At 29.4% G+C, this 68,627-nt stretch overlaps 7 protein-coding genes and 1 long non-coding RNA gene across 11 annotated transcripts in view; 3 read left to right on the top strand and 5 right to left on the bottom strand.

Moving 5' to 3' along the window:
• Positions 1–2,671: 2,671 nt before the first annotated feature.
• Positions 2,672–4,238, bottom strand: LOC108334303 (blue copper protein). The gene is made up of 3 exons (XM_017570073.2): positions 3,951–4,238; positions 3,357–3,833; positions 2,672–3,260 (listed from the first exon to the last, which is right to left on the bottom strand). Exons 1-3 carry the CDS (start codon positions 4,123–4,125, stop codon positions 2,881–2,883), a joined length of 1,032 nt encoding a protein of 343 aa, XP_017425562.1. The 5' UTR covers positions 4,126–4,238; the 3' UTR covers positions 2,672–2,880.
• Positions 4,239–8,675: 4,437 nt separating this feature from the next.
• Positions 8,676–9,895, bottom strand: LOC108341855 (blue copper protein). The gene is made up of 2 exons (XM_017579512.2): positions 9,450–9,895; positions 8,676–9,343 (listed from the first exon to the last, which is right to left on the bottom strand). The coding sequence occupies exons 1-2, from the start codon at positions 9,745–9,747 to the stop codon at positions 8,970–8,972; spliced, it is 672 nt and encodes a 223-aa protein (XP_017435001.2). The 5' UTR covers positions 9,748–9,895; the 3' UTR covers positions 8,676–8,969.
• Positions 9,896–12,300: 2,405 nt separating this feature from the next.
• LOC108340372 (mavicyanin) lies at positions 12,301–13,179 on the bottom strand. The gene is made up of 2 exons (XM_017577714.2): positions 12,897–13,179; positions 12,301–12,815 (listed from the first exon to the last, which is right to left on the bottom strand). The coding sequence occupies exons 1-2, from the start codon at positions 13,075–13,077 to the stop codon at positions 12,478–12,480; spliced, it is 519 nt and encodes a 172-aa protein (XP_017433203.1). The 5' UTR covers positions 13,078–13,179; the 3' UTR covers positions 12,301–12,477.
• A 3,404-nt stretch (positions 13,180–16,583) lies between these two features.
• Positions 16,584–20,288, bottom strand: LOC108322547 (glucan endo-1,3-beta-glucosidase 14). The gene is made up of 3 exons (XM_017554680.2): positions 19,826–20,288; positions 18,181–19,208; positions 16,584–16,922 (listed from the first exon to the last, which is right to left on the bottom strand). Exons 1-3 carry the CDS (start codon positions 19,878–19,880, stop codon positions 16,839–16,841), a joined length of 1,167 nt encoding a protein of 388 aa, XP_017410169.1. The 5' UTR covers positions 19,881–20,288; the 3' UTR covers positions 16,584–16,838.
• Positions 20,289–29,475: 9,187 nt separating this feature from the next.
• On the top strand, positions 29,476–32,217 carry LOC108344397 (thylakoid lumenal 16.5 kDa protein, chloroplastic). Its single transcript, XM_017582846.2, has 4 exons — positions 29,476–29,910; positions 30,917–31,056; positions 31,543–31,615; positions 31,777–32,217. The coding sequence occupies exons 1-4, from the start codon at positions 29,562–29,564 to the stop codon at positions 31,884–31,886; spliced, it is 672 nt and encodes a 223-aa protein (XP_017438335.1). The 5' UTR covers positions 29,476–29,561; the 3' UTR covers positions 31,887–32,217.
• A 355-nt stretch (positions 32,218–32,572) lies between these two features.
• LOC108344392 (methyl-CpG-binding domain-containing protein 11) lies at positions 32,573–37,619 on the bottom strand. Its single transcript, XM_017582841.2, has 3 exons — positions 37,509–37,619; positions 37,223–37,359; positions 32,573–33,740 (listed from the first exon to the last, which is right to left on the bottom strand). Exons 2-3 carry the CDS (start codon positions 37,340–37,342, stop codon positions 32,871–32,873), a joined length of 990 nt encoding a protein of 329 aa, XP_017438330.1. The 5' UTR covers positions 37,343–37,359; positions 37,509–37,619; the 3' UTR covers positions 32,573–32,870.
• An 8,643-nt stretch (positions 37,620–46,262) lies between these two features.
• Positions 46,263–47,920, top strand: LOC108338074 (uncharacterized). 3 transcript variants are annotated; one of them, XR_001833001.2, is made up of 3 exons: positions 46,263–46,571; positions 47,277–47,521; positions 47,610–47,920. It is a non-coding gene; the product is annotated as an uncharacterized LOC108338074 (long non-coding RNA). The 3 variants fall into 3 exon arrangements; XR_008246610.1 differs by having other exon boundaries at positions 46,264–46,571; positions 47,313–47,521; XR_008246611.1 differs by having other exon boundaries at positions 46,265–46,571; positions 47,313–47,513.
• An 18,388-nt stretch (positions 47,921–66,308) lies between these two features.
• The window catches only part of LOC108343345 (axial regulator YABBY 5), a 3,846-nt gene continuing 1,527 nt past the window's right edge, over positions 66,309–68,627 (top strand). Inside the window, exons 1-3 of one of the 2 annotated variants that reach the window (XM_052880618.1) lie at positions 66,309–66,602; positions 67,001–67,108; positions 67,642–67,761. In XM_052880618.1, coding sequence (XP_052736578.1) covers positions 66,525–66,602; positions 67,001–67,108; positions 67,642–67,761 — 306 coding nt within the window. In that variant the 5' untranslated portion in view covers positions 66,309–66,524. The remainder of the gene's footprint in view (positions 66,603–67,000; positions 67,109–67,641; positions 67,762–68,627) is intronic. The other variant, XM_017581609.2, reaches the window with a different exon arrangement.

The following is a 68,627-nucleotide window of genomic DNA, read 5'->3' as shown; positions in this document are numbered from 1 at the left end:
ATCGTGTTTTTAATTTACCAGAACTTAATACTGTGCTAGCATGTGAAGCCCATAAACAAAGTTGTTGCGAGAAGTAAATAAGTAATTTTTTAAAATGGAGGGAAATGGGGAATGATTTGAATTATGGGTAAAACTGGTAAAATAATAAAGTAGGAGATTATATAATGATTTGCTTAACTCGTTAAATCAATATAATGCTAAAATTAATTTTATTGAAGTTTTTATTTAAATAAAAATGTATGACTTTAGACTTTAAATAAATACTGATAAATACAAAAGGACAGGTCTATTTATATTACTACAATAAATTGTAATATTTGTGATGAGTAAAATTGTAAATCTTAATAATTAAAAATATTTATAAATGAAACTTTTGATATTTAAAATAAACGTGAGATTTATTTGTGACAAAAATTTGTCATATGTATAAATGCTGGTAAATTTACTTCAAAAGAAATAAAAATATTAGTAGTTCAAAATGTTAGGTTTATAAAAGAATAGTCATTTCCATACAATAATATTTGAGTATAATGGATTAAGATACTATTTGTTAGATTTATAAAGTGAAGCAGACACAACCTCGATGAGAGCTAGGTCTTGACATTATCCTCTATAAAAAATATTAAAGTAATGGATTAATGAGTCTTCATCTTTATATAGTATTCTGCTTTCTCAATTATATCCAAGATTACATATACTCACACTTAAAATTTTAAACAAAACTATCAGAATGTATATTTTATTCTTATTTTCATTTGATATTTCATTAATGTTTAAAATTGCAACAAAATTCACTTTTGTTTTATTATAAAATATCACATTTTAATAATTAGAAATTGTCACACTTTGTTTAAACATTTTTTTACTTTTCATTAAAATTTTCAAATTCAAAAAATTATTTATTAATTATTTTTCAATAATTTTATAATCAATAATTAAAGTATCTAATTTATTTAAAATTATTTCAAATAATAGTAGTAAAAATACATTTATCTTAATAGAAAAATTGATAGATTAAATGTATAATATAACTAATAGTTATCACGAGATAACGACATAAAAATGTACAATTATTTATAGGCCTGTCCATTAAACTATAAAGTTTCCTAAAAGCCAATGTTTATTTATTTACATGTATATATATATTATATATAATGATATGAAATTTTACAATTGATTATAGGCCGCCTCAATAAACTTAGTTTTTTTAATAAGTTTTACAAACATGGATTTTAAAATATAATGTAATGTTATGATTTTAAGTTAATAGAGTAACATAAGCCCATCATCATATAATCAATCAAGATATTGATTATTTTGAAGCTTCGTTTGTCATGATTTTATTTTTAAAAAGCGTCTCGAATAATGAAAGAAAAAAATATATATTTAAATCACTTTCTCGACTTAACTGTTAAATATAATAGAAATAAATAATGTATAATATAACTATTTTGCATTATTGATACACAATCATTAAATTTGTTAAACCATTAACGTTTTCAGATAGATAAATCTAGAAATTATCACTGGTTGACTACGCATAAAGTCTAAAATTCTACTCAGTTATAAATTATAAGGAGATAAAATTCCGACTTTGCACAATTAAATTTTAAAGTAAAAATAAAGAAATTTAAATCAGGTAAGTGATGGTGGAATAAAAAGAAGAAGTAAAAGATGACAATAAAAGACAAAGAAAGAGATGAAAGGAAACAATTGGTAAGACATGGGGAAATTAAAAAATAATGAAAAAGAAAAATAATTGAGAAAAAAGATATTTATATAAAAGGGACTTTAGTAAGAAAGAGAAAGAAACATGAGAAACAAAATGGTTACTTTAATTTATAGATACAGAGCACTAAGTTGTGTGCATGTTGCATAGCTTTTATTTAAAAAAGGGTCCTCCTGCATAGGATGCCAAAATCCCACATACCTAATCCTTCTATTAAATTCATCAAAAGAAGATAAATGAGAACCCATCTTTCAAAGCTCAATATAATCTAATGTTTAAGCGCAAGTGACAAATTTATCACTGTGTTGGTAAATTGAAATATGAGTTGAAAAATCTTATATACAATAGAAAAGAAAAAATTAAAATAATATTAACTGTTTACGTGGATTAAATTGATAAGTAATATCATAGAATAGAAAATTCAATTTAGCCTTTTTGGTTTAATAGATTTAGGAGAGAATGATTGAATGAATTTAAAGATAATTTTTTTCTATTTTATTTAAATAAATTTTGAAAATAAATAAGAATAAATTTAGAAGTAAATTTTTTTAATATTACATCAATCAGATTTTAGATTAATTCTTACATATTAAATAGTTTTACCTTAAAATTCTCTCAAAATCTATTCTATGTATTCTATCACTTTCCTGCGTTTATTCAAATGAACAAATATTGGATGATTTTGGGGTTCGAAAGACCGCAATACAATCGTTATGACTTCCGGACGTCACGCTTTCTTTGTTTTCAACTTTAATTTAATTTTCAGAGAGAGTAAGTCATCAACCTTCTCCTAATTCAATAATCAAAACCAATTTTGCCACCAAACAAAAGATTGACAGCGAAAGGCGTCGCAGACAGATGTGACACATGTGTTCAACATTCAAATAAAAAAATAAAAAAAAAATATATTTGTATACATATATATATATATATATATATATATATATAGGAATATCCAATTTAAATTTCCATATATAGTACAAGAAACAGGAAAGAAAGAAAGAAAAAAAAAACAAAACTGTAGCGGATGAAGGGAAAGCTAAATTTATTTGTTATCCTAAAAAAAATAAAAATAAAAAAGTGAATTCATGAAACACAGAATGATAATAATCGCAAGTTCCAAACACACTCCTGGCTATAATCTCATGTCTCTAATAGAAGAAAGCCGCTGCAAGTGAAAGAAGGGTGGCAGAAACTCCAACGAGTCCGAGAGATGCAGCTCCGGAGTTCTGTGGGGGAGGGGCGAGAGAGCCTGAGGGAGAAGGGGTGGAAGGGTTGGTGGAGGGAGAAGAGGGGGAAGGAGGGGTAGCGCTGCTGCCGCTGCCGCTTCCGGTGACATTGATGGCGAGTTTTTGACCTCCTAGACAGTGCCCTGGAACTCCACAGATGAAGTAGTGAGCACCGGTTTTGTTCAGGGTGACTCTCGCGGGTGGAGTGGTGTAAGTGGCAAGAGGAGAGGTTGAGTTGCAAGAATCATAATCCTCCTTTGTCAATTCTTCTACGTTGTGTGCGTTAGATTGGTAGTTGAACTCTGCAAAACACAAACAATAGATGTTTTGTCGTTAGTTGTTTGATCAAGTATGGATGAGACATAATCTCTTAAAATTAATTATGGATGTTGGGTTACCTAGTACGTCTCCAACCCTGAAGGTCTTGCCAGAGGCCCAGGATGTGTAAGCTTCAGCACCGTTAGTGGGAACGGTCCAGCCCAAGTTGTCTCCAACAGTGAAAGTGACTGGTCCGGCGGATGGGCCTGGAGCAGGGGCCGGGACAGTGCTTGGTGCTGGTGCTGGTTCTGGCACAGTGCTTGGTGCTTGTGTTGGTGTGGGGACGGGGCTAGCCGTGGGTGGAGAGCCACTCCTACTGGGTTGAGGGGCAGGGGAAGGAGTGGCAGAAGCCCTGTTAACAACGTTAACGGTCAATTTCTGACCGAGGGAACAGTGTGATCCAAAGGTGCAAATGTAATATTGTTCCCCTGTCTCGTTCAGCGTCACCGTCGCCGGACCAGAGAGAAGGGTGAAGATGGTGCTCGCACCGTTGCATGCGTCGTAAGCTGATTTCGTAACCTTAGCCACGTCGTGTTGACCGTTGGTAAAGTTAAACACTGCAAAATTCATCGATTAAAAAAATTCTTAGTTGTAACCCACACCGATGCATACATTTGTAATTTTAATAACACATAATAAATTAATTAATTGGAAGATTTTGGAGATTAACGTACCGAGAGTGTCACCTACGACGAAGGTTTTGCCGGAAGCCCAGGCGGTGTAGAATGCAGCACCACCGGAAGGGATGGTCCAGCCGGTTGAATCACCCACGACGTGTCTGGTCTGTGCAGCGGAGCCATGAAGCAGGGTGGCTACTGCAAATAACACAAGAAAGAAGCTTCTCGCCATAGATACGTGTTCTTGGTGGTAAGTCGCCCCTTTTTGTTTCTGGACAAGATCTCTGTGTGTTGTTCTTTTCTCCTTCTTTCTCTTGTTCTCCGTCAATGAACTTTTGATGTCGAATGCCAGTGTCTTGGTTGGTATTTATAGAGTAAGGGTAAATCAGTCGTTACTGAGATGACGCGTATAATTATTTTTAAAGATTATTTTTAAGATATAATCAGATTATTTAAGATAATATATAATCTGTTAGAAAGATGACATTTCACTAAAAATATTATATAAAATGATAAGCAGTATATTAAAAAAATTATTTAAGATATAAGTAGATTATTTAGAATGATATATAGTTTGTTAAAAACATCATATATAAGATAATGGACGGTCTATTAAAAAAATTATTTAAGAAAAGAGATTTTTTAAGATATAATTAGATTATTTAAGTTGATATATAGTCTGTTAAAAAGATGATATTTCACTAAAAATATTATATAAAATGATAAACAGTAGATTAAAAAAATTATTTAAGATATAAGTAGATTATTTATAATGATATATAGTTTGTTAAAAACATGATATATAAGATAACGGACAACAGTGTATAAGAAAAATGATTTGAGATAAGAGATTATACGTATTAGGTGTAGATTAATTGTTTTTGAAACGAGATATATTATCGTTTTTAATAAAAGATAAGAAGTTAATTTTGATAAGTTTTTAAGGGAAAGGGTTAATAAAAGTATTAAGATAAATGATTGGGTTAATAAATTGATTGAGTTAGTTAGGTGAAGAAAATTGGCGTGATGAGGCAAAGTTGGAGCCTGCCGAGATTTGAGACTTAGACAAAATTTAGAGCGATAGCCGCGTGAACTGAAACAGATCTCACCAAATCAATTTGACTTGTAGCGTTTACCAGTCTCCGGTTACTGTATGTACGCGAGCCATGGACATGGGCTCAATATCTTATTATCTCAACATTGTTTTATTGTTTTGGTTCTTGGTTGCGATGAAGTTGTAAAGTTGAATTATTTTTGGTAAGGAACAGTGAAAAAAACACAAGTTTATGGCCCACTTGTGTGGGAACATGACAAAGAAGGGTGGTGGAGAAGTTGGATGGAAAATTCCACTTTCCATGGAGAATGAGAACTGGTCAACGTTCATGATTTGGTAATTCTGACTATCTTCGAAGGACAGCACACTGCACAGACTTTCAAACATACCAAATGCCGTGCTGTTCTTGTTTTGTACGATGTGGACAATGTGATTGCACCTATTTTCCTCCGAGTCAAAATACCGTTCACTTTTTCTTAATAAACATTCACTTATATATTAAAAAAATTAAACTTTAAGAAATACTTCGTCCATCGTTTTAATTTCTCTCTTACATACTTCTTGTGTGACATGCTTACTGTTAGTTCTAACTTTTGTCTTTTTACAGTTCCACTCATCGAAGTTAAACATTGGAGTGTGTTTATTTCAATAATCAGAAGAACGTTCCTTAAAATACATGATAATTTAACATTTTTATGTTTCTTACAAACTAATAATGCCGGGAATTGTCGATTTCTGAAAAAACTTAGAGCTTCTGTTCTTACTTTGTTTCCCTATTTGTAGGATGAATATCATTTGTAATAGTGTAAGGAGTCATTTTTCAACGAAGATGAAACTTTTAGTTTCGTTTACTTTCTATTTAAATCGTTTATATTTTATAAACCTTTCAAAAAATAGCTACATTAAACTAATTCTTATGTAGAATGTGATTACTTTTTTCTAAAAGTTAGTGATTTCAAACTCAGAAGATATTAATGTCTTAATACGAAATATGTTAAACATAATATTATTAAAGTCAAACAAATATTTTAACCAAAAAAATAAAAATATCTTAAATTAAAGTCATTAATATTTTTACGTCTTGTTCTATACCGGTTTTAAAGGTTTTATTTGTAATTGTTCATTATAGATTCTATTTTTTTAGTATGAACCCATGATTTCTGATTTTATTTATTAAGTATTCAATTATTATTTTAATTTAATTATTCTTTGACTGAGTTTAAATTTAGTTAAATCTTAATAACGATAAATTTATTTGATATATTACTTAGAATTTGATTTATATGATTATCTTTTGAAAATAATATTATATTTTTCTAGACTAGACGAATGAGTTGATCAAATAAATTGAAACAAAATATATTATTCGATCTCCTCAAATCTTAAGTGATAAAATTATTTTAAAAACAAAATAAATCTTATAACTAGATAATTCTCCGATTTTTTTAAGTGATAAAAGTATTTAGAAAAATTGAAATTATACCTTCAAGATTTTAAAGAGAATGGAGAGCTTTGGAATGCTTAACTGCCACGTGTCAGGGAAGTTTGACGCGTTAATATTACAAAAAAAGAATTTGTTTTTATTATCGTGAAAAAGAAAACGGAGGATTGACAGGGAACTGGGAAGATTCTGGTAGATCATCCTCACCTAAGATCAAACCAACCATCCAGACTTTAATCAAGGGTTGAGAATTCAAGATTTTACCCCTGAAAAATGTTTGATAAAATTTCCTTATTTTTCATTCGTGTAAAACTTTAAAATGAACCATTTTTTTTTTTAAATATTATTTAGAAGAGCATCAAGATAATGCAACTGGTTACCAAAATTTTCTCACCTAGTAGCTTCCTTTTGATAGGAGTGAAGAAAAACAAGGAGAAAAACGAGATTTTTTTTTTATAAATTATAAGTGGGAAAGAAAAAAAAATAACGAAAAATATACTCTCTGTTTTAAAAAAAAAATTACATGACAGGTTATATTTTACAATTAAGTTAAACATAATTACTTTTACTTATAACAAATTCTGTCTTTTTGTTTTTTATAATGAATATAATATAGTAATTAACAATTATGAATAAAATAATACCAAACTAAAATTATTACTTTGTTTTCAAACTTTTAATTAGACAAGTTTTTTCATTTAATTACTATTGTTTATTTATTTTCTCTTTTCCAAAAACACAACATAAAGGCATGTTTGAAGGAAAAAAATGGCTTATATATTTATTTAGTGTGTGAAATCCCAATTTTATTTATTATTTATAACTTATTATTTTGTTTCTCTTTGACAAATGTCTTTCAACAATAAAAGATGAATTAGGCCAACTTGAGCAACAGATATAGAATGTCCGTAAAATTGAAGACAAAATAATATGTTGGGCCAATGGCCCAAATTCCGATATTTGACAAAATAGGACAAAGTGTATAAAAAAAGACGTTGAGTTTGAGCTGAATAACACTGGTTTATATATTTTGACAGGTTTTAGCTTTTAATTGAAAATTAAAAAAGAAATACATATTGAATGTATATACCATTCATGTAAAGCATTGAAGATGCTACTAACACCACCACATCCATGTATATACCATTATACAATGTGTGTATATATATATATAATTATTTTTAACAAAGTAGAAAAGTTTAAGTTGTTTAATTTTAAAACTAAAAGTTAGAAGAAAAATTAGTGCTAAAAATATTCCTAAACTAAAAGCTAGGCTTAAAAAAATATTATAGAAAATAATTTTTTTGTTTTTTTTTTAACTTTTATAGCTATCATGCATTTTGGAAACTACTTTTATCCTTATTGTGATTAATTTAAGGGAAAAAGCTGGTTTAACATCCTGCTTAAAAATACATTGAGACTCTTCTTTAATAATATATTATAATTTTAAATTAACAAATAATATAAATATAATTAAAATATTATTATTTTAGAGTATCAAATGTTTTTGTGGTGTGAAAATATAACTACTCTTAATTCAATCATATGATGTATCTTAATATTTTTATTACGTATTAATGTGTAATTTTTTTCAATGAAAACTAAAAACGTTCACATTATCTATCCTTGTTGTCACAATTTCTTGTGCGACTTATGCTTATCATTTTTTTCTTTTTTGTTATGACTTTTATGATTGGTATTTATTTGTTTTTATTGTTTTCATATTTTTTAATATTTTATCCGGTTCACTTATTCTATGCAGTTTACAAATATTTTATGTTTTAATATGTTTATAATAGATGTTTTCTATAATTATATTTTCTTTACACTCACTCATTTATTCATATTCAATCCACACAAAAAAATTAAATTTAAAAGCTAAGAAAAAAATATGAAAATTTTTAGAAAATTTCGTTGCTAGATTTTTTAAACTTTTTATATTGCTAAAATGAAGATTATTTTGGAAAGGAAAGTGTAAAGTTTATAAAATTATTGGCACCACTCAATCCTACCACAGCAAATTACATTAAAACATTTGTGCTGTCATTCTCTACACCTTATTTTTCTGTTTATAAGTTGTAAGAAACTCAAAGTCAAACTATCATCACAATCTACTACTTTATTTTATACTAGTTGACAAATCTAGCCATATACTTTTTGTACACGACACTTCCATTTTATACATTAAACCCAATTGTTAAAATGCAACCTCAACTCAAATTTCCAGTAAGACATTAAGACATTGGTGGAACAACATTTTACACATAAACAAAAGAAACTGAATCGGTAAAACAAAACCCACAATAGAAGATTTGTTTATTCAATCACAATCATCTCAATGGAGTCCAAGTAGCTGGAAATCAATTAAACAATATATATCACAAGCCAAAATTTCGGAAACCCAACAGGCTTAATGAAATCGATGTACATCCAATATCCTCTTTCTGAAACATTCTCTTCAATTTTATGAAGTTCATCTGAATCTTATTGAATCTGCATGTCACATACTTTAAAAGATTGAGATGAATGAATTTGGATGAAGAAAATTGTTTTAGAAAGAGAGAGTATAGTAACAAGTGTCCTAAAATTGAGACAGAAAATTGACTATAATGGTGATGATGAACAGAGAGAAGGTAGAAGCCAGAGGGGTGGCTGAGCCGTGTGGTGGAGGGGCTATATCAGTGGAATGAGTTTGGGGTGATGGGGCTCTTTTAGTGGAATCTGAACCAGATGCAGAAGGAGAAGGTGAAGAAGCTTCAACTGTAACGCTTACCTTTTGGCCACTGCTGCAATGGCCTGAAAAGGGGCAGGAAAAGTAGAATTCCCCTGGACCTGTGAGGATAACTCTAGCTGGCCCTGTATTAAAGCTTTTGATATTGTTGTCGACTCCACAGTTTTCATAGTTAGCATTCGAAAGTTCCACCACACTGTGGCTTCCAGACTCGAAGTTGAACACTGCAAACATGATCACGATCATGTTATCATATATATAGCTCAGTTTTTTCTCAGAGAATTATGAATTTTTTGGTTTTGACTTTCTTAAGGTATAGTAGATTCTTACCTAGAGTGTCATTTACTTTGAATGTAAAATTGGAAGCCCATTTGGAATAGAAAGAAGCACCTCCTGGAGGAAAGCTTGTCCAACCTGTGGTACCTCCCACCTCGTAATCTTCAGCTTCTGTGGTCTTTAGTAACATTACAGTTATTACTACAAGAATTGCCACATTCCTTGATCGACCCATCATCATATGTTGTTTGTTTTGTGTATGTTTTCTGTGCCTCAATCCCTGTTGATTATTGAATATATAGAAACTGGCTAACCCATGGAAGAGATCGAAGAAACGTTCTCGTAATTGCATTATCACACTTGGTCACCGTTTGACTGAATGTTTTTTTATATTTCTGTACCAAGTTGTTGGATCATAAATAACTATATATCTACGGAAATGGTCCAGCAACAACATGTCTCTAAATGACACTTGTGTTCTATCTTGTAAGTAATTCAGAAAACCATTTCATTGGAAAATTGTATTATTATTGTGTAATTAATCTGTAAGCTGATCATGGTCAGGGAGTATTAATTAATCTAATCACTCTGTTTAGCAACTAGGACGGAGCTATGGACTGGGTCTTATGTCAACTAAATATCACTCTCATCCAACTTTTGTTAAAACCTTAGTTTTTATTATGCAGCAAGTTTTATATTTATCTTACATATGTTTTTTCTCTTTTTCTTATCCTATTACCAATCAACTTCTGTTTTTTACAATTTTCTTTTTATCGCATGTGTGTTTCTCTCTCTCTCTCTCCCACATGCTGATAGTTAAAAAAAAAAGTCCAAAAGAATTGGAGGTTGTTATGACATGTAATAATATTTAAACTCAATTCATAAGTATCCATACGAATCACGTAAATCTATTTACAAATTTATAATTTTTAATATTTTAAATTTAACCCAATTAATTATATTAAATTGGAAACTGATTTGATATTTCAAAAAATAAAAAATTTAAATTATTGTTCATATAAGACATCAGTTTGTTAGGTCAATATTTTGTTCGTTTCTTCTAAGAGTTTATACTCAATAAAGTGTAGTTTGAATTAGTGTTGAGACACTGTGGAGTCAATTTTGAATGAGGTGTCTTTTGCTTAGTTTCAGTCTAACTTCATCAACTTGTTCTTGAGTGGAGTCTTGTTCATTATATATATATATATATATATATATATATATATATATATATATATATATATATTAAAAATGTGTCTTGTTATTCACATAACATATTCTCTTTTTAAAGACAGATATTGAAAGAAAAAAGAAATATTAAGCAAGCAATAAGGTATGATCTTATAATGGTTAGACACAGAGAGCATTTACAGGTGTTTATATTGTCACAAGATAAGAAATGTGAAAAAAATTATACAACAAATTAAGCATGGGGAAAAATACTACAAAAGTATAACCACTTTATCTCAAAATTAACAGTTTAATCTTAATTTTTTTAATTATTCGATAAAAAAAATTGAATAATTAAATCAGTTCAGGTAAAACTTAATTTGTATTTGTAAGATATAGTGTAGCCTATTTTAATGTCATATCTAAATTAAATAAATATGAATTTAATCTAATTTAAATTTAAACTAAATCCAAAAACTCTAAATCAGTTCAATTAAATAGATATGGATTCGAAATTCAATTTACTTTATTAAATTTGGTTTGAGGTTAAATTAAATTTTTAAAAACCCAATTTTGTTAAAGTCACTTTACATCGAGAGTACCTACAATATTGGATTGCTTCTCATCACTTTTATTAAAAACTAATTTGGTAAACTTATATATTCAAACTTATTTTTAGGAATATAGTTAACCAATCCAGGTCAGGTTGATCTAAGCTAAACCTTATTTAGATTGAAATAAAATTAAGTCAATTCAACACGATTTGTTTTTTTGTGATTCAATAATTTTGTAATTCAACTAAAACTAACACAAATCTGGTGAATTCAGTGGACTGATTCACTTAAAGAATTTTTTATATTTTCAATTTATTTAATATGTTTATTACAATATAAAGTGATTGTCTCAACTTTATTTTTTTAATGCAATACTACAAAATGTTCATATATTTTATCAAACATTATTACAAAAATAATAGTTAAAAATTGAAACATATCAACTTATATAATTTTACCACAAATAATTTAAACGTATAAATTTTCCAAACATTATTAGATATTATAATGTTTTAAAAAATCAAAATATCAATCTACATGATTAAAAATTATAGACAATTATAATTAAAAACTTATAAAAAAATAGTAAAAAAAATTAAGAAAAAGTCTGTGGTAATAAATTATAAGTCAATTCACCTGTAATCCAACTTGAACCTATTTAACACATGGATTACATTCACTAAACTATATTTAAAATATTAATTTTTTTTAAACTCAACTTAAGTCGACTTATAAATTGAAATTCATTTTCACATTCTATTTAGGAATAGTGTCTTGGAGGTTTAAAGGTGATATAGCTTCTGCTTTCGAAGGAGGAATGATTAAAAACCGTATATCTAGCAGGGATAAAACTAAACTACAGAATATGGGTTAATACTAATAAACATTGATAGTCTTGCAGGAAGTTTTGGCTTTCAAAATTTTAAGCCACTGAGATAAAACTGTATTTTACTCCTCATTTACAGGGCCAAAGGCTATACATATACATTCAGCAGCTTCTGGTAGGGCACATTGTGCAAAGATGATGATAGAAACACATTTTTTTTTTGTGCACTTCAAGAAATACCAAATTAGATGCATTTAATTGGTTGAATAATTTGTGGATAACAGAAAATGAAAAGAGATAGGGAAGGTAAAACGAATGGTTCTTACTCCTTAGCCTGTCGTGCAACAATCCACAATAATTCAACATTTTCTTTTATTCATCAACAATCCTCACACTACAACACAAATCCATTAATGTCCTTGTCAATGCAGCTGGAAAATGAAAAACATCAATTTATTACCACAGCACAAAACAAATACAAACAACCAGAAAGACAGACCACATACGTAAAAGTAACCGCTTTTACAAGATTTTAATAAGAATGAAACAAGAGATTTGTGGCAACTGCCATGACAAGGACAGGGACAGTGACAGCGAGGAGCGTGGGGGCACCCGAGTGTGGAGATGGGAGTGGAGCTTCCGATGGCGTGAGGGAAGAAGAGCCTCCTGCGGTGACATGAATGCTGAGCTTTTGGCCGAGGCTGCAATGACTCGGGAAGGCGCACACAAAGTAGAAGTCGCCGGTGCGGTTGAGCGTGATTTTGGCCGGCGACGTGTTGAACGATTCTGTTAACTCGGTGACGTTGCAACTTTCGTAGTGTTTCTGCGACAGGGTGGCAACGTTGTGAGCTCCCGTTCTGAAGTTGAAGACTGAAAGAGGAAGGAGGTAGATTTTTAAGGTGAAAGAAAAAAGAAGTTATAGTAATGCAATGTTTGAGAGATGATGTTGACCAAGAGTGTCGTTTACTCTGAAGGTGGTGCTTGCTGCGAAGGATGAATAGAGGGAAGGGTTATTTATAGGAATAATCCAAGCGGAATCACCACCCACTACATGCTCTGCTGCTTCTGTGATATATTGCAATGACATTAATTTGAGTGTGAGAAGAAGGAAGAGGATTTCCACGTTCGCCATGATCAAGCGAGTCTTGAAATGTGATAATGTTTCCTTGGGAACCCTCTCCTACCTTTTATACTGTTTCAGGGAACTTATGAACACACCTCCTCCCATGCACGGAGTTTTTTTTTTTTATTCAAGATAATACTCTTAAAGTGTTAGGACCAATAAATATCAACCACTGAATTCGTTTTGAATCTCACCTTAACTTTCTTGAAATTTTAATATATTTGTTTTAAAAAATCTTTTTCAACCTTTTAACAATTATAAGAGAAGATAATACACAAAATTTTATACTGATTCAATTTTAACAATCTAAATTCAAAAATTATAAAATTGCATAGACAATCTTATCCTCTAACAAGAACAATTCCTTATAATGCTACAACCAAACCTTCCCTTCCCTACATAAGTAAAAAGAGAAGATAACAAGTTTTGTAATGTGAACTATATATTATGTTTGATACAGTGATTTTTACATATTATTTTTAAAATGTTTTTTTTTCTGGATGAAAAGCAACATAATGTAGAATGCTTTTACTTTTGAAAATTATGTAATATTTTCTTCATCGTATATATAAAGTTCAAGCAAGCGTTTTGGTGGTAATTTTTAAAGAAAATATTAGAAACCAGTAAAATTTAAATAGATAAATAACAGAGAGGGAAGTGTTTTTATGAATTTAAACGTTCAGACATAATTTAGGATGGTTAGGCTTCAGTTTAGTTTATTAACAATTTAAAAAGTAGTGCTTATATTTTATTTTATGTTAAGTATATAAATTATAATTTTAATTATTTAATTATTTATTTTAAAGATTTTATAGAATTAATTCTTATTTTTTATCAAATAATTTCGTAAAGACAAGTAATAATGATAAATTTTAATCTATCAGAATTTCAAATAAAATAAGATTATTTTTGTTTCATAATCTCTTTTCTAGCATTTTATGAGTTTAGGTTGAAGTTTGGATTCTTACGAGTTGAGTGTGATAGAGATGATGTTTCATGAAAATTATCTTTTTAATTTTGATTTTTAATTGTATTAGGTGTTTCTTAGGTGTTTGGAACTCTTACAAGTATATTTGTTGTGTAGCTTGGAAACAAGTGTCCACTAGGTAAGAATAACTAATAATTTCATTTTATTTTACTTGATTTTGGATTTTGTGTGAAAATTTTCCTAAATTGATATGGATTAATTATGATGAGTGGATGCATATTTTAGCTTAGGTGAAAAATTCTTCTTCAAGAAAAAATGAAATTAGAAGATTTTTCTTAAAGTAAAGGTTTCTTACTCAAGTTAAAAATTTCAGTAAAAACTAAACTTTTTTTTCTATTGTCGAATTTCGTTTAATTGATGAGACTGTGTTACTAAATAGACTTTTATATGGTGAAATTGACATGTAAATCTGTGAATAGGTTTAAAAATGTTTTTAAACCTAATACCAAGAAAACCGGCCCACCAAGGACGATCACAGTGTCCAAAAGTGGTGAATCCACGAGTTCAAGAAGTCCCTTCCCTAATAACAAGAAAATCCGCACAAGATAAATCTAAAAATGTCAGATTTCTTATATTTTTGACGCATTAGGTAGTCAACAAATCATATTTCTGTATTTTCTAATTGACTCAATTTTATAAAAATAAAAATCTAATTGAAATAAAAAAAAGAAAATACGATACATAGAAATGTTCAAAATGATTAAACTTCTTTAAATTGATAACGTGAGATATGATTTCTTCTTTAACCACGGTAAGAATCATTGTATTGAATTAAATAAACAAATATATCATAAAATAAAAAATCCATAAAAGTTTCATATACATAATGAGTAGAAGCAACTAATAATTAATAAAAACAATTAAAATTATTAGAATAATCTATACTCTATAGCAGTGTAGAATTCTTTAAAATGTGTATGAATGATAATGTTTACGTGTAATATTTGATACGGATTGATATTATTATTTGTTATAATTATTTATATATTAATAAAACATTATTTTACCCTTTTGATCATCAATTTTACATCCCAACAAATATATTTGTAAATGGTAGGGTAAGAGTAAACTAGTAGGACTTTTACTATTATATATATATATATATATATATATATATATATATATATATATATATATATATTATATTATAAATTTAGAATATATTTACAATATATAAAAGAAATTTAGAATAAATTTTAAATTTTATAAATTTTTTTGTTTATAATATTTACATATTTAAGGATGTTATATAAACATTTTAAAATCAAATGAAATTATATTTATAAATTGTGAAGGTTTTAAGCAAATATCCATTTTCAATCTAACTGCATCACGATAATGGTTCATAAGAAACAAAGTCCAACTACAGTACCGTAGTTGTTTTTTAAGCATACTATTATTTAAATAAAATTTAACATCGGAAAAGAATAAATAAAGTAAAAGCAGAAAAGAAAAGAAAATAATGCTAAATATTACTGTTAAAGATAAGTATTCAAGTCCGATTGAATCCGAATTTCATACAAATCTTCCTTTTTCTGATTTATCTTTTCTTTTTCTCCATTTTTTTTTTCTGTCATATGATCAATCCCAATATCTACCTTAAAAGGTGTAAACTTTGTTTTTTTTTATATATTTTTTTTCCTAAACTTATTGAATTCCGGACTAACAAAATATCTTCTATTCTATTCAAAAACTCTATAATTTCTGGACTAAATGCTTTGACATCATTCTTTCATTGTCAAGTTGGATTTTGGAATTGAAATTTTGGATCAATCTTTCAAGATCAGGTTCCTCCCCATGTTTTCCCCTGCTGAAGAAGTTTTCTTTCATCAAAAGAATGAACAGTCCAATTTATGTTGTAATTTCTTTTTCTAATTTGATCTATTCACTAACTTTTCAAGCCACTTAACTGACCTATTTTAATACTTTTATTGCCAACAAGAAAAAATAGAAACAAATTGAATTTAGTAATTTAAAATTCAAAATAAATAAAATAAAAATATATTTAGTTAATTATTGCAAATTTGTTATAATAATAAACAGAATCAAGATGAAAAAATTGATAAATTTTGTTGATAGTAGCAATGACTAATTTAAAAAAAAAAATATTTAAGTCATTTTAGGATGTCTAACAACTATTTATCAACTTCAACTTAACAATTAAATATGATTTTGTAAATGTGTCACTTTTTTATTTCATCCACTATAAAATAGGTTGTTTTCACATATTTATAGACTTTATCATTTCTTTTTGTTATTAGTCGCTTAATTCCTGTAAATAAAACATTTTTTGTTTTAATCTGTATAAACATATCACTATTGATTTTAGCCTCTGTAACATCTTCAGTTGACATAATAATACTTTTGGCAACATGCATTATCGAGTTGACAATTTTATTGATGTGTCATGTAATTACGTAATTATTGCTGAAAATACCAAAATTTAGACCAATTTGCCTCTATTTTTAAATGCTTTGACAAACAGACAAAATACCAAAATTTACGTGTATTATATAAAATTAGAATCTGTGTCCAAAATTTAAAATATATTAGTAAAAAGTGAAAAATCTAGTTCTCATCAAAGGAAGGAAATGCTTTCTCAAGTGAAATAATTACAGATTTGCTGAATATGGGGGAACATCAGAATTTCTAGATATCGCTTTATGAAATATGACAATCAATGGTATAATTTTGATCTATGGTGAGGCATGAAATAGAGCAAAGTCAAACCCATTTCATTGGCAGGAACTGGTATGCTGAGCAGGTTGGTAACATAAGATCTCTAACTCCAGCAAATCAGCAATATCAAAGAAGATAAACAGAATACCATCGTGTAGGACCAGGACAAACCTTCATTACAAATACTCTGCCAAGTCAAATTAAAAGGAAACAGTAAACACCAAAAGAACACAATATGAAAGATTGCATAATCTAACTTCTTTATCAGCAAAATTAAATTCCCAACTGTTAGTGGAAGTACTGAATTGAGAATTCATTGATTACTGAATTGTATCCACATTCTACAAACACTTGGGAGTTGGAATATTGCTAAAGAAAACAGGGCGACTTCCAAACCAGCCAAAACCATTTCAAACTACAACAGGTTTGACTCATCTTTGCATAACCGGCAACCATCATGATGAAATAAAGACTTAAAATAGCTTGGATATTGATAAATCTTATTAAAACCGTGGAACATTGGTTTTGGTTCTGCCTATGATGCACACATGTGTATCGGATATGATGTGTATCCCATACAATAGTACATTTATTGTAAGAATATCATGATATAAACGTATTTGAAAATGTACAAAACTTTTTCAAACATAGTACAAGTGTAATTGTATAAATCCAAATTAAAATCACATTTCTTAGACATTATTAAAATAAAAGATCATAAAAATATTTGTATTTCAAAGGTTTGACAATGAAGTATTCTATAGTATTGGTATGAATACAGATATGGAAAACAGATTAAAGTGCCGGTGCCAGATGTTCTGCTACTAGTCTATAACTAGATAGTAGGGAAAGTAGTACCAATGAAAAAAAAAACACATTTTCACAATCTCTATTTTCTTATGAGTAATTGAAAATAGATAAATTCATATTGAATGGCACGATAAAACAAAGCCAATAATTAAATAAAATCAAAATGAAGTGCAATTTCTTGACATGGCCCGGCATCCTTTGTCAACTTGTGGGGCAAATTTCTCAATACTTTCTTTGTTACTTCTTTATATGGCATGCTTCAAATACACTTTTGAGAATTACATAACTTCCAAATCCATATAGTCCTATCATGCAGGTACCAAGATGCATCATCACTTTCCAATAAGTAAGTCTCTTATAAATGTTGTGGTGCAAAAGTTGACATTGCCTATGCTAGTGTATATTGAATGGCATTGCATCATCATCATCTAGTAGATTTGTTACATTTTGTTAAGACATAACTCTCTTCCAATAAACCAGCTCACTTGCCAAAACTACAAAATATATAATGAGAACAGACTGCAAATAAATAGGGGGAGATCCTGGTTTCATTTTATTTCTCTTCTTTGTTTGGCGTGAGAAAACTTCTAAATGGGCTTAAACAAACAAATAGCATCAAATGAAATTTAAAGTACCTTAAGAGACAAAAGAGACGAATGTCCAGCACTGAGTCCATGATAACCAATGTTATATGATATACTCCCATCAGCCTTGAACAGTCCATAGTTCCTCTCAGATAAATGCCCCCCCTTCTCATTCTCATTGAACAATGCAAAAATGTATGCCTTCACAATATTTTTAGGCCTGTGTGGGGTTCCTTTCCTCTTCGCAAGCCTTTTCCGCAGATTATAATTGTATGTCCTTGCATTAGTTACATTTGCTCCAGCTTCACTTTGATCTCCGTTTGAGGCCCAGCCAGTCTCAGTAACTATAACTTCCATTTTGTGAAATCCAGCATTCTCCAAAGCTGCATATGCTGCATCAATCTGAGCATCGAGCATGTTATCATAATGCAGACGATATGTGGGATCATAAATTCCCTCTGTAGGTTCAAAAAGTGCATAATTTATATCAATATGTTCAGGGTCACTTGCGTAGGCTAAGAAAGGGTAAGCGTTCAAACAGAAAGGAGAGCCAATCTGTTGGAAAAACTCCAATAGAGGCTTCATATACTGACTAACATTATCATTAAATTTACATGAGGAGGGAGGGTAGGAAGTCGCAAAAACTGCAAATGAGTTTGCAGTAGAAATCTGAACCAGTTTATCCAAATTAAGCTTCTTAGTGGCATTGTAAATATTTTTAACAGCACCCAAAAGAACTCCCCACAGCGAAAAGTCCTCCCCACCCAAAACCTCGTTGCCTACTGCAATTCCACGAATTCGTGTGTTAGGAAGAAATGTCTGTACATTTTCTTTTACCCAGCTCAAAGCATGGTCTGCACTCGAACTCATGTTTTGCAGCTGCCCGTTTGGAAGTCCCACTACAATTTCAAGCCCAGTTCCACTAAATGCTTGGAGAACACTGTGATCAGCATCATAGATTCTAACGTTCCTTATTTTTGCTGCTCTAAGAAGAGTAACAACGTCATCAGGTGAGGGAATATTATTTGCAATCCTCCCGTAATTTATACCATAGGTCCCGGTGAACGCTTGCACGTAACCTGGAAACCAAACAGGGAGGGTAGAGCTCCATTAACATGATGTTGGCAACATAAAAGAACATATCAGAACTTCTACAGTCCTAAAATTATTTGGCCATTCACGAACAAAATTGATACTCAGTATATGCACATGAAAGACCAAAAAGTAGAAACTCTAGAAACCCCAATTAGAAAGCCCATCTATAATCAGAACCACGAATTGACACAATTGGAACAATCATGATATGTCCAAGGAACAGTGGTCCCATGTGAAACCATGAAGGAAAGACACTGATCAATGCAATCATAATGATAACTTGAAAAGAAAGCAATATGTACATATTAAAAATAGAAAATTAAAATTAAAATCTCACCCAAAAAGGGTAGGGGGAGGGAGAGCATGAAAGAAAAAAAAACTCCATAACATCAGAATAAAAAGAAAGCAATCAGGACAAGAACACAAAAAAAAAACGAAATACAATCAAAAACAATAACAGTACCAAGAACTTGATTCAATATAAGATGCTGAGAGCACCGACCCACAATCATGCAAAATCATAAAGATCAATTAAAGTCCATAAAAGTAAGTAAATCAATCAGAGATTAAAAAAGACTAGACAAAGAAAGCATCAAAGTACCTGTTTGTGTGAAGAAGAGTATAAAGAAGGGGCAGAAGAAGCGAAAGATTGTCATGGAGTGGGAAAGAAATGAGAGATGTGGGGTTTATCTGGCGATAAATTTGGGAATTGAGAGAAAAACGCGCTGTTGGGGTTGCACGCAGTGCTTCTTCCTCCTGAGACATGCCATAAGACGAAAGAAAGGCTTTTTAGTTATGCCGCCTTGATATCATCACTTGTTCTCTGTAAAATCCCAAAGGGTATGGGAAGGAAGAAGATGAAGGTAGGAATGGATTGTGGAAGTTGAAGAGAGGTGAAAAGAAAAGGGAAGAAAGTGAGAGCGATGATGGGTTTTTATAATTGAGTTGAAGTGAGTGAGTAAACAAAGGCAAAGCAAAGGCAGAAGAAGGGAAGAACACAGTGAGGTGTGGGTTTGTACTAAACCTCGTCTTCATTGGTCAATGCATTGCACTTGTTCCTCATAATGCTATTTTTGTTTTGTGGTCTGCGTTAAGGTATTGTTTTCTTCTTCTTCTCCACGCGCTTTTTTCATCACTGCTTAACACACGTCTAAACCAGATACTTTACACTCAGCAACTCACATCTTAATTATTTTTATATTATTATTTTAATCTCATCCTTAACTGCTTTATAACTGTTGAAGTATACTGATTAAAAAAGTTACCACCCAAGTTTAAAATAATCAAACAGAAGAATAATTTACCTTTCCTATTTTTTTTATAAGTAACAGAAGATAAAGTTTAAATTTACTATTTTGTTTGAATAAGTATGTTTTAAAGAATTAAAAAATCCTTCTTTCAAAACATGATTATGATTTAATACATAAAAAAATTAATTGTAAGTTTTTTTTTCTATTTTTATTTTTAAAATTACAAACTCATGATTTTGTACACAGTTTTAACCTTTTTAAAAAAAATATTATGAAGTTTGTGATTTGGGGACACAACGTTACAGTCACTAAAGTCTCGTTATGAAATTAAACATCTTTAAAAGATTTTACTATTAAAAAATTGAAATAGAATATCTAAGCACAACTTACAAATTTTAATAAAAAAATATATAAAAAGGAAATTTGTGTTTTAAATTAATCTTTTAATATAAAGTCCTAATTTTTTTATAACGCTGTTTACTTGTTCATCCATTATTACCGAAACAGTAATAAATTTAAAATTTCTCTATTTTTATATAGTTTTAAATTACCCATTCATTTAACCATCGGTTTACCAAATAGATGCGTCTTTGATTTGTTTTCGATAAGTGTGATGGTGATGCGACATAGAAAAAACATGTTCTCAAAACTTTTGTTGCTAAATATTAGTATCAATTAACTTAATTTAAGAAAAAATATAAGATGTTATTTTAATTAGTGCTTAAATATGGTAAGAAATAACATTTTTTTAAATGACTCATGTCTAATAATATTTTTATATCAAACAAAATATTTTATAATTTTAAATATTAAATTAATTCAGAAACAAATTTAGGAATAAATGGATCCAACATTCTTAGGTTTTAACGTACCTTTCAAATTTATACCATATACGACTTTGAGTATGAAAGAAATGTTCTCTTGGAATAATGTGGACACGTTGACAACATAGAATGAAAAAGTATCGATTTTACAAAAAGAGAAAAGAACAAAATATCTTTCAGCGTTTGAAACGATAAGGGACGAAAACTTTGCCCATTTATTGGAATATATACGAGTTTGGTAAAATGGTTATGTAATTTGATTCGGAAATAGTTTTATCTATATAAAAGTAAGTAGTTCTTTTCAGTAAATAGAACTTATCAGTAATTATATTCACTATTCAATTATGATTTAATAGATAATTATATTTTAAATGTGGCACGTGATATCATAGTATTATATTTTTCATTTATAAAATTAAAAAAAAAAGTTTATCATTTATTAAAGAAACTTATATTACTACGACTTTTAATGTATTTTTATTATTTACAAAATATTTAATGGTAGATATATGTATACGAATATATGTAAAAATACATAATTTTTTTTAATAATATTGATATACATATAAATTACTTATATTTTTAAATATATTATATAATTTTAATTTATATAAATATGATGTTAAAAATTAGATCTGACTCTTCTACGGGAATGTTTCACTTTAAATAAAAGAAAATAGTGGTTGATTAATTTATATTATGTTGTTATACCTGATAAATTATGAATGTATTGAGATATTAAGTACTATTTGTTTAATAAGAAATGATGAATATTTATAGATATGTTGCCAAGATTTTTTTTACCAATTAAAAAATATTTGTCAAAAACCAACTGATCGGTCATGTAGAAATATTTGTTAAAAATGTATTGTTTTTCAAAAAAATAAAACCCCGAAAAAAATATTAAATTTTGGTGATCAAATTTTTTTATTTGAGTATAGTTTTTATTTTCGTTAAATTTTTTGAACTTTTGTTTCTTGTTCTTCTCTTGTAAACATGTATGTAGTTTTTTTATTACACTCTTTAAATTAAATTCTTACACTTCTTTAATCAAACTCTTATGATTCAACCATTGAAATTTTGAATGCCATCTAAAATATTGATATTTGTACTTGACTATATATTATAATTTACTTTATAAAAGTGAAATTTGAATACTATCTTCATAAATATATTTGTAATTTGCAAACTTGGATCAGGAGTTGGTGCAAACTTGGTTGAAGTCAGTTGGATAAGTGGAATTTTGTGCTGAGGGTAGAAATGTCATTCTCGATTATTTATATTTTTTTGTTTTTTAACAATCTCATATGGAAAGTACTGTGCATGGGTTTCACTCATCCAATCTATATATTCTCCAATATCCATTTTACCACCCCCATGTGATTTTTTTTTTTTTATTTCACATCTTCCTTAAACCAATCCAACACACAGCTTTCTCCTAAAATTATTTATGAGTGGATAGACTTATGAATGAAATTTGTACACTTTTGTAATGTATTTCATTCATCCAAAAATCACTATATTTTTATATGTTTCTTAGATAACAATACTTTCTAATATATAAGATGATTTTCTAACCTAATTCTTATGTTTAAGTAAATTCAAACATAGCAAATGATTGACTCTAACTTTTATTAAATTTATGTAATATAAAAACATGAATTAGTTGCAATAAGTTTTGAGTAGGTATAAGTTTAAGGAGAAGATTTAACAATTAACACTTTCTTTTTGTCATACTTTATTTAGGTATTTAAAATTTATTTTCCTACTCTTATTTATGTAAACCTGTAAAGGGTTATATAATTTTAATTTATTAATTTCAAATAAATTAACTTCAATTTTTTATAGTGTTGTATTTTGATGTGTGAGACCTATCTAAAATCAAAATTTTAGATTGATGTAGTTAGTTTATTATTTCTACTTATGATTGTGTCAACATGATTTAGTTATTTGAGAATTGTTCGAGAAACATAACAACCGTCACACCTAATAAAGGATAGAAGTGATAGTATCAAATCTTATAAACATAGCTATATAGTTATTTAATGAGAAAAAAAAAGTATTAAATTTATAGATATAAGAGTAAAATCAAAGACAACATCTTATACAAGTTTAACGAATAAAAAAAATTAATTTTATTTTTTTAATAGAGATTAATCATAAGACTTAAATGTATAGGAGAGGTTAATTATAAGCAGTTTTGTGGGTTAGATAATGGGTAATTGCATGTGATATATTGATTGCTTTGATATAACTAATTAAGAAAGATAATTTGTTTGCTTAAATAAATAAGTGAGTACAACTTTCTATAAACACATATCAATGAATACACTAATATTGGATATTTTAGATACAGAGAATCTTACCAAGTTTATTGTGTTGTGTTCCATCACATCAAAGGCATGAATGGTGTTGATGCAAGAATAAATGACAGTAACATATGTTTTAAGAAGATGAATTCAATTTTTAAAGAACCATGATGACATCAGTAGAACATTATAATTCTTCAATGCTCACAAAAGTATGAATCACATAGATGAGAACTTCTAAAAACATTATTCAATATAACTCATCATTTGTTGTTATACAAAATTCATGAAAATATCTTTATAGTGACTTAATATAAAATACACTAAATAATTATAATAGATAAGAAAAACATGATTAGCTCTTAAATGGATAGGAAACTAAGAGAGAAAAATAAGGTGACTTGGTATATGAAAGAGTAAGTAAAAATTGATTAGTTTGAGTAGACAAAGGGTTCAAATGTGTGCTTTCATGGGGTGATCAAGGAAAAGCAAATTCTATACCCTAATTTGAAACGTATACTATGGAGTTAATAAGTACAAATTATGCTAAAGACTTTGATGTGGGAGCATATGCAATGTTAAGGTTGAGAGGCTAGATTTGTATATCAAGTGACAAAAAGTGGAACATCAAATATTAGATTTATTTGTTCCAAATATTGGAGTTACTTAAGTAGGATGGAATAAAGTTGTTCGGAACTTGTTACTCAATTATCATAATTTCTGAGTAACTGTAGACATACTAATAAAAATATGTCCACTTTTGTTAGTGACATGAGAATAAGTTGACCTAATTATATATAAAGGAGATTATAAGATTGCATGATTTACTTAATATTGTGTTTGAATAGGATTATAAGTTCACGTACTAGTAGACCTTACAAGAAGTATTGAGGATCTGTATAACTTTTTAGACTTTATCGTGATAATAAAAATTCCATGATGATATTATCCGCAATCCAGAACACGATAGAATATAACATGCTGAATTGGATAAATACTTTATTGGATAAATATTAGAAGAAAAATAGAAAAACTATTCATGATTAATTAGTTTAAATGAACAATTAATTTATATTCTAATAAATGTCTCAAAGTATTATCAAATGTCTTTAAGTTGGACACGAGTTTATGTAAATTTTAAGAAATTTGAGGTTTTCTCTTCTTATTGTTTAATTTTTTTTAATTATTTTTAAAATGAGATCAAATTTAATTTTATATAAATATTATATTGATATTTTTATTAAATAATTTTAATCTAGAGTTAGAATTGGTTTAAAATTAAAATAAATATTTTAAAAATGAGAAATAACACCATTGTTCCCACTTTTTAACCTTTTAAAATTTCAAAAATCCATGTAATTTTAAACCAAAATTATATTAATAAAAAAATTTGAATTTTAATAAAACTATTTGTATAATATTTATATAAAAATTAAATTTTATTTTAATTTAAAAAAACAAAATTATTTTATTTTAAAATAAATTGAAACTAAATTTAAAAAAATAACAAATATAAAACTGATCATAATATATGACATAATGTTTACTTGATCTATGAACATTGTTTTTAATTTTAAAAAAACGAATTAATATGTAACAACAAACACTATCCATTATCTATTAACTATTTAGACAATATTGATAAAAAAATCAAATTTAATAAAATTAACAAAAATTCAAACCAAATTAAAAAAAATAATATTAAAACTATAGTAAATAAATTCAACCCGAATTAGTATTTAACAAAGAATATTTAAAATAAGATGAATGTTGTATTTTATTAGTATATGATTCAAGACATCTAGTAACAAGATTGTAAACTTATTCTACGCTGCCTCAAAGGTTTGCTTAATAAGATTGAGTGAATAATAAATTCTTAAATTTTAAATAAATAAATTTAACCAAACATAATCCTATTATAAAATATATAAATAATAAAATTATTATTTATTTAATAGTTTAGGATAGTAAATAAAGTCTCATAATTGATCATATGAACGTTGTTATAGGAATATTATAAGGAAATATTTTATATTAGCTAAGATTTTTCATTTTTTATCTCATATTATTCATATTTATATTTTAGTTACTATTCCTAACTTAAAGTAATAATAAAATATTAGTTTTGAGGCTTGTTTAGTTAAATTTTTTAAAAAAGTAATATTTTATTTAATTACTTAATATGTATCTAAATCAATCATATAAAATTATATTAGATTAAATTAGAAAATATAAAATAAAAACAACTCCAATTCAATCTAAATATTAGATAAAAATAATAATAATAATACTTTTCACAACATCTTTTTATAATATTTTAACATTATTTACGTGTTATTATATGATTGATTAAAATTATTTTACAATTAATAATAATCATAAATATCATTATAAATTAATCTAAAATAACATATAAATAATATTAAAATATTATAAAAAAATATTGATAAAGTATCGAAAAAATTGCCCTCATACTTCCTATCAATGTTAACCCTCAATACAATCTTTAATTATTATAATTTTTAATATATATTTTTTCTCTCACTTGCGTATAAAAAAAAGTTTATTTATTTATTTGAGCGCGTGTTAACTCAAGAAGAGAGCCCGAGTGAAAGCTTATTATAAGGTGTGCACTGGTGACGGTGTGATAGTGATGGAAACGCGTAATAGCCTATTATTAGCTTGGCTACTGTCACTCGCTCCTCCACACTCTGTGGGTAACTTGGTAAACTCCATGTCTGTCAGAAACAAAATCACGTGACAATCCAATTGTGAATCAATGATCTCATTCCTCTCCACCACCAACAACGTTAAGAAAAGTAAACACTATGATGCCACATACTCAATCCATCTTCATCAGTTTTTTTTTAAGTCATAGCTTTATTATATTATCCTTGAAAGAAAATTTTTAAAAACTTTTACTATTATTATTGTAATTTTCTTATGAAAGAAAAATATTTTCTTTAGTCAACGGAAAATAAAAAGATGATGGAATTTCTTTCATGTTGTTTAATAAAAGTTTGTGACAGTAAAATATAATTATTTAGAACTATTTGTATATTGCTATATTATTGTTTCCAGACTAAGACATCCCAACTCCTGAAATAGTCACATCACATAAAAAAAAGTACTTCTTTGATACTATTCTTGTGTGATTTCGTTGGAAATAAGAATTATTTATGATATTGAACATTTAATAAAAAATATTTTTTGATAATTTAAAATATTAATATTTTTATTTTAATTATTAATATGTAATATTATATTATTAGAGTGGACTATTAAGTGAGTGTTTTTTTTTTTCTAAAAATGTTAAACTGTTATCTTCCTTTATTTTAATGAGCAAAGAGATTGTTTCAATAATTAAAATTGGTAATCACAAAATTTAAGGCCTATGCAACAAGTAAAAGAATTTGTTTCATTGTTAGAAAATATTTTTTATTTCATTAAAAAAATTCTTTTTAATTCCGGGGATTCTGAATCCACACGTAAGGCTGTCTAAAACTTTTTTTCAAAATCTCTTAAAAGAATTATGCAGTATTAATTAGTATTAGTATTTGTAAAGTGTGTTTGGGGATTTCATGAGGTAAGAAAGTAAATCTATAAACACGAAATAAGAAATTAGAAGATTAATTAAAATCAAACTACCAGCCAATTTTACCAAAATTTGAACCACAACTATATCTTTGTATTCGGCATGTTGATTCCATAAGCTCAAATGGGATTAAAGAAAATTTAAGTAGTTCGGTTCGAAGTTACAAGCATAATTTAATTTCAGAGGAATTTTTCAGGAACCCTTGAATTTGATATAGTCTAATTGGGTTGAGCTCAAAGAACTTAAGTTAAAAAATTTGAAGATATTATTATTTAGTTAATTTTATGAAAGGGGTCATGAAGATCAAACTTTGGCCTTTGATAAATAAATTGTCAATAACTTAGCCCGTCAGTCAACTTGGGAGAAAGGAAGGTACATATATAGCTACATGACTCAGTGCTCACTTTTCATGTGATAATAATAATAATTAAAATAATAATAATAATAATAACTCACCTTATTTGTGTTCATCAACTTTTTAGAGCATAACCAGTCACTCTAAGAACCAAAATGTTGTGACTGGCTAAAATCATTTTTGGCATTTTTTTTCTAAGTTCCTGGAGACAACTATTAAAAGAGAAAAGAAAAGAAAAAGATAACAAAATTAACACCATACTCGTTGATAGCTTCTTTATTGATTATTACGTCTTCTTTCTTGACTGGAGTCAAATTGTACACATAAAACAGCAACTCATGCTAAGAAATCAGTGAAGGTGGTACTTTTTCCAATGGACTATACTCGCAAATAGATTACACGTCAGGAGAGAGCTAGCCTAACTCCTGTAACTTAAAACATAAGCATCTAATCACTCAACACAATGTTACAAATTTAACATGTGTTGTAAATTTATGTTAGATAAAAATAATATATAATAGAAAATTTTATAAAGTTTTTTTTTTAATTTTTGAATTGAAAGTATAAACTTACGATTAATTGGTATCTATTTTTTTTTAGTATTTTTCTTTTTCTAAAAAAAAAAACTTACAGTATCATTCTACAATTGATAATTTACCGTGCTTGAGAGAGATATTATAATGTTGAGAGACTTGCACTTAAAAAAAATACTAAGAATTCAAAATGAGTTAAGAAAACATTATATAAAAATAAACAAAATGATCAATATATAAATAAAAAAAAATCATAAACCCATTATTTAAGGATTTGAAAGTGCTACGTTAATTGTTTTACACGAGCTTATTCACGAATTGACGTCTAATGGTGTAAATTTGTTCTTAGCTATTTTAGCTTTTCTGGAAAGTCAAGACTTACTTAAAAGCCTTAAATTTCAATCCAATGTGTGATCCTACCTGTACCTACTTCTTTTCTACATACATTTTAGCACTTTAAGTTAAAGCTAAAAAGAACGTGATGCATATATATTGGCATGCACACTATAATCACAAATGATCAAGAGAAAAGATGAAGAAAAAATGAAGAGCATTAAGAAGGTGGAGTGACTTAAAAATATTAGAATTTGAGGAATGATGAGCATAAAAGAAGTAGAGAAAGAGCTTTAACAGCGTGCTACACTGTTATGCCTTCCCTTTCACTTAATCAGTAAGGACAGTGTGAAAGGACTGTGAAAAAGTGGTGTGATGAAGATAACATTCACAATGACTTCCTTTAGAGCTGTCTAGGAACTCCTTTGTTTCGTTTAATAACGCAAAAATGCAACGAAAGTAGCTTTTAGGCTCAACGACTGTTCTCAGACCACGTAAGAGAGAATCTGCTTTTTACGTGTTCTCTCAATATTGTTGATTTCAAAAGGTGCTGACGCTGTTGGTGCTTTATCTTCAGAGCATGAAGATCACTGTAAAAAATATTCAAAAACTAAATTACCGTGAATCAACGTCTCTTGTGGAAGTTACTAACTACAATAGATGCTTGAGAACGACCAGCATGGATAAACGACTTTCTAGAACGTTGCCCCAGTTAAGAGCTAGTTCTTGTACGGTTCATTACTGTTTATACTTGATTTTGATGAAGCTTTAAGTTAAATCCTTTTAACAAGCGTTCATATGGTTAAGGTAATGAATTAATAATTGATGGGCCAAAATCTTGGAAGATGGGACAAGGATGCATACTGGCCAACTTTCCACAGTCAAAGTTTCAACCTTTCACCCACTTGAAATTTGGAAGATACCATGTCGTCATCATGAATGGTAGTCGATTATGTGGGTACTTTTCAATTACTACAATACCCTTCAGAATCTAAAAAATGACTGGATCTGATTACAGAATCGAACAACCTTATCCTCAAAGGTTCCAACTTGCAATGCCTCCTGCATTTGCAGGCTAAAAATACAGAAAAATAAGGAAAAGAAAAAAAAGGTAGAGAGGCAAAAAAGAAAGGAAAAAATGGCATTATATTTTCTCCCAACTGCACACCCCTTCTGCGTACCATCATCACCCTCTTTGTCATTGGCAACACAAACACATCTTTACCAGCCCATCAATTGTAGTGTGAAAAGGCAATTAACACTTTGCAAAGCAGTTAATCAGTCATCAGTACATCCTCCAATTCTGACCAAAAGAGGCTTATCCATCAGTTTTCTCACCACTTTTGTGCTTTCATTTGCTGGTGAGGGTTCTCATGCTGCTATTCTTGAAGCAGATGATGACGAGGAGCTCTTGGAGAAAGTAAAGAGGGACAGGAAAAAGAGACTTGAAAGACAAGGTGTGATCAAATCCTCCACCAAAGAAACAGGTCTGATCCTGCAAAAATGACATTTTACTTCTCCCTATATTACATCATCAGGTGAATGTGGATGTACTCTCAAATTTACCTAAAGATGCCCAGTAATTTACATGATTGGTTTGTTCTATTATGTTTCCTGAACCTGAAATTCATTTTCAATGCTCTTTACTTTAATTGATTCACTTTGTTCACTCTGGAATGCAAATAAATGTTATATTGATAAGTTTAGAGTTTGCAAACTATAGCAGTAAGGTAGTTGAGCCTAATTCTTGAGGGTGTGAATGAACAAAAATCTCTCAAAAGTGCATACATTGGCGTCTTCTATTGTCTAGTGTAAACAAATTTTACAGAATCATCCAAGTTTGAGGTTGTATCTTAAGTGTAACAATATAAACAATTATCCGTTTCTCTGACAAATTCACAAATATTAACTTGGCTTTTGGTTCATAGGAACTCAGAAATTTTCAATTGAATTAATAAATTTAAACACATGCAGAGCTAGCTGTACTGATCTATTTTACCTGTCTCCTTTAGGCTGTTTTTGGATGAGTGTAAAATTAAAAACATTTATACTGTCAATGTGTTTCAATTAAATTCTTATTTTTAACCATCTGGAACGGAACCTAGCTTTACTTTTCAAAAGAAAAAGTTATTTGGTCTCTGCATCTCAAGGCATGGTTGTGGCTTAGCTAGTATATATAGTGCCAGCTCTGTGAAACAGTCAGAGAACTGAGATTTGAAGAGACCACACTAGCTGAGCTTAATTTTCTCCTCTCAACCATGGTAAATCTCAAGAGTGAGATAGAACTCTCATTTCTCTTACATGATGAATTTCTATTCATTTTTTCTTGTATTAATGTGCTCAAATTCCATTAACGATACCAAAAACACATGTCTTTTAGGGGTAGTATAAAAGAAAATGTTTAGGCTGCCTTCTTTTTCACTAAATTGTTAAATTCAGGCAGCTCAATTTCCCTTAGTGACTTAGCAACTCAAAATTGAAAAATATTTGCAGGGTATCTTCAGGATCTGGTATATAAACTGAGTGAAGTTGGTAAAGCAATTGAAAACAATGATCTACCTAAAGCCGCTTCTGTCTTTGGGAGTGGCACTGATACTGATTGGGTCCAGAAAGCTAACATAGCTTTGAATAAGGTTAGTTTGATTTCTTAAACAGTTGAAGTCCTTAAACGTGTCAGCTACTAATCAGTTTCAATTATAACACTATTATCACCATACTAGTGTGATCCTATCAGAAGTCCGTAGATGGTGTACTTTGCTATGATAACATCAACCATCTATTTTCTTTGCCAATCACTTAATCTGCAGTAGTTTTTCGTCCTTGGTATCTAAACTCTCGTATATTAGCTGCATCTCATTCTGAATTTTCACAATGGGAGAAAACTGGTACCTTCATTATCATTGTCAAGTGGTAAAGATTAAAAACCTGAGGTGTATGATACAATGAAGTTGAATATTAGAACATACTCTCTAATCTCCATTTAAAAGTTTGAATTTTCTGGAAGGAGAATTTTTTGAATAAAGTTTCTGCTTATTTAAAAGTGTGTCATGATACCATCACTCTTTATTCAAATATTGTTAATTGGATATCTTACAGTTTCTGGGTAATCTTTTTAACAGTTGAGTGCCAGTCCTGAAGAAAAGAATGAGGTTGACACATTCAATTCCTCCATAGTTTCATTGATTTCATCAGGTATCAATATTCATACACAACACAAGTAATTTTTTTATTCATTTATGATTTTTTTATTTATTCAGGTTTATGTAATTAAGAGTCAGGGCGCACTATAAATGGTGGCTACAAGATCCCTTGCCTTAAGCTAACTCTTATTTATGTTTTTTATTTTGTGGCAGTTGCTAAGAATGACGTTGAGTCCTCCAAAATTGCCTTTGTGTCTTCGGCCAGTGCTTTTGAGAAGTGGACCTCCTTGACAGGGCTGATAGTTCAGCTTAAAGGGCTTTGATCGAAGCTACAACACAGTTTATCTCATCTCAAAATTTGTTAAATACGTTAACTTCTTGCCTGGGTCACCTAATTGGTGTCTTGCTGCAGTCTCATTTCAGCTTTATCCATCACCACTCCAAAATACCAACTTACTCATCATTCGTTGCTCAAAATCTTTGGGCTTGAGTGTGAATAGTCTCGAGCAAAATTGCAATTTTGATGTTGTCGAGAATTGAACTTAATGTTTTTTCTTGTTCAGCAGACAGCACAAATAAAAGGCTTTCAAGTTGTTGTAGGAAGATCAAAATTAAATTGTGGTTTGGGTCAAATACAGAACCATTCTTTGATTATTTTGTTATTCACTGCACCATCTTCACTTTTACCACCCCTTGTTTGGCCAATAAAAGAGCAGAAAAATTCGCCGAGGGTAATGAGCAACACTACCCATATTCAAGGCTAATTGTTATAACTATAGCTCTTTTTTTAAACCATCCGTATTCTTACACAAACAAACAGAGCATCTTCCTTTAAATAATGTTACACAACTCACTCGATACTGTTTATTATATAAATACACTCATGATATGTTAGTTTAGTAACATAATGAAAATATAAATAATACCTGCAGCGTGAATTGGACCGATCTTTCAGCCCGGCCAAATGGCAGTAAACATGCAAATTACGCTATAATTCCTGAAATAACAATTTAGGAGTAAATGAAATATTTGGGTTCACGATCGTACACGATTACAGGTCCACATCACATACAAGTATCTTACAACATAACTTTACGAAGGGAGCTAGAAGCTACACGTCTCTACAATACATAGAGGGATGGTACATTATAGAACTACTCTATCATTGTCTATAGTTTCAATAAACAATCAGATAAATAACATCACAACAAAACTACAGTCATACTCGGACAGATCTAGTGGGGTCAGAAAGAGAGAAGAGAACCCAAGTTTATTATTCCTTATTTGGGTGCTTTCACCTAACCAGTTCAGCTTCCATTCTCAGTCAACTCTGATTCAGCCTTCTTATTTATATCGTGAACCTTAAAATGTGCTTCATCATTCACCTGAGTGCCTTTGTTATGTTCCACCTTATTCTCTCCTTCCAGTTCAACCTTCTTCTCATTAGTTTCATCATCTTTCTTTGACTCCTCGAGCGGCTGTCCAACCTTTTCTTCATCCTTCACTTGAGATACTTGAGTACCTTTATTATGTTCCTCCTTATTCTCTCCTTCCAGTTCAACCTTTTTCTCATCAGTTCCATCATCTTTCTTTGTCTCCTCCAGTGGCTGTTCAATCTTTTCTTCATCTTTACTCTGAACAACTTCAGAGCCCTCAACTACTTTGTCCTCGAGTTTCTCTTTTGAGGCATGTACCTCTGCATCAGCAATCTTGAAATTTTCATCATCCTTAGGTTTATCAGTATTTTCTCCAGGATGAGTGGATTCCTTGCCATCTGTATTCTCTGCTCTCTTCTCATCTTGGTTTTCCTCCACAACATTTTTTTCCTGCTCTAAATCTTTATGATCCTTAGTTTCATCAGCTTCTTCCATTTGCACTTCTTTTGTTTCATCTTTTTCATCTTCCTGAGAAGCTTCTTTTTTCAAAGCTGGCGATTTCTTGCCACGTTTCTTTGGGGGCTCATATTCTGGAGGAGGAGTAGTCTTCACCTTCTCACTGATTCTTGCTGATCTTCTTGGGGTCTCACCAGTCCCCCAATCAAATTCAGATACAGCTGGGCCATCAGGGTGTGCTTTTAAATACTGCTCCAGTTGCTTCCGATTGTGGATCTCCTCTCCAGTTGGTGCAGTGAATACAATCTCATTTTTCTTTGGGGTTCCATACTTTTTCGGAAAGAACTGCAAAGGAAATATGATTTATGAATAATCTTATATGCCTAAACACAACAAATTAACAACAGTAATACATAGCAACTTTAATACATACAAGATTTTTGTTTATGTTAGTGACTTCCACAAGTAATTCCTAGTGTACAATATTCATATCACAATAACATTACACTGACGTATTTGGTACTAATGCAATTAAAACACAACTTATCATTTTAATAGCAAATTAAACCCTTGACAAAATTTGATTATGTTTTCTTGTTCCCTTAATTTCAAAAAATGATTTTACAGTTCTATGCATATATGTGGCTAGTTAAACATCACAGGCTGTTATTTATAAGCTAGCAGTTTTACTGTTAAAACTTCAGGAAAAGAGTAGCATGGCACCAAATTAACCTTTTTCAGTCAGAAGGCTTTTCTTTCCCTCTTTAATTCTTCCATTCAGGCTATACCTGGGAAAAGTGAAAGTTCATGGAATGGTGCGGAGGAGACGAAAAATGTGAAGGCAAGTATCCGAGGCCCATACTGTGACCAATAAACAAAAAAAATGCACACATATGGACTGTATATGAACCATTTACTAATCTAAAATTGCAGTATAGAAAGTAAATAGACAATATCATGCAGCAAAAGGCCCCACAGTTTATCTTGGGAATAAGGTGACAACACCTCCTTACAAAACTCATAAAAACCTATCATGTTTTGTATTATACAAAGACCTTTTCGTAGTCTGTTTATTTTCAGAGTTTGTAGGGAGGTTGAGCGCTCAAGATTCCTTCTGTGCCTTAGATCACCCCAAAAATATGCAATAACTTGTTATATATAAAATCATGTGTAAATGCCAGTATCTCCACAATGATCTAATGGAGGAACACTAGATAGCTCAAACTCTCAATAAATATTCTAAAATATCTTTCATGAGGTGATTGCTTAGATTTTGTAAAGGTTTTATGTTTTCTAAACCTCAGGAAATCAGTGCAGTTTAATTCAAGAAATATGATAAAGTCTGTTACATGGTGGGTTACTTCTATGTACAATATGAGGGAGAAAGAAGGAAAAAAACCTGGGGTTAGTTTTCAGAAATGTTGCATAACATAAAAAAAATGCAAATATGATATTGATAATATTATGATTGTTTTTACATGGTAAAACCAGATTACTTCTCTTCCAGTCAATAATCAGAAGTTGATGACATTTTAACTATTTTTTTGTAAGAAAGATGTGTTTAATAAAGAAAAGTGACAACTCAAAGAAGAAAGTAATAAAAAATGGATGTAAACAACTGTAAAAAAATATTAATAAAATTATTTTTCATGCTCATTAAAGCTTCACCTACAAAAGTAACATTAAATGTTTCATGTAGATTGCCAGGCACGATTGTAGCATTCATATAAATAAGGTATTCAGTATAAGAAGTAAAATTTATCAAGGAAATAACCAGATTTAAAAGTCACAAGGAAGCATAACAGCTCCAAAAGTCCCTGATTAAGCTGATTTTGTTGCAAATAATACATTAACACAGAAGTTGCACTATTTGCTTAAAGCTATATGATCCCTTCCTTACCACAAGTGTTGAAATGTCCAGAGCCCAGCTAAGAACCACACCAAATAAGTCCTAAATTACAATTAAGTCTGCGACAGTTTTAGCTGAACACCTTAAAACTAAACAGGATGTGGGAAAATTGAGAACTGAACAAGAAACTGTACTGGGATCTCAAACACTAAATTATTCAAGATTTGTTTATAATTTCAGCAACTCATTTTTTGTTAGGAATCCAAAATTGAAAAGAGAAAGAAGAGTAATATTTTTTATTGTATAGACTAAAAAGAACACAAAATAGGAGAGCACTCTCTCCTCCAAGGGTTTCCCCTTCACAAAGTGCTAAAGCTTCATGAAGGAAACCTCACTCACCCTAACAACCTAACTAACAATTACTTCTTAATCTGTTTCCTCCTATCATACACATTATATCCTATCATTTTTTCACCTACTTTAGGGGAACGGGGAGGAATGTTTGTTAAGAACTTGGCAGGTGATCCTGATTTCAGATACAAGAATAAACTATTCAGTATTCATATTTCCTGAACAATGGTAACGTGTAAAAGGTATCTTGTCAAATGGAGAATGATAACTTTACTCACAATCCTGGAGTCCAACCTCATCTACTGTGACACACAAAACCAAATATTTTCAGTCTAAAAAATTATCCAATGTATTTAAAGAGACACAGTCAACAAAAAATATGGTAAAGGAAAACCAGAGAATATGCTCACTATCACAGGCTAACGAACCCTCTAAAAGCATTAGGACAAAATTTGAGAATGAGATTTTATGTTGGGCTCAAACATGAAATATCTTGAGATATTTTATGATTTCTGCCACTTCAGTTTCCGGGAACTAGGAGGGTATTAAGAAGCGAAAGCTGATTTTGATACAAGAATAACACAAGTATGAATGCCCATGAAAGAATAATAATGAAAGAGACTTAGAAAATGTAGAATGGTGCCTTTTCACCAGTAGTTCAACTTAACCAAGTTTTCCCGTTGTTTTGAAAAGCAAATACTACAAGTTCATCTATGATTGTGAAAAAGCAAGTTAATTGGTAACGCTGCACATCCTAATACTATCACTGAATAAATCAAATAAAAACAACCAAGTGAACCAACAATAAAGCAACAAAAGATATCATATTAGAACAAATGGAACTGCCAATAAACAATAAGTCAAACTTCGTTGAGTTTCCATGCACAATTTTGTAAGAAAAAAAATAAACACCAAGATCGGGAACAATGAAGTAAATAGTATGATATCCACGATATCAAATCCAAAAACAAAAACCTAAAAAACAAAGAAAATTCCAGAAAGGAAGGCAAAATATATTTGCACAAAATTTTAGTGCTACATGGGCAGCAAACTTCTTCGGTCACAACTATTAGCTATAAAAGTGGAAACTTTCTTGTAACTACGACATAAATAAAATCTTTTTTTTTACAAAAAATAAATAAAATCTTTACTGCAGGTAAACTGCAAATATGAATGCAACCCCTTGCAGAAACTTCCAAAACTTCACAAATGCAACGAAATAAACATGTAAACGGAATATTGCAAGGCATACTGTTCAAACCTATCAAAATCCCTTTTCTAACACAGAAACAAAGAACACATCTAGAAAACCCTGGCATGCTACTCAACACTCGGCAGAGAGACAATTTTCCGAATTCAGAAGACAAAAAGCCCAAACCTTTGCAGCGAATTTCGCAGCATAAATAGTCAGCGCGTCACAATTTGATAAGCAACAAGCAAATGCGAAAAGAGAAAATAAAATCCCTAGGTTGGGGTACCATATAGCAAAACGAAACACAATCACAAAAACAAACGAAACCCACAGAAATTCCAGCAAAAACCCACAAAAAGGCACAGGATAACAAGAATTCCTAAAAGAAAATTGAATAGTCAAAGAAGAAGGAAGACAAGGAATCAGAAGTGGAACCTTCTTCTTCCAACCAGTTGGAGCAGGAAGTTCCAACGACAGAGGTTCTTCCCCTGCACCCGCACCCGCACCAGCACCAGCACCAGCAGCGCCAACCTCCTTCTCCACTGAACTCGCCATTTTCACCTAACAATTTCCTAAGAAAAAAAAAATCAGAAAATTAAGGAAGAGGCACTGTACCAAAAATTGGAAAAGTAAATAGAATTTGTAATTTGTGAAGTCTTTTGGATAATTTTAAAAATAATTGAAGGAAATGAGGAAACGCGAGAGGGAGCAAAGAAAATACTTGGACTTTGTTTTGTTTTGATTTCAGTTGAGTTTTGGAGTCGAATTGGGTCCTTTTGTTGTGTGTCTAGAGAGAGAAAGAGAGAGTTGAATTAGAAGAGGAGAAAAGGGATTGAATTTATTTATATAATAATATTTAATAATTAATTATTACAAAAATTAGAATTAAAATTAAGCAGTGAAGGGACACCTTGGAGAATGGCACAAAAATACGGTTCTCTCACAGAAAGAGTTTGTGAGGATATTTGTGTTGGGTACTTCCAACCGTGACAGCCTTCTTTCTTTGTGCCAGCTGTCCCACGAATCCTCCTTTTTATTTTTTTGATTTATTATTATCTCAGCTTTCAATCTATCTTTTTCGAGTACGTTAAGACACGCCTGTTATCAGTTTGATTACTACCTTTTTTTCAATATCCCACACTCAACTAAAAAATGTCTGGATGAAGGTTCTTCCGTAATTGAGTTGGGTGAAACCAGTATTAGTCAAATTAATATAATAATTAAAAAATATATAAAATAATATTACAAAAATATGTTGTGATCTTAAAAGTTAACACCATAATTCGTTTGTACTTTTGGTACTTATTTATTTGGCACATAAAAAATGTTTCCTTTTAATCAAACTATCTTAACTGTGAATCTTACAAACATTCAATCTGCATTTTTATCTATATATTTTTACAAAACAAAAAAAACTTCGTTTATAGGAAAACAAGAACTTAAAGAAAGCTTTAAAAAATTTTATGGATGAAATATTATTTATTGCAATAATTAAATCACGCACAAAGACTAACACGATATATTTATTTCATGTGCAATATAAACAATGATTAATATAAATATGATTGAACAAAACGTGTTTTAATGTCGTAATTAAGCAAATGAACAACGAAAAGCTTGTCTTAAGTCATACAACAACTTTTTCAACCTCCTTAACCAAATCACCATGGAGAAATGCGAACATTTATTTGGTAAACTTTTCATTTTTTAATTATTGTCACTGTTAAGAACATACGCACAATTACCATTTTTGCCATCGGAGAAAATGTTTCATCATACTCTATTTTTTTTTATAATGTATAAAGATGACAAGTCTCGTTTCAAACGTTTCTATCCTCTCATATGAGCAATGTTTTATTTTGTATACACATTTACTTTTTAGAGCTTTATTTTCTTCATTCTCTTCCAAGGCTCATGTATAGTTGACCATTTGATTCCAAATCATACAATTTTAACATCTTGAGATACAAAGTATTTATTGGATTCCAAGTCATACATGTATAATATAAATTGATCGATCAACTTAAGTCCAAAGTGGGCGGTTGGTCAACCCTCCAAAACCTTCGAAATAGCGTAGATCGATCAGTCACCAAACGCGTTGATGACCGTTCCGTCTCTTACATATTAAAGACAATGTGATTATTTAGGTAAAATATGCTTATGAGATATTGGGTCGTAATTAGGCCAACTATAATAAAAAGTCCATTTCGAAACCTATAAATACAGAGGTAAGGTAAGAAGGTAAGTTGGTTGTATTTATTGGACATTTAAGACTTAATTGTGATAACGGATATGTAACCTAACATGACTTGAGCATTAGAGTGCTTTTAGCAGGTACACCCACCTACTCCAACTTGTGACTGATTTAAATTGTGAAAATGTGTTTCTCGACCCAACATACTGAAACATTACAATTTTCATATTTTTTACCTATAGGAATACCCCACAAATATACACTTTCAACTCTTACTAACATATATATATATATATATATATATATATATATATATATATATATTCAAGTATCAATTCATAACAAATTATATAATATATTTAATAAATCTTAATAAAATAAAATCATAATATCATATTAAAAAATAAATTTAAATTTAACTTATGTCATATAATCAAAATATAAAATAGAAATTAAAATGTAAATTTTTTACATTTATTTATATATTATAATTTATTTTTATTTATAACTAATATAAGATTTCTAACAAACTTATAAAAAACAAATAACATATAAAAAATCTTTTTATTGTATTCATAATATAAAAATTAAGAGTTTGAACTGAATTATGTCCACAGTGTCTAATTTCTAATTTCATACCTCAAACTTCACGTGTCACGTAATTTAATACTATTTAAACTTTAAAGACACACTGGTATATATAAATATTAAAAGATAATAAAATTATGAAATATAAGACTTTTAACCCTTCATGAAATAACATGTAAAACATAAAAAATGTGAACTCTTACTGCGTAGGTGAAGTGTGCGATTTGTGTTGAAGAGTAAGAATTGTGTTGAATATCTTTTTAATTTCCGAAAGAAATTTGATTTTTTCTAGTTTCTATTAATTTGGTCTGATCCAACGATTTCAAAAATAAAATGACTTTGCATGTGTTGTTCGAAAAAAATTCAAACACATGTGATTTTTGAAGTCTTAAAATTTTAAACTAATGATATTAATTTTCACTTTTAAAATTTTCAATTCTGATTTTAAACCAATTCTAATCCTAAATAAAAAATATTTAATAAAAGGTAAATTTTAATAAAAATATCAATATAATAGTTATATAAAAATTAAATTTATTTTTAATTTGGAGATATAAAATTACTTCATTTTTTTTAAGTTTGGAACTAAATTGAACTAAACTAAAACAATAAATATAAAAATTAAATTAAATATAAAATATTAATTCTAAAATATGAGATCCAAAATGATGTTAACTCGACCCATGCATATTATTATTTTTTAATTAAAAAAAATAAAAAAACCATAAAAATTACAAGTTGATATATAGTTTACTATTCATTAATTATTTAAACGGTATTAGTAATAATGATCAAATTGAATAAAATTGAAAAAAAAATAGAATCAAATTAAAAAAAATTAAATAAACTTATACATAAAAATAATCATAAAGTTAATATATTTAAAGATTAGTAAGTAGTAAATAGTATATATATATATATATATATATATATATATATATATATATATATATATATATATAAATCAGTTATATTTTTATGAGTTGAGTTATTAAATTAATTCTTAGTTATAATTTAAATAACTAAAATGTTTGTGAATTTCAAACTTTTTGAATTCAATCAAACCCAATGATAACGACATTATCCATCAAACAGTTTTACTATATAAATATATAATTTAATAAAAAAACATATAAACATTTTCCTTGAGCATTATGAGCACAGGACATGTTATTTCAGATAATATATATGTATGATTAATTGTTGATATATCAATGTTTTATGAATTATTATTTATGTTAATTTATAGAAATTCAAAACAAGATTTTGGAGATCTTTTTTAAAAACTAAAGATATAATAATATGTTTAATTATTTAACCTGATGATCTTAACTATAAATGAATTGATAAATAAAACAAATCAACCAAGTAAACTTTAACTGGGTCCACCTGCACTCCTAGTGAATCCCAAAATTACACATTTATCTAATTAATTAAGACGTAAATAATAAGCACATCAACCAAAAAAAAGGTGCAAAGAAATTCCTAAAGGCCCAAATAAATTCCTTAAAAAAGTAGGAAAAAAAGGTCCAAACACAAATGTTACACACCTTCATTAGTGAAAATATACATGCAATGTGTGTGTATGGATTGTGGATTGAGACATGCAAAGGTTTAGCGAACAATAAAGAAAACTTGAGGTTGCAAAAAAAAGGTTTATTTTGTTATAAAATAAAACAAAATTTGTAAAATAAAATATATAAAAATAAGAAAAGCTGTATATTTTAGAATTATGGGAGGTGTAGAAAGTATGATCGTTGTTGGGCTTAGAGAAACATATTTTTATCTCTATCATAAAAATTATTGGCCGACACAAAAATATCTATCAAATTGCTGAACTCCAATAGCCGCATAGAATGTTACACCATGATCATTAAACAAATAAATAATCAACTGAATTAGTTATTAAAATAACAAGCATAAGTTAAAATAAATAAAAAACAATACACTTAAAAATCTTATTTCAACTCCTACATTTTCCTAATAACATTGAGTTTGACCTTTGTAGACGTTGAAATGATAAATTATAAAGGCTAATATTTAGTAACTTAAAAAAAGAAATAATATTCTTATTTTAGTATCATTGCACTTATTTATTTGGTAAGTAAGAGAAAGGAGTACCAAAAACAGAAGACCTTTTATAACTTGTATATTTAATAAGTATTGTCTTATATCCATTTCTATAAAAAAAATATTGTATATGTATTTATTCTTTTACTGTCTTAAATATTAATGAAATAAATAATTAATAAACATATTAGGAAAAATAAAAATAATTAAATGTGTTATAAATGAGTATAATAACATACATTAAATAAGTATGTCTATATGCTGATTAAGCAAGTATAAGTATAGCATTAAATATTATACGAATATGTATCTTTACTCCATGATTCGTATTTATATCAAATATACTAAACATATTTTTGTATAATCTATTTTTTTGTATTTTTAAAGAGTTTAGTCTATATTTTCTCAAATTTACTCTTTATATATATATATATATATATATATATATATATATATTAACATTCTAAAAACTTATCAATAATTTTTCACGTTAATTCTATTCAAAATTTAATTTAATTATGAATTTAAAAATATTATTATTATTTTCTTCAACCTCTAAATATATTTTAATATAATATGTTTAAATTTTTTTGATATAATATATATTTACTAACATAAAATAACATAAAAAAAACATCGAACACATGTTTAATTCATGAAAAAAAATATACATTTATATATCTTGATGCATAAAATAACAGTCTTGTTACCAAACATTATATGAACACAAGTTCCCATAATTGAGGTGAGGAATCAACATATCCTTTTCATGAGGGTCATAATTTTTGAGTATAAAGTTGAAGAGAATTAAAAATCTCCATATTATTTCTTCCCTACATCGTGAGTATAAAATAGATAATGATTTTTCTTTTGAAGGAGAAATCAAAACGTGGTCATGATATGTTATTATAAGTAGAATAATCTTTTATCATGTTATGTGGTTCGTTTTCATTTTTGAGATTCTTTTTTCCGAATTTTATTTGGTAAAGTTTATAAAAACAAATAAGTTGCATTTGCAGGGACAACTTTTATTTTCTTTTTAAACTTTACATAAGAATGGGGCTATGGTACAATTATCCCTAAAATATTTTTAAAAAGTTGAACTTTTTTAACCAAAAAGAAAAAGAAATATTTTTCTTTTAAAATTTGAACTAGTTATTTAAAGAGATATTTCCTTTACTTTCTTAATTTATGAAATTATTTTAGTAAAAGTATATTGACATATTTGTAATTTAAGGAAGATACTATATGTTGGTTTATTTAAACTATAACATTTATTTTTATGTTGGGTGTCATATCTGTTTATATCTCTTCTAACTCAATTATAGTAGAAAGTCGTATTACTATATGTGATTTTTTTTTCTTGTTTCTCGCTATGAATGAATCTTCATTTTTTTTTTGTGAACTTTGACATCACATTACTTTGTGTTCATTGTCTAGTTATCCTTTTAGTTTCCTTTTTACTCTATTTACAGTCTAAACATTTTACTCTTATATTTATGTGTTTTCATTTGTACAATATCTGTGTCTTCATTTGTATTTTTAGGTCACTTATTTAGGTATTTTATGTTATTTTCAAAATTTAATGAATTAAATATATTTATTGTAAGGTCCTGGAAACTATAAGGGCTATTAGGCCTTATTTTCTGAGGCAGCCAGGCCCAAAGGGCCAAGGGCACCATGACCTTAGAATGGGTTCCTTTATTTTTCAACTTTGAGTTCATTTTCCAGTTTCTCTTTCTCTCTTTAAACTCAGTTTTCTCTAAACCAGCTCTGCCATCTCTCTACCTTCACTCACAGTTGAACCGTTGCATTTTGGTTTAGGTGGTGTCCTTTCGCTCACGGAGGTGAGAGCTTCCTACCCATCCGATTAGATTTCCATTTGGACGGGTAAGTTGGTTTCTACTCTCCTCTTGGACCTAGGGCATGCAGCTTTACTGTTGCATGCAACTGGTAGTACTCCTTTTTGGTTCTCTGTCTGTTCTAGCTCTAAGAGCTGTGTTGTCCCCACTTCAGTAGATTGTAGGGTCTTGTTGGGTGCTGGCTGTGTAGCTATCAAAGCCTTGCTATTGTTGTGAGTTGTACTGTACTGTAACCACAAGGTAAGGGGAGCTAGACATTCTTTGATTTTATTGTATGGTGTGCATGTGTGATGAAATCTGTAATATTCTACTGTTTGGATTATATGTTAAGTTTTGAGTGTATGAAATGGTACGTATTGTTCATATGTTATGAAACTGTGTTGTGATGTTTGGAATTGATTTGGATGGGTTTGGAATGATTATAATTGATCAATTGGAAGTGAGTGAAGTGTGAAGTCTGTATAACCTTGGTTGAATAGGAAATTTGGAGCTTATATAGTTCTTAGGTCACTTTGAGAGGAAGTGGGATAGTGAATTTGAGAGTTAAGGGTCTAGGGCTCTTGTAGTCTGTTGGGACAATATAGGGAGGTTATTTGTGACTTGTTAGAGTCATCAAACTGATCAAAACAGGTGCAAAATGGTTGAATCGAATTTGGGTCCCTAAGTGGTGGAAATTGGCGTTTTAGAGTTGAATTTGAGTTGTAATTACTTTAGAATGGTAGTAGGAAGGTTTTAGATCATCTAGACAAGTTTAATTAAGTATAAAATATAAATTAGAGGTGTTAGAAGTTGGGAAAAATGATTAGAAATGGTAAGGGGTGTGTGAGTTGCATAATTTAGCAAAACTTACGTTCTGTAGATTATGCAGACTCGCTAAGCGAATGTTTTCGCATAGCGAGTCCTCGTAGAGGGGTGCTCTCTGTTTGATCATTCGCACAGCGAGTTGGTGCGCTGTGCGAATGGCTAGAGAGGGTTGTTCTCTGTTTGGTGATTCGCATAGCGAATTCGGGCGTCGTGCGACTGGGGGTTACCTGAGAAAAGGCTAAATTAATTCGAATAGTGAATTTGGGGCGCTATGCGAGGGTTTAGGGTGTGATAATTTGTATTAGAATTTTTAGTTTAGCATAGCGCACAAACTTGGTGCGCTATGCGAATTTTAGCTGTCCCCTTGTCAGGAAAATTCGCCTAGCGCATCAAGGGTGGTACGCTATGCGAATTTTAGCTGAAAAACACTCCCTCCGTCAGGAAAATTCGCTCAGCGCACCAAGGGTGGTGCGCTGTGCGAATTTTTGTTGTCTTGCCTTGCATTTTGGTGTGCTGTGCGACCTGGTTCAGTGGGTTTCACAGTTTTCCTCATCTGTTTGATGTTGTTTGACTGCCAAGGTGTATGTATGTCTATATAACTGATTTGGGTGGCTTGATTTTGCAACATGATTGAGGGTATGTGTATTGTATGTGAATTATAGTTTGAAAGTATATATGAAACAAAGTTGTGATTAGCGTAAGTGCAACAAGTATGGTTAATGGACGTAATTCCATGGATCTCAAAGGGAGGTCACATGGTGGTGCCCTATAGTGTTGGACGTAATTCCATGATCTTCAAGGAGAAGATTCATGGTGGTGCCCTTAATGTTTAGAATGATTTGCATGGTAGCTCAGTATTGGGGGTTTTCCTAACGCTCCAATGGTCTTTCAATCTAAAGTAGAGAGGATTGTCCATGTGGTGAGGAGTAGCAGGAGGTCCTAGTCTTGGGTGCTTCCAGTATGACCCAAGGTGAGTGATAACGGACTAACCTCGTGAGTGTGGTAGGGTGAAACCCATTGGCAATGGCTTTGCAAAGCAGTAGAGGCCACCACGAGTGCATAACCCACCATAGCTCGGCAATCATTCTAGTCCGGACGAGTCAAGTTTAAGTGTAACAAGTCAAGTTTGTATGGTCTAGTATCTGTATTTAACTGTCTATTGTGTATGATTGCTATAACATGACTTTTATATCTAGCTCACCCTTGTTTGTGTGTTTGTGTTTGCTTGGGTATGCTTTCTGTTGCAATGATCATCCATTTGGATGTGAGCAGAGGCGGATGAGTGCCTCTGGAGCAGGCTTTGGAGGAAGACGATATTGCTGCTTAGTCTCCTTAGGGTTCTATTATTGTTTTTTTGTATTTGGATTCAGTTGTTATGAATCCACCTGTGATTCCTACCCTTTTGAAATACTCCATTTACTTAAGTTTTAAATTCTGTCTCGTTTTGAGATGACTGTCAGCTTAACTTTATTTACAGTCTACTCTAACTGTTCTCTCTTATTTAAATGTGGAGTTACTATGTTATATGTTGATATATAATCTCGGATGTTACATTTATATTCTTTAAATTTTGATGCAAAATTAAAATTTTTCTGTCTCAAATTTTAATTTATTTTGTTCTCTAAATTTTAAAATTAATTTAATATAATTTTTTAAATTAAATGACATTAATATTTTTTACATATTAAATTAAGTTATAAACTAACATTTAAATTATAATAAATGATATAAACAAGTTAAATACGTAATTTTGAAACAAACCTTTTAATACATAAAACATACAATGTAGTTAAATACAAAAAATATTATATGTATTACTAATTATTAAAGTTTAAAACCATGTTTCAATTTAAATTTAATTCATAGGTCAAGATAAAATGAATATTACTATTAAAAATCCATAACACCCAGATATGTGTATGGTGCTAATGATGAATATATGAATTTCTTGAGTCCTAGCTATTCAAAAGTTTTGAAAAATCGAGATAAAGAACTAACAATACTTACATGGATGAATGACTAGGAAAGACTAGAGCTTACATAAGGGGTGAAACCCCCCAGGTAACGGGGGATGGGACAGGGCTGCATTAGTCCTTTCTCTGCCGTTCAAAATCTAAATGTTGCCCAAGTCGTCTTCTTTTTTATGGCTCCAAAATTCTTCTTTTCACTAAACCTCATATTTTCCAACTCCAAGTTATGCAGCAGCACACTGTGTTATAGGCGGCGGTGATAAGAACGACGATCGAGTGGTAGAATCCTTAACCAGGTTAGCGTTTATTTCAATTACTTTATACTATGTTTGCCTTCTTTTAATAAATCGACAATACCGATTCTTTTGTGCTGCTTTTGTTTTCTGTTGATTCTTAAAAATATATATTCAGTCTTTTTTTTTTCCCTTTTCATCAATTTCTGTTTGCTTTCATCTTTTGCACTATTTTTTGTGATTACCCATTAATGTCAGGCTTTATCAGGTTTTCTGATATGTGAAATTTATGATTTTTAAGGTGTTTTCAGGATAATTGAAATCTTGCTTGCAATTAATGGCAAGTTTGTGCCTTTCTGACTGCCCTAATGTTTGTAAGAGTAATGGGTTGTTTAGTTCTTTCCTATGGGGATTGAGTTGAATCTTTGATGTTCCAATTTTAGGTTTTGGAAGGAATAGTATTTTAGTGTTTTGAAGTAGAATTTAAAATAAACTGATAAGTGTGGAGTTTTTAATATTTGTTTATTTCTTTGTTGTTTAATGACTTTATGATTGAAGATGAGGTTAGAGTAATATGAACCCTTGTTCTCGGTGTTGGAACTCTTCCATTTGGAACACTTTTTATTGAGCTTTTCTTCATCCTTTAAAGTATTTGGCTTGGGAGATTCTATTATGTTTTTGGTTTCTTGGTTGTTCTTCTATTTCTAATTATTGTTTGTGCTTAAGTAGTGTGTGTTGTCCTAACTTATATGCATCTATGTGTGCAAGATTGACAATGATGATGGAAGACATTCTTTGCTTCAGGTTCTGTGGCTCTTTACGTATTCCTATACTCCATCAACGACTTGGTCTTTGACCTGCAGAGTTTGAGTGGACCAGTCTCAGCCAAGCTTTTACCTTGGCTATTCACTGTTCATGGCCATTGCAACCATGTTGTCAACAGGCACCAGCAGCTTCCTTATGTCATCTGTAAAGATAGATGAGGTTCTTGAAACTATGCAAAAGGTTAATTGGTATAACTTCTACCTAGTCGGTTTTGTATCTTGATCATATTGCAGATTTTGTATCTTGATCAGATTTTGTATCTTGATCATATTGCAGAGGAAGACAACAGATGATGTTTCATTCTTTGTCTAAAATTGTTGTCAAACAGTTTTATGTTGATGGAATCTGCAGTTTGTTCTGCTTCTGCCTGTTTGCGAGTTTCTTTAGAAGGTTGTAATTCAAACTATCTCATCTCATTTTAATACCGTAGAAAATTAATGCTAATTAGATATCTGGTTTCAGAACATGTTATGATACTCACAACGCTTTTGGGTTTCTAATTTTCTTTGTGGATTGAAGGATGGAAAATGACCTAGTATAAGATAGGAAAAGTGACTTATTATATACTATCAAGGATTTTATTTACACTTGATTGTTTGCATTTTTTCTTTCAGAATATTATTGTATCAATTTTATTTTAGCAGGAACAGCTTGTACACGTGAGTTAATAATTGTTAATTAATTTACCGAATTTGTAAGTTGAAACTAACCTGTGTTTACTATGAATTTTATGAACTAGACGTGCTGATAATTGGTCTTTCTCTTTCATTTGAAAGAGCATAAATATGAGAAATATCTTAATTACATGGTTTCAGATTTTCATTTGTTATGAAATAGGTGATGATTGGTGAGGTGAACTTTCAGCAGGAAACCTGAAAATCAGTGATCCATAAATTTGTGATGTGTTCATAGTTTGTGATACATAACTACACCTATTAATCTGATGGTTACTTGAGATTACATTTAAAAAATGATTCTGCAACTATTTCTAATTCTTTTTTCTTAAACACATTATGCAGTCGAATAACATGTTCTGTTGAAGGATAAATTGTTTTGTAAGTCTAATTTTAAAAGATTAATATATTTTTCATGTTTAAAAAGAATTCCAGAGTTAACTAAGAACTTTTGTAGATTTTTTTATCATGTGAACCTTTTTTAGTAGAGGGTATTTTGATTTTGTGATTTTTTACGAGCAAAATCAAGTTTGGTGTACTGAGTGAAATTGATAATTCTAACCTTACTAAAAACACACTATTTAACTTTATATATATATATATATATATATATATATATATATATATATATATATATATATATATATATATATATATGAGTCAATCATTCGTTAATAATGTTAAATAATAACTAATTGGTATGCACGTCTCATTAGTTGTCCTTATATTTAGGGACTACATTATTATTATGTGATTTTCTTTCTTAAACAGCAAATCAAACAACGAAATAAAAAGTTTATTACAAGAGTAAGCTTTAAATTATTTTTAAGCAAATTTTAAACTAGATTATTCACTTAAAACAGTATTCAATTAATTACTGGTATAGCTAATTATGTAATACATTTTTTTAAGGAAAATGATGTTTTAAATGTCGTAATAATTAGTTCATTTACAAACTTTCCAATAATTTTATCTTATTTGCCTTTCCGGTTAATAACAAGATAATTTATTTGAATTTGTTATTATATCATGTATTAGATGGAGATCAAACTATTATGATATTATTAATGTTGCAAGTGACATGAATTATCATATGCAGATCTAGGTAAACCATGTCATAATTAAACTGTGGCGTTTATAAGATTGTTACACCTGTAAAAAAAAGTTTCATTATAATTATTAACTATAACTTTTATAACTTTTATTCTAATGATGCAATAAATGAATGAGGCTTAATCTATTTACAGAAATACTAAACCATGTCATATTAAAAATCAATGTAAGAAAATATATTTTTGTTACGTTGATGCATTAAGTTATATATTATTTTTGTGTAAATGCATTAAGTTATAAACTCTGTTCAAACGTAAAAGAGCAGATTTACGTGGGTTATTTTCTCACCAAACATGAAAATTGTGACGTGAAAAAGTGTTTTTCTATTACTGAGACAACACAACACAAAAAAGACATGGGAAAATGAGATATTATTTACACAAAAAGTGTTATTTATCCAATCTTATGAGAAAAAGTTTTATTAACCATACATCATGACTAAGCACTTAAATAAGTGACTCTCAAGTACCTACAAACAAAATTTTAAAAATCCAACTCAAGTCATGCTACAAAACTAATGCCAACTTGTTTTGTGAGAAAATTCGCATTTTCTGAACTTACATGAAATTTGTTATATTAGTTTAAGGGAACATTTCAAATTATTATTTTTATCAATGGAACTATGTTTCCTACCTCTATTTCTAAATTACCGAGCATTCTTATCCTACGTACCACAAAAACTAAACACATTATAAATTTGATGGGTCTTTTAAAAGGATTTACAAGAGTGACCCAACACCAATAGAATACAAACTCAATCCACACAAGACATTAACATCGTTGTCTTAAACTTCTATTAGAAAGATCTGTATTATACTCGTCTAAATTAATTAAATATAAATTTTTATAGATCTTTTAAAAGTAAATTCGCATGAAAGACTTAATATCAATTAAACACGAGTTTAACCTATATAAGGTTTGAGATAATAATCTAAGTTCATAAGAGAGCAACTCATTAAGACGTTAGGAAGAAGATAAAGTTGACTTCAAAAAGACTTTGAGAAAAGAAATAAATTTTGCGATGGGAAATTAAATTTCCAATTAAAACATGTGCTAAAAAAATTTATTACTTTATTTTTTTCACGTCAGCTTAATAGCATTGAAGTTGGCATTAATATTTGGCTAAACCAACACAACTCATAATGAAAAATATTATTTTAAAAAACTAAATGAAGCTATCCTTGATTACATTTAATTTATATTAATTCGCTTTTAACTACACTATAACGATATTATGATTATTATTATTATTTTAACATCAGTTTAAAATCCGTTTAACCAACTTTATATATTATATATAAAGTTAATTTAATCTTAATTTTTTTTAAATTATAATTGTAGTTCTTTTAATATCTGTTTACAATAATTTTAATACGATCTATCTTCAAACTAGAAAACCATGTCCTAGCATCTCCTCTTCGTCCTTCTTACAGTCACATTTACTTTACTTGTATAATTTTATCCCATTCAAATACTATTTAAATTTTAGTCTATCATATATAATTTAAATTTTTTTAAAACTTAACATACTAAATTAAATTAATAAGCATAAAAAAAGTTTTGTTTTACTCAAACAATTTCTTTACTCTATTCCTCATCGTTTTATTTTTATATCTGATTAAAATAAAAATAAAGTATTCAACTTTCAATTATAAGATATTATAAACTCATATACTGAGTTGTATTTGAATAAGCTAATCATTGTATATTTTGTACACAGTTAACAATTCAAGGGGTCTAAAGATACACATTTTAATGTATGAGCATCATGGCATAAACTAGTATGATATTTTAAAGGAGTGAGTGGAGTTTGACATATTTAAGGATGCTCAAATTGTGGTTGGCACAGGTCTTAATATTAAACATGTCATTCTCAAAATGAAGTACGTTTTCCTCGGAGACATGAACTTATGAACTCAGCTATAGTTGTACCCAGGCAACATACATCAACTAGTGCAGCATCTTTCACAGACAAAAGTCTTCATATACGCACTCTTGTCTCTCCCTATTTACTACATTCAACTTTCACACTGCAGAGACGTTTGTTTATGTATTTATTTATTTATTTTGGAGTTTACTCTACACAGTTTAAAATTGCATGCACTGTTGATACACAATACTAGGTAGCTACTAGATGAACATGCATTATGTATGTCCGAAAGTACGCAAGGGAAACCACACCCGTGATTGTAGAACGCGTTTCACAGTACATATGATAAGACTGAGAAAGATGGATTGGCATGCCATTTTTTGCATTCTGCATGTTTAAATTCGGTGTTGGAAAATGAATGTGTGTTTGTTGTGGATTTTCTGAAAACATTATATATGTTTTTATTTATTTATTTTTATAGAGAATTATGTGTATGTGTTGTGATTTGTTAAGGTCTTGTACAAGTTTGAATGAATCATTCCTGCTCATCGTGATGTTGAAGTAATTCCAAATGCATCAAGTCGCAAGTAGTCCCCACTGGAAGCCTTTGTAAAAGAAATAACTTTTTGAAAGGTCATAGTTTCAGGAATGCTATTCCTTCTAGCTTGATTCTTCCCGCTGTAATTTATCTAAGTGTCCATAAAGATTCCAAAGCAATCATAATGTGCCTCTGTTTGCCATATTGGTGCTTTATTTAGGTACTTTTATGATATGCAAGAAACCTAACTAGCAACTACCTTGGAGGCACACTTAGATATAGTGAATGTAAATTGATATGAAATCCCTCTAATTAGGTGGGTTGAAGTTATTCAAAAGAGAAGAGTTAACAACTATTATTTCTATGGTTGGGCTGATAATATATTTGATGCCTATGTCACATCCACATAATTTTTAACAAAAATGTGTTATATCAAGTCCTTCAAAACATGTTCCTTCTTTCACTAATTTTTTTAAAAACATGTTTTTTTTTTCATTTTTAAATGGATGAAATGTTCAGTTGTTACTATTAGAAATTTATCCTAATCATTAAAATACCCGAAAAAGAAGTAATTGAAATTGTCAAACATAGATGTTTCTAAAGTTTGTGTATAACTAGTTCGGTTTATGTCACGTTATCATAAATACAACACTGGCTAACCTAGTGCATTTTAAATAAAACTATTATATTTTAAAAATTTTACTAGTTTACTTTTAAATTTTTCCTACAATTTTTTTCTCTCTTTTATTTTATGTTATTTTGAATAAACAATCAATTTCTAACTATACTGATCCAACTTGAACCATGTTCTTCTTGTACGGATACATGAAGGGTATATGTTGTTCATGATTCTGTTGGTATAAACTGTTAGATACAGTTCATGGGTAAGAGCTTTCCTTCTTCAAAATTGTCCAATGGACAAGAGAAAGGAGTTCTCCATACACAAGCACGTGAAAGAGTGAAGAAACTGAAAGAACAAATCCAATTGGATAGTTCCATTTCTGCATTTAGTTTCTAGCTAGTTAATAACTATTTTGAACAACTAGGATAGCCTGACTTTTAAATTGCTTAATTTGTCATAAGCCTTTGTTGGAAGAAAAACATTATAATATATAATCAAATCATGTATGGTTGACTTCATGATAGTTAAGTTTCGAAACCTATGAGACTTCAAGATTAATGTTAACTATTGAATGAGTACCAAAAAAGTCAAAAGAAATGGACAATGAGAACCCTCTAGTTACATGGCACAAACGATGTGCCTATAATATGTCTAATCATGTCGTTGATGACTTTAAAAAAAGACAGATTACAAGCCTGATCAACTTAATTGATTTAGACAGATCAAGCATCTTTCCTACTTTTAGAATTTTATTAATTATAATCACTATTTTATGTAGTTAAAGCAGTCACTTTTTGAAATACTAAGAAAGATCTTAGGAACTGTCTAACTCAATCTCACCTATGCATTCAAATACAATCAAAAGTACAATTTTTAAGGAAAAAAATTATTCAAAAAAACATGCGAAAAGTGAATGAGAACCTCATATCCATTCCTGACATAGTTCTGGGTATTAAATAGGAGCTACTATGCATATCTACAAGGATAGAGTTAAAAAGAGTTGTCTATATGTTTGCTAGATGTATGCCCTGTTTGCTGTTGCATATGACAACAGCTGTTCTTTCCTAAACCTCATAAAAAGAAGAAATTAAACACAACTTTCTCTTCCATTCATATGTTTAATTTTACTTCATTAAATTTCAAAATAAATTATTTTAAAAACAAAATTTGAAGTTTTGCAGTTACTCTATATTTCTTTAATACCATCTTTATCAGTTTATTTATATTTTAGTTCCTATGAATAGGATAGGATTTATCACATTTGTAATTTAGGTCTTTGATAATCACAGCACGTCACACCGACCCAGGGCAAAAACAAAATTATGCAGAGACAGTCCTGCAATGCAGAAACTATTAAATGCAGTCCTCTGCAACCCATTCACCACTGTTATGGCCTTTCACTCTCATGCATAGTATTATAATACGTGTGTGCAAATCCATTCACCGCTGTTATGGCCTCTCACTCTCATTCATGTTTTATATACATGTGTACAAAGGCACACACAGCACAGCTTACTAAAATTTCAAAACCCCTCACATTTTCCTATATCTTTTGCCTGCACCTCTTAACTCTTTTCTATACCTGATAAGTTTCATATGGTATCTTCTCTGTCACCGCTTCCACCGATCAATCATCTAAAATTCCGAATTATCTCTTCTGCTTCAATTTTTTTTCTACTTTCTTTTTCTTCTTTCAATGTTTATACTAGTCACCAAGTTAGTAAGCAAAAATATTTTCTTTACTATGCTAGTTCTCTAAATTAAAGAAAAACTAAATAAACAATTGTTTTCTTTTTAATTGTTATTTAAATTCTTAATCTTTTCTTTATAATTCAAATACTTAAATGGTAATAATAATACATATTTAATAAAAAAATCATTTTAAAAATTTAAATAAAACTCTAGATATATTTAGGAATTTATTTAAGTTTTAGCAAGACTTAATAAAATACAATAAGTGTTAAATTAATCCTTAGCATCTACATAATATATGAGAACACATGTTTAATCATTCTATACATTAATAAAATCATTTTAAGAATTTAGCAAAGAGTAGTAAAAGAATTAAAATACAAATTTAATTGCCAAAGTAATTATATCATGCACGGTAGGTGCGCATATACACCCAACTTACTGTTAATTTGTGATGTTTTAAAAAATAAAATTGTTTATCTAGATTAAACAAACTATACAAAAGAACAAGAAGAGTAATTTGAATTTTTAATGAGATTAAAATAAAAGAAAATAAATGGTTCAAGAACGAAAAGTAAAATTAGTTGAGACTAAAAACAATGTTTTTAACTTTTTTTTTTTATAAATATAAACTAAAAGTTTATAAAATATTGTAAACATATAAAAAGAGGTGTTTGGTAAAATTATAGATCTTTTGTACGTTTTTTACTTTAGCTTTGAAGAACAAATCACAGAGATAGAGGCTCCCTCACGCATGCAAGATAGGTTGGCTGCTAGTTACCTGTGATCTTTTTCCGTGTAGAAAGTTAGAGGTAGAGCTAGCCATGCATCCATTTGTAGCTTGACACTCTGAACTGTGTTCCCGTGATACAGTGACATCTTAGTCCTTTTTTTCTCAAATTAATTTATTCATATCTAGTTTTTCTTTGAACAAAAAACCTTCATAAAAATAGTTATCCATGTTTTTTTTACAAGATGTACATTAAACATTATTCAATTATTATGTTGTCTTGTTGTCTTGTGGTTGTTACTACATGATTACATTGTCTTGTGGTTGTGATTATTTTAAATTAAGATTTAAGTGTCTACCTTCCTTTTATAATCATTTGTAAAAAAAAATGTTTCATACAAAATAGCATTTAATTTTGACATGGTTTGTATCTAGAAAAACATAAAATTGGTAATTTAGTGAAGAGACTATCCATCTATTTGTACTTAGAAAGATATGATGTTTCATACAACAATTTTTGTTTAGTGTGATGAAAAAGTTATTATATTGTATAAATATATAATACTATTAATCTTAATTCTATGGAAAAATTTATCACATGTAAGAGATTGATTTAATAGTATAAGCTTATATCTCATTATCTCTCCAGGATTATTCATCTTCTTTGTCCTTATTTAATGTTTGATTTTCAATCTTGCATTAATGTAATTATCTGTTCTATTTTCCGCTCTCTCCTCCGTTTCATCTTCCAATATCCTCCCAGTTCCCAAATTTATATATTGTTGCTTTTTTATCGATTAAGTTTGCATACAGTCTAGGTGTTTCTTAACCATCTACCTTCCCACATCCTTATATTAGTTCACGTGTTTATTTTTCATATTATTTTATTATCAAACCAATTAAGTTGTTTCTCTATATTGTTAAGATAAAATCGTCTATAAAATAAATCGTCTAAACAACCTAAGTTTTGATGTTTAACAAAAAAAACATTAAACAAAACATTGTTGTGTATGAAAAACTGTTTAAAGCAATAACTTCTAATGAAGAAATACTTTATAACAGTTGAAACAAAGTTTATAAATAGCATTTTTTAGACAAAGTTGTCTAAATGAATTAGAAAATCATAAATAATGTCTAAAAGAAGTATCTCTTTTCAAAATCATCTAATATATTATATGAGCAAAACAAGCTAGAATCTCATGAAAATAGAAGTCTATATTTTATATAACACTAAGGTTAAAAGAAATTTTTATTCAATACAGTGTTATATTAAGCAAAACTTTCTAAACAAAACATGGTCTAATGAATGACTACTAGACACTATAGTCTTTGAAAAAGCATCTCATGTTTATATCACATGATGGTTATATATGCTATATGTCTTACCAAATGATGCATTTATGAATGAAATGATAAATGATAACGCATCGTATAAATCATTTTCTCTATCACATCGTATAAGCTCAAGTTTTGCTTATGGTTATGAGAAAAAGATCTGACCCCTGTAAAGTAGACTAAAGTCTAACTTCACATCTAAAGACTACCAGCTTTCCAGAAGTCAACTTCTTTATCTAACGATCATTGTTCAAGAGAAGTTATATATAGAAGAAATCTTGAAGAGAAGAAGATGATGATAACGCAAGAAAGATAACACAAGAAGAATAACAACATGGAAAGAGAATAGAAAGAAAAGTTTGATGTAGTCTAAAGCTGAAGAGAATAAAACACTTTTCTAGATATGCTGTCTAGGTTTGAAATCAGGACTGGTTAAACTTGGCCTAGTCATGTTGACTAGGGAACCAGGAGTGTTGAGAATACTTGTTGTAAATCAGGAATAGTTAAGTTCGATGTAGTCATGTTGACTAGGGAACCAAGAGTAGTGAGAATACTCGATGTAAACTTGAAGAGTTAAAACTTATTTAATCTTGAAAAAGATTAGTGGTACCTCTCAAAAGTTCTTAAGGAGAAAACTGCATATAGTTCATATAAAATGAATCAATATAAAAATTGTATTAATGTTTTTTATTTAAAACTTTTACAAAGTCTTTTTAAACATTATCGTCTGAACATATTCTTATTTACTCATGTTATAAAAACCAGTATCTAAACATCTTACAATTTTACAAGTTATTAGAGGTTGTTTTATAAAAAATATTATTCACCCCATCTAACCTTCACCTATGTATTATCCTAATACATCTATCTCTCTGTCACACAGACTCTTTTCTATCATCTATAATGTTGTTTCAATTTTTCCAACTCCTATATTTTGATTCCATCACTTCCCTCCACCACAAGACGTATTTTCATCTTTACGTTCTCCATTTCCATTTACCTAATAATGCGATCATAAACCAATTTAGCTCTTTCTTACATAATCTTCCATCTTCCTTTGGCATATTTTCTTTTTTCCCACTTAATTCACTTTATTTTATTTCATTCATTCTAGCATCTCCATAAGAATTTGAATATTAAATCTAATTTATTGATGGGCTTAGATGTAATTTGGTATGATATAATTTCTTATTACTATTTCATAAAAAAATGCAAGGTATTGTTGCAATTGAAATTAGTAATTTTTTTTATTAACAAAACAAAAATATAGAACAGAACTGTTAGGTGTTGTCTTAACCTTGTATAAAGTAATATGTACATATAGTTAACAATATCAAATATATAACTCCTTATCCTATTCCTTAGCAAGTTAATTAGTTTTTGGTCTATCACTTTGATCTATTTACACATCATATATGAAAACTAGTCCAGAAAATATTGCAATATTACTTTTCCATATCGTTACAAGTTTTTTTTGTCACACCTTCCTAGAATGTTCTTAAAAAAAACAGTGTGCTCCTTTTCCATGTATTTGTTTTCTTCTTGGTAAATGTCTTCTTATCCATGATCACTTGTTATTCCTCATTCTTTTGCACAAATATGTGGTACTACTGTTTTTATTGTCATTTCTCCTTTATGTTGCAGGATGAATAATATACACGAAATTTCACTCAAAGACACACTTTATCATTAACCCGCTAATTTCTATGATACACTTTGTCCACACACATTCTTCTCCAGCACACCTAAACATGTTGACAACCCACCTCATTAGATTAAATGCAAATATTTGTGTGATATCTTCATAACTTGCAAACTTATGTTACGTGGACCAACACCCAAAATCACCTCAAACATAACTTTATAAACCATGAGAGCAAAGTATATAGCGGGTAGAATATGACCAAAATCAAGGATTTATATTGATATTATCATTCATGCTAATTATACACTCACAATTCCTATTATTACCTCAGGTTTTAAATTTGTTATGGGATTAAGACAACAATCATGAAATTTAGTTGATGATTTTAACTTTTCATAAGCAAAACACATTTGACAATCAATTTGCACTTTTTATTTATGCTTGGACAGTTAACCTATGTTCCTTCACTAATTAGAACATCATAATATTATTAATAAGTAAAGTGTTTACTGGTTATTAAATTGTTAAATTATTTACATCTTATAATTATGTTCATTACATTTTTAAATGTAAAAACAGAAAAATTTAGTTACACAACTTAATAAATAAAATGTACAAGACTTTAGGGGCATAAACTGTATACATGTAAATCAATTTTGTTGTTCTTTAAACAATCCTCCCTAGTAAACGGAAAAATTATATCCCACAATGTTACATCCTGTAAATAAATACTAAAATTAAAAAGTTCATTTGCATAACCATTATCTTCTCTATTTATATTGTCACCAAAATTTTTGTTGTCGTCAAGATATTCTGAACAATGTAACCGTATACTTTCATCCATGTAAAATAATCATAACGTTATATTCTAACCAAATCTATCTCCCTCTTTTACCTTGATATTTTATGGTGTCATGATACCATATAGCTCAGTTTGGAGCTCAACTTTTGATCTCCAAATTTATTGGATAGCATAGGATTGTTTCATTGACATTTTGTGATTCTTAATGATTTCTCTTCCTACCTGTTCTAGTGTTCATTTTCCTAGATATTGCGAGAAACTTCTTTTATTAACATATTACAAGCATATGACACCATATGCTGTTAAGGTGATATAGACATTTACAAATAAATAATGTTGGTGTGCATAATCACGTGTTGATGTGGATCTTTGTCATACTGCATTTTGAATTATATTCTTTCAATATAAGATGATGTGGGACATTCTGATAGATGCAGTTATGAGTGATTATCCCCTTAATTTTTATAAAGTTTTATGCCATAAAGTTTATAAATATATATATATACATATATAAAGAATAGTAAAAGTATTTTAATCCATAAAGAAAATAGCTTTGTATAAATTTGCACAACATTATGATATAATATTTTATAATATTCTTAACTGTTAGAAAATCAACCTCCCAAAAAGAAAAACTCTATTCCTATATGTTTTTAATGAAATTTTGTTCTAAAAACAACTTAATGAGTTTAGAAACTCTGTTTCATTGTTTGATTATGACAAGATAATGTTACACCTCTTTCATAGATTCATCACTGTTTTACTCTACTACAATGTTACTTTGATACATCAAAGATAAGAGTCATCCTTTCTCCTGTTAAATTACATGTTCTTCAAAATTATTTCTTTGATTGAAATATTTATTTTGATTCCATGGTCAACAGTTCATGTTGCTTTTATATGTATTTTAATTTTTAATCAGTGTTAAAAATGTTCTCATTAATGTGATGTTTTAATATTATTCTTTAAGTATTAATAAATATATCTCTCATTCACAAAATCATAAATTTTTCTCTATAAATTTATTCTAAAATAAACAATTAAGCTTTGTAAACTATAGAAAGTTTCACTAAACAGAGATTTAGTGATAAAATAAAATGATTGGTATAGATAAGAGGTTGGAAATTATAAACTAATAAACCAAAAAATATTACAATCTCATTAACCTCTACTTTACTAGCTTATATATATGGTTTTGAAAAATAATAAATTCACATGAAAAATAATAGTTACGACTCTTTACAAGACATTAACGGGTGGTCCGATAATGACCCGATAACGAGTGGAACAACATACCCATAAACAATAAATATCACTAAGATAGGCTCTAACCATAACTCTAATACCATGATATGAACTTTAAACCCAACTCAACCTCACAAAACCGGCTTATAAACTGACCTTATCTTTAATCGATGTGTGACTTCCAATATGTATGTTGTTGATATAGGATATAATGTGTGCAGATTAAAAGGAAATATATTAGGAGTTAGTTGTTAATTGGTTAGTTGGTTGTGAGACTTTTATAAAAAGGCAGGGAGGTCTTGTGTGAGAAAGTTTTTGGATAATTTTGTAGATTGAGCTTTGGCTCTTTGTGAAGGAAAACCCTTGGAGGAGAGAATGTCTCATATTTTTGTATTCTTTGTTTACAATAATAATACAATTTTTTTCCCAGTAATTTAGTAAGTAAGTCTGTGCTGTTTTGAGTGATAGATAGATTTCTTGACCAAAGAAGTCTATCAAATTGGTCTGACATGTTGGATCAAAGGTTGTGAAGGAAGATGTAGGGAAAGTTGAATACGTTGGAAGGAAGGATGGATGGGAGAATGAATGCGTTGGAAAGGCGGTTTGACTCGACGAAGATGACGATAGAGGAATTGAAGGTCGAGGGATGCTCTAAGAACTTTAAGAAATCAACAAAATTCTTGGAAGAAGATCTTAGAACCAGGACATGAGTTTTTTTTAATACCTCTTCTGCTCTTGTAAAACATATTCTCTTCTAAAACATATTCTCTTCTAATCTTTATGATAAATCTTTTTTTCTCTTCATCTCCTACAAAAAGTTACTTTCTCTTCTACATAGCTTCTTAGTCTTAGAAATTTTGAAAAGTGATAAATGAAATATAGGTAAACACGTCAAAATTGATTTCATTGAATATATTCTTTGTATATGAGACAAGATTGTATGCTTCTATAACTTTAGTTTAGTTGCTAAATTTACAAAATGAAATTAGTTTCTACATTTTCCCTTTAGATATTAGTCCCAATTAAAATATCATATTAGTGAATGAAAAATATAACTTTAAAGTATAGATTATCAACCATTTCTTATAATATTCGACTCCCAACTCAAATGGCCTTAACCTAATTCATCTTTAGTCGTGATACAAATTTATAATGCCTAGTCTTATTGATTTCTATATTTTTTCTAGATGTTTTTCTTAAGAAAATTATGTCACTGGTAGAAAATAGTGATATTAGAACATAATATAAGATTGGTTGTAGTGAGACCAATTTAGTTCAAAATGCAAAGACAATTTTGTAAGTACGTACAAATATTTTAAATTGGTTATAAGGAGAATCAATCTAATTTACGCACATTAGATCGGTTATAGAAAGAACATATCTAATATTTATATATCAGATTGGTTAAAGAAATAACCAATATAATATGTCTTATTCACTATAAAGGGTGAAAATTCTTTTCACTTTTCAAATTTTCTCTTCTTGTGCTCCATTGTTTCTTTTTTTCTTCGCTGTAAAAAAACAATAAAGTTCTATTCTCTTCCAAGTCACTCACCACCAAACAAACTATCAAAGCATTTATATTTAATTTTTATGAATTATCATAAATGCAAATATTGTTTAAATTGTTTCTATAACATAATAGAAGCTAAAATGCAAGATTCATATCAACTAAAAATTAAATCAAGTCTAAATTAAAGAAGAGTTGCAATGGGTATCTTTCAAGTTTATATAAAGAATTAAAGAAGAACAAACTTACACTTTACAATTCTTTCTATATTCAAGTGATCTTATAATGTCATTTATGAGTGTGCGTGTAATTTTTCATGATTCTTCATTTTGTGTGAAATATATGTTGTGAGTTTACATTGTGCTATTTTTAAGAGTGTTTTTTTAATATCTGAAAAGTCTTAAGATTGTGAAACTAAGAATGATTTGTGTACTCTTAATAATAATGATTTGTTATAATCTGGAATAGTTTATGTTATAACCTTATCTGAATCTAAACAATTATTTGTCTATGTATTTAATGAAACTTGAAACAGGAATATACTAATAATATAATTTTGTTTAGAGATTTTTTATTATTTTATTTCAATTATGCACATAGAGTAAAATGTAAGAATTTGATATAATTGATGATGTCTATTATTGAATTTTTATTTCACAAAAAGAAAGATTTTCGCTTAATCTCTATTCATTAAAAATCATATTTGTTCACAGTCACATGTTTTCATTTTTAAGAGATGATGCAGCTCCACTTAGTTCAGAATGGTGCAATCACGATAAAATATAAATCCATAAAAACAAAAATAGAGAAAAAAATCTAAATAAAACGACAATCTTCATTGACCAAAAACAATGAGATATATCTAATTTCTGGTAACAGTACGACTAGTTTACACGTGTTTAGGAATTTATGACAGTTGAACGGTGCTAGAAAGAAGATGGAGATTGCTTTCTTGTTCTTTATCTCTACCTCTTCCTTCTTTTCATATCCATATTATTGTTTCCTACTTTGGGCAACTTTACTCTTTATCTTTATTTATCACATTTTTTAAGTTTTTCAGGGGGCTCTACACACAGAATAAATCTCCTAGATTAAAAATACATAAATTTATTCATTAAAAATTAAGAAAAAAAAAATACATATATGGATAGAAAATATGATTGATGTCTTTCTTTTCTAAACCTATTTTGAGAGTTGTTCAAAAATTCATCTTTACAAAGAAAAGAAATTCTCCAAAACTCTAAATGAGACAATTTTCACAAAGATCCAACCAAAGGAGGATGAGTATCCTCTCACTATGTCTATCTGTACGTGTGTGTTAGAGAGAGATTTTAGATTTGATTTTGAGGACAATAAATCCCACTTTTTACCATGAGTGTTTTAAAAAAGAAAGATATCATAAACCAGACAAATATCAAAATTTATTAACTCTTAGGATGAAATCTAAAAGATTACGATGACAGTATCAGAAGCTAAATGCCAGAAAAAGAATGCATTGTAGGCAACACTTTGATTAATTAACTTTTAAGGAGTCTTTAATAGATTATTACAATAAACATTGAGATATTTTACAAAGAAAAATTCAAAGTGTTAAGAGTTGGGGCTTTTACTGACAGAGCTCATGGTAAGTTCAGGAAGGAAATATGAAAACTCCTATCCATATTAACATGATAAGATCCAGCAGTCAATGGGAAAAGACATTAAGAAAATGATAAAGATATGTGGGTTAGCATTTATCAATAATTACAAAAGGAGGTGATGAAGCAAAGCAAGTTAAGTAGAATTTATTACACCAGACATGGAAAGGGACTGGAGCTAAGTATGCAATGGAACAGTGCTATTAACATAGCTAAATCGACAAAGAAGAGATCCTAATAATGTTGTAACTTTCTCATTTTCTCAGTACCTTTATATTTTCCACGACTTTTTTTCTTTATTTATTTATATATATATATATATATATATATATATATATATATATATATATATATATTTATTTATTGTCGTTTACAATAATTTAGTCTCAAAAGCATTACTATTTTTATATAATTAATTACCTTAAAGCTATCACATTTTAAGTTCTAATAAGTTCAATATCATAGGCTCAGAAATATCCAAAACCATTTTATGCAATTTTATGTTACCGATATGAAGCATTCAAGTGCAGAATGAGTATGGTTTTAGCTAGTCTAAGCACTAGTGTAAATCACATGGTTCATATTTTTCAATGGAAAAAGATGAGAAAAAAAAATAAAAACAAAAAAGCAATAAAAGCTAAAAGCATATGGGGGCAATTTTAGTGGCTCCTAGGGTTTCAACTGTCATATTTGATGTAACTGTTTTGAAGTTTTATGATTGATTTGTTTTGCCCTTGGAAACAAAAGCTGCAAGAAAAAGTCGTTTGGAGAAAATGAAAGACACCCCAGCTAACTTTTTACCACCCAAAATGACAGCAACATTTACTAGATATAGAACATTAAATATAGTCTGTTCTGAAAGAAATACCAGTGTGTGTGTGTGACTGCATGCTGGATAATCTAAACAGAATAAACACAGAGATGTGATTACTATCAGTATATTTTTCTTTGATCTAATCAATTTATAATTTTGTGTCATCAATCTAATCAAATATCAATAATTAATGCACGTATATGGACTACAATATTGGAACTTTTAAGTAATTCTTATATTATAAAATACACAAATTAATATTAATTGTCTGTGTTTTCTTTCAAACTAACCTACCTATTCATTCAAAATTCAGCAGCGTTATTTTATATATTCAGTTTTGCTAGCTGAACAGCAAGAAAAATTAACATTATGATCGTATATAAATATTCATTTTTTTCCCTTGACCCTTTTACATCTTTTCTGCATATATGAGTTCAAGAATGAAGTCAACTAAAATATGTTTACAATATTGCTAAATTACAACTAAATGATAACTTGTTAAATTTTATAGAGTTTTACCTAAGATTTCATTAAAAATTTATATACTAACCATATATAAAAACAAACTTATTAATAATTCACAAGAAAAGGAAATTTTGTTGTCCACTTGTTACCACTACTCTTAAATTTACATATATTACTCGTACAATACTTTTTTTTGTGCTTGATGTCACATCAATAATTTTATTATCTTTTGTTTTCGTTTTTTTAAAAATAGTATAAAATTCATAATATAAAGTATCATTCCTTAAAAATCATGTGCCAAATTCATCAGTAAAAGAAAAACATAAACATGTATTGTAAAAATCTCTGTAGTGTTTAAGAGAGCAGTATAGTATTTAATAGTAAATTTTTGATCGCCCCCCTCGTCCGCTGTGGAGTTGCAGGTTTGTCTGAGAATGGAGTGGTCACTCTCAATCTATCACAATGATATAATATATCTTATTATATTGTACAGATTTGGTAATGCAGCCAAAGCCTTTGCTTTGTGCTGAACTTTTGATGCTTCAATACACTGGACTTTATAAAATTCTATATTCAATGAAAATTACTTCAAACATTGTTTTTTCAGCCTCAAAATTATTATAGTAAAAGTTTATATTCTATATTTAACTGCTTATTTGTGACTCACTACACTGCTACATGATTTTTCTCTTCACAAACCATCACTTATCCTTATTAACATTTATAGATTTTTTTTTGTTTGACCACTAAATTTTTATTATGTTGCATTGCAGAAAAGGTAAACTTAAAAGTAATAAATAGCCTTTTTATATATAGGTGTCACGAGTTACAACAAATCCAGACCTACACGAATATCGTTAATCTAATTACTCAAAATAGAAGTCCACAAATTACAATTCTATTTTTTTATACCCTATCAATATGTATACTGATTTTACAGTTGTCTCTATCTTTCTTTATTACACAGAAAATTAACTTGGTTTCTCTGATTATTCTGAATAGGGTTCCAACTTTGAATTGAAGTGTATAAAAAAATGTTGTCTCGAGTTCATCAAATATACTTGTATGTTTTAATTATCTTTAAAGAAACATAATCATCACCTATATTTTATCTTGTTTAATTCACCCAAAAAAGAAAGAAGTTTATGTTGGTTAATAACAAATTAGATTTAGAATGTAGTATGTTTATGCATATTTTGGATTTTCAACAATTTTTTTCTTATTATATTTCTAGCCCTATATTAAGCTCTATTATTATGAAGGGAGAAAGAAGTAGCCTGTTGATTATCTTGTCTGACACATTGTAGCATGATCTAGTTGAATTATAGTATCACTTCCTCCGTTTTTATTTTGTGTTAATTATTTTTTTGGACAACTAGTAAATACATACAAAAATGATTTTCAAAAAGTGTTTATAAAATTTTCTATTTTATCTTTTTTATTTCTACACTGTATATAAATTAATCATAAATTAGGTGAATGATAAAAATATAAATAAAAAATGAATCAATATTACTTTGAACTTTGAATTAAATAAAAATAAAAATCTTTCAATATTACAACACTTAAAAAAGGATCAAAAGAAATAGATTTCAGGTTTGTTTTAACTGTATTTTAGATTTGATGAATGTGAGATTGTGAACATGATTTAGGATAAAAAGATTAATACTGTTTAGTGCTTTTTTTCCCCTTGTATGTACTTGTTACATTTTATACTTCTGAATTGACCATGTATGATGTTATTTGTCGGAGTAGAGTACCTTTCACTTTAATTCCTAATACTCTTTCTGGTCCTTTCTAGAAAAATCCAATTAACTAATTTATATAAGTAAACGAGATAATTGGTTCATAATGTTAAATGTCTTACGTACTTATTTTTGAAAATAAAAACAACATTTAAAATTAATGTATTCCCCACCAATTACTTATTGATCAAAGAGGAACACTTTAGTTAAGTGTATTCTTTAAAAAAAAATGAATTCATGATATTTTGATTTTGGCAAATAATAATATTGGAGAGTTGGAAAAAAAATAGAGTTTTTGCAAAAATAATTATTGAGCAGTGGAGCAAGTTTTCGAATATGAACTAAAAAGCAGTTTGTTTTCCTTTGACGGACCCAGCATTCCCTGACTGCCGTGGGCACTACTAAAACTACTTTTTTACTCTCTACTTCCTCACTTCTCTTTCTCTTTCCTTCGGATTCCAAACAACCCCTTCTTCTACCTCTCTCTACTCTATTTTATACAACCTTTTCCTTCAGTTTTTACTGTCCTCATATACTTATATATACACACCCCATACACAGCTCACTATCCAACCAAGGGAGGGTTTTCAGAAAGAGAGAGAGAGAATAATTAAAAAGGCCTTTGCCTTCATCTTTGCTATTGCAAGAGAGAAGGACCAGCTATTCAATTACCTTCATCCATCTTCTACTTCCTTCTTTCTCTCTTTCTTCTTCTTCTTTCACCCTCCTTCTTTCAAGAAACTCCAGATCAGCTATGACAACCTGCGGCATCGATGTTGCGCCCGAGCAACTCTGTTACATCCCCTGCAACTTTTGCAATATTGTTCTTGCGGTATCTTTGATTTCAAAGCTAGCTTTTATGATTTAGTCGGAGATCTGCTTTTCGGCTCTTGCATGTTACCTAATTCATACAATATCTTCTTGTTTTCAAATGCCAAACTAATGTATTTTACAGCACGCACACACACACACACAGTACACATACTTGGTTGGTTTCTTTTGCCTCTTTCTTTTCCTTCTTCTGTACACATCCAAGGGCAAAATAATTCAATCAGATCCTGAAAAGAAAGCTACCACTATGCGTGTGTTTGTGTGTGTTTGCGCTTTTGTGAACCAGTGGGTGTGCTGTTTTAATTCCCTCTTTCTTTCTGGGTTCCTAGTTGTTGTTACAGTCATGTCTCCATCTCCGGACTTTTCCTTTTCTCCTTTTCTTTTCTTCTTCTTTTGCAGTCAAATAAAAGTCATATCTGGAGAGGACCTCAAGAAGGTCACACATACACACAAAAACAAAACCATACACACACGGTGTTTTCCCCTTCCCGTTCTGAGCAAGTGCGGGTGAGGCTAATTGTGCCAACTGTGCTAGCTAGCTAGCTGTTTTGAGAAATATTGTAGTTTCCTCTTGAAAACGCCAAAATAGGCACTATATGTTAAAACTGTTGATAGGACAAGTCCTCTCCACCCTTTGATTTCCTATCTCTAACCTGTAACCTAATTGACCTCTCTAGCTTCTGCTAAAATCAACTTCTTCTGAACTATACATCCAGGTGCTTTCTCAAGTTTTTAAATTGGAAAACAAATATGTAAATCTCTTCAGGAGTATTCCCAGTTCTAACATACGAGAATAAACCCTGGATCGTAGCATCTTTCAAGTTGACAAGTTTTCTTTCTTTTTCGAGTAAAACCAAGCTGCACCCTTTTCCTCAAAACCTCACTTCTCAACTTACTTTTTTTTATCTTTAACGGGATGAGATGATCTGAAATATGAAATAATTGCGTGATCTAGTTTAATTTATTTTGTTTTTCATTCTCTGGGTGTTTAATCAACTTTCCTCCTTGTATAATGGAATATTATTGTGTTATGGACACAGGTGAGTGTTCCATGCAGCAGCCTGTTTGACATTGTGACCGTTCGATGCGGGCACTGCACCAATCTATGGTCCGTGAACATGGCCGCCGCGTTTCAGTCACTGTCATGGCAAGATGTTCAGGTAAGGTGCAATATAATAACACATAAATGCCACGTTTCCAACTAATTGGTACTTGATTTTGATGAATACTCACAAGTACTAACATAACACAAATATAAATAAAATAGCGTCTTTGATTTCTGGATCCTAGGGTAGGGTTTGTGGGAGTTATTCCTTTTGACAAAATCGAAGCCCCTCTGGTAGGTTCTGTGTGCTAAATCGAGTATTTCAAAGCAAGCATGTCTGTTATTTCTACCTGAGAAAGAGTACTGAAAGCCCTAGCTACCTGCAGCCGCCATAAGCAAAACCTATTCGTTTTCTTTTTTGCACTTTTAGTAGAGGCGTCAGGTTCTGTCCTAACCCATCAAGGCAACTGAAAATCTATCTATCTCTCTCTCTTCGTGGCTTTTTGAGATGATATACTCTGGGTATCGATTTCATCGACATGTATCTATGTATGTATATGTGGGAAATATGTTATGTTAGCCTTAGCTAGGTTTAATGATTTCTTTTCAAGATCCTTGTCGTCTCCAAGGCAAGCACACTCCTGTGGATCGGATGACTCAATTCTCAATTTTTAAAAAATGGTATCTTGCTCGGTGTAAATCCCTAAAATCTAAGCCCTTCATTTCCACAACTGTCAATCTGGGTTTTCTGTAAGTACTTTCATTCATCTGATTAGTTGCATTTCCTGTCTTATTGCTCAGTGATATTAAAGGCACTTTCGTTTCTCTCTATGAGAGGCCATCATTATTTCTTCACGTCTGAATCACAGTAAACCCACATTTGCTGCTGCCAGATACCTAGTCAGTTAATTTATTCACCCCATTTTTATTTCATGCAAACTAACTGGTCCCCGTCTGGTTTTTACACTCAAACTACTTTTC

Source organism: Vigna angularis, chromosome 1, assembly GCF_016808095.1.
Source record: "Vigna angularis cultivar LongXiaoDou No.4 chromosome 1, ASM1680809v1, whole genome shotgun sequence".
NCBI lineage: Eukaryota > Viridiplantae > Streptophyta > Magnoliopsida > Fabales > Fabaceae > Vigna > Vigna angularis.
This window is presented reverse-complemented; position numbering and strand designations above follow the sequence as displayed.

Bases quoted from the DNA above. Each gene is read 5' to 3' on its own strand.
- LOC108340372 (XM_017577714.2), bottom strand. From the start codon at position 13,077: ATGGCGAACGTGGAAATCCTCTTCCTTCTTCTCACACTCAAATTAATG. The intron at 12,816-12,896 runs GTCAACATCATC...TTCCTCTTTCAG, and splicing joins CAGAGTAAACGACACTCTTG to TCTTCAACTTCAGAACGGGA.
- LOC108341855 (XM_017579512.2), bottom strand. From the start codon at position 9,747: ATGCAATTACGAGAACGTTTCTTCGATCTCTTCCATGGGTTAGCCAGT. The intron at 9,344-9,449 runs GTAAGAATCTAC...TCATGTTTGCAG, and splicing joins CAAAGTAAATGACACTCTAG to TGTTCAACTTCGAGTCTGGA.
- LOC108344392 (XM_017582841.2), bottom strand. From the start codon at position 37,342: ATGGCGAGTTCAGTGGAGAAGGAGGTTGGCGCTGCTGGTGCTGGTGCT. The intron at 33,741-37,222 runs GTTCCACTTCTG...TTTCCTTTGCAG, and splicing joins CAACTGGTTGGAAGAAGAAG to TTCTTTCCGAAAAAGTATGG.
- LOC108334303 (XM_017570073.2), bottom strand. From the start codon at position 4,125: ATGGCGAGAAGCTTCTTTCTTGTGTTATTTGCAGTAGCCACCCTGCTT. The intron at 3,834-3,950 runs GTACGTTAATCT...TGAATTTTGCAG, and splicing joins CGTCGTAGGTGACACTCTCG to TGTTTAACTTTACCAACGGT. The intron at 3,261-3,356 runs GTAACCCAACAT...TGTGTTTTGCAG, and splicing joins CAGGGTTGGAGACGTACTAG to AGTTCAACTACCAATCTAAC.
- LOC108322547 (XM_017554680.2), bottom strand. From the start codon at position 19,880: ATGACAATCTTTCGCTTCTTCTGCCCCTTCTTTATACTCTTCTTCACA. The intron at 19,209-19,825 runs GTACTTTGATGC...TTTGGTTTCCAG, and splicing joins ACTCTTCTTCACACAAACAG to GTTACGTGCAAGCGTTCACC. The intron at 16,923-18,180 runs GTACTTTAAATT...TTGACTTGGCAG, and splicing joins CGTCTCTTTTGTCTCTTAAG to AGTATTTGTAATGAAGGTTT.
- LOC108344397 (XM_017582846.2), top strand. From the start codon at position 29,562: ATGGCATTATATTTTCTCCCAACTGCACACCCCTTCTGCGTACCATCA. The intron at 29,911-30,916 runs GTCTGATCCTGC...AAATATTTGCAG, and splicing joins ATCCTCCACCAAAGAAACAG to GGTATCTTCAGGATCTGGTA. The intron at 31,057-31,542 runs GTTAGTTTGATT...TCTTTTTAACAG, and splicing joins CTAACATAGCTTTGAATAAG to TTGAGTGCCAGTCCTGAAGA.